At 35.0% G+C, this 72089-nt stretch overlaps 1 protein-coding gene and 1 non-coding gene across 2 annotated transcripts; both read right to left on the bottom strand.

Annotated features, from left to right (window-relative positions):
• Positions 1-8525: 8525 nt before the first annotated feature.
• Positions 8526-8635, bottom strand: LOC121206795 (small nucleolar RNA R71). Its single transcript, XR_005901967.1, has one exon. It is a non-coding gene; the product is annotated as a small nucleolar RNA R71 (small nucleolar RNA).
• Positions 8636-42316: 33681 nt separating this feature from the next.
• Positions 42317-44551, bottom strand: LOC107888785 (transcription factor MUTE). The gene is made up of 3 exons (XM_016812991.2): positions 44263-44551; positions 43737-44126; positions 42317-42561 (listed from the first exon to the last, which is right to left on the bottom strand). Exons 1-3 carry the CDS (start codon positions 44356-44358, stop codon positions 42469-42471), a joined length of 579 nt encoding a protein of 192 aa, XP_016668480.1. The 5' UTR covers positions 44359-44551; the 3' UTR covers positions 42317-42468.
• Between the last annotated feature and the right edge of the window lie 27538 nt (positions 44552-72089).

Here is a 72089-nt window from a genome sequence, read left to right as displayed (position 1 = left end):
GTATCCTATTCTAAGGATAGACGATATGCTTGACCAATTGAAAGAAGCCACCGTGTTTTCCTAGATAGAGTTGAGGTTTAGTTATTACCAGCTTAGAGTAAAGGAGCAAGATGTACCGAAAACTAAGTTTTGGACAAGGTATGGGCACTATGAGTTCCTTGTCATGCCCTTCAGTTTAACAAATGCCCCTGCGGTATTTATGGATTTGATGAACTGCATTTTTTGGCCGTATTTGGATAAGTTCGTGGTGGTCTTTATAGATGATATATTGATTTATTTTCAAGATGCGAGTGAACACGCGGAGCACTTGAGAACTGTTTTACAAACCTTGAGGGATAAACAGTTGTATACCAGGTTTAGTAAAAGTGAGTTTTGGCTTCAAGAGGTCGGATTCTTAGGACACATCGTGTCAGGTGATGGAATTAGAGTTGACCCTAGTAAGATATTGGCCATTATCGAGTGGAAATCGCCAAGAAATGTGTCAGAGATTAGAAGCTTTTTGGGTCTAGCGGGCTAATACAGACAGTTTGTTAAAGGGTTCTCCATGATAACTACTCCGATGACGAGGTTGCTACAAAAAGAGGTCAAGTTCGAATGGACAGAAAACTGCCAATAGAGTTTTGAAAAGCTAAAGGCCTTGTTAACCGAAGCCCTAGTTTTTGTGCAACCAAAATTGGGAAAAGAGTCTGTGTTATATAGGGATGCCTCCTTTAATGGATTGGGGTGCGTACTCATGCAAGAAGGTAAGGTCATAGCTTACGCTTTGAGACAACTAAAGCCACATGAGAAAAACTACCCGATGAATGATTTAGAGTTGGCCGCCATCATGTTCGTGTTGAAAATTTGGAGACACCATTTGTACGGCAAGAGATGCTGGGTATTTATTGACCATGAGAGTTGAAAGTATTTAATGACTCAAAAGGACCTGAATCTTCGGCAATGAAAATGGTTGGAGTTTATAAAGGATTACGAGTTGGTGATTGACTACTACCTCGGGAAGGCGAATGTGGTCGCCGATGCATTGAATAGGAAATCATTATTCGCTTTGAGGGTTATGAATACTCAATTGACTGTGACTGATGATGATTCAATTCTAGCCAAGATGAGTGCTAGACCGATGTTCTTCAAGAAATTTGTGAAGCTCAGAAAGGTGATAAGGGTTTGCAAGCTAAGATGGCTCAGTGGGAGACGGGAAATGAATCAAAATTTCGTGTTGGTACCGACGGTTGTATGATGTACCGAGACATGATTTGTGTACCTAAGGACGATGAGATTATTCAGGAGATTTTATGAGAAGCACATAGTGGCTTCTTATCTATCCATTCGGGTAGTTTGAAAATGTATAACGACTTAAAGAAAATGTACTGGTGGTCGGGAATGAAAAGAGACATTTCAGAGTTTGTTTCTAAGTGTCTAGTTTGTCATCAAGTGAAGGCCGAACACCAAGTACCTTCGAGTTTACTTCAACCCGTGATGGTTCCTGAGTAGAAATGGGACTGTGTAACCATGGATTTTGTGTGAAGGTTGCCTTTGACACCAAGGAAAAATGATTCTGTTTGGGTCGTTGTTGATAGATTAACAAAGTCGGCACATTTTATACCAGTGCGTACCATCTATTTCCTTGAGAAATTGGCTAAATTGTATGTTTCTGAGATCGTGAGACTTTATGGAGTACCCTTGTCAATTATTTCAGATAGAGATCTGAGATTTACCTCAAAGTTTTGGAAAAAGTTGCAAGAGGCATTGGGAACAAAACTGGATTTTATCACGGCATTTCACTCGCAAACTGACGGTCAGCCAGAAAGAGTGATTAAGATCTTAGAAGACATGTTGCGGTGTTGTGTTCTCGAGTTTCAAGGCAATTGGGAAAAACTTACTGTTGGTAGAGTTTGCCTACAATAACAGTTATCAGTCAAGTCTAAAAATGGTGCCTTATAAGGCTTTATATGGACGCAAGTGTCGGACTCCCTTATATTGGACCGAACTTAAAGAAAATCATATTCACGGGGTTGATTTAGTCAAAAAAATTGAAGAGACAATTAAGGTGATTCACGACTGTTTGAAGGCCACTTCGAATAGACAGAAATCTACGTGAATTTGAAACGAAAAGAAATTGAGTTTCTCAGTGATAAAGTGTTTTTGAAAGTATCCCCGTAGAGGAAAGCCCTTAGATTCGGTAGAAAAGGCAAGCTGAGCCCTCGTTTTATAGGACTTTATCAGATTATCGAGAGAGTAGGGCCTGTTGCCTACCGGTTGGCCTTGCCCTCAGAGTTAGAAAAGATTCACGACGTGTTCCTTGTGTCCATGTTGTGTTGATATAGATCGGATACTTCGCATGTAATCGCGCCAACTGAGGTTGAGATTCAGCTGGATATGACTTATGGTGAAGAGCCGGTTAAGATTTTGGCTCGAAAGGATAAACAATTGAGGGATAAGAGTATAGAACTTGTTAATTTTTTGTGGCATAGACATGGAGTCAAGGAAGCCACATGGGAACTCAAGGAGACCATGAGAGACCAATACTTGAACTTATTCACTGGTAAGATTTTAGGGGACGAAAATCCTTAAGGGGGAGAATTATAACAATCCGATTTTGGGCTTAGTCGAAACAGTGGTTTTGGGACCACAAATCCGAAGTCAAAGAATTATTTTTATTATTATTTTGGTGTCATAGTATAATTATATGAGTGTATGAAAATTTTGGTGAATTAATTTTAATGTTGCGAACCTAATTGCGAAAAAGGACTAAATCGCATAAAGGGAAAAATTTGTGATTTGCTAGCCAAAAGTGTTAAAAGAAGCTTAGCCGGCGATAGGGACAAGGTAAATCAATTGGTCAAATGGTTAGGTATGTTGATGACTTAATATTGTCTAGAAATATAATAAAGAGGAAAATGTTGTCATCTTTTTACTCTTCTTTCTTCCATCGATTTTTCCTCCAAGAAATAGCCATGGGAGCTTGAAACTTTCAGCCATTTATTCCTCTCTCAAGTAAGTGATTTAGATGGTTATTTTTTTATGACTTTGGTACTTTTAGAACCCTTATAGCATGAGCAAACTAATGAGGGGACTATTTTGCAAAATGGTTGAGAGTCTTGGGTTTTGCCATGAAAGCATATATGTTGTTAACTGAAATTTTATGGGAGAATATGAGTTATGGTTATGAAATAAACAACTTTTTTGAAAGAACTCATGAAAACCCTAATAGGACCATTTTGTAAATATTGTAAAATAGATAGTAATGTGGTGAAATAATGGAAATTTTGGGTTGCTATAAGTGTAAAAAGGGTTCGGCTAGGCTTAATGCATAAAGAAATTCGATAAAAATGAGTTTTGAGCCTAGGGGTAAAATGGTCATTTTGTGAAAGTCTAGGGGCAAAAGGGTCATTTTGCCAAAAATGTGATTTTTTGATTGTATAAATTTATCTAGTTATTAAATGGATGAATTTTTATTATTTTAGATCAAGAAATACAAAATTTGAAACTAGATTAGGGGAAGGCCAAACAAGTAAATTAAAATCGACTAGTCGCCTACATTTTGTAATCCGAGGTAAGTTGTATGTAAATAATGCAACTATATTGTAATGATTTGTGATTAAATTGATATTGCATAAATTGTTATGATTGTGAATATGAGTATGGATGTTGAGAAATTAACATAGTAAAGAATAGATTTGGATATTCATGGCATGACATTGGGTGATATGTGTGCTAGTGTAAGACATGTCTGGGACATGCTTCGGCCACATTACGAGAGCTAGTGTAAGACATTTCTGGGACATGCATCGGTTTTGAGACGAGAGCTAGTGTAAGACATGTTTAGGACATGCATCAGCCTCAAGATATACAAGCTAGTGTAAGACCAGCTTGTTGTGTGTCAGTGTAAGACCTGTCTGGGACATGGCATCGACACTGATAAATGAGAGCCAGTGCAAGACCTGTCTGGTGCACGGCATCGGCCTCAATATATGAAAGTCTGTGCAAGACTTGTCTGGGGCATGGCATCGACACCAATAAATGAGAGCCAGTGTAAGACCTGCTTGGGACACGACATCAGCCTCGATATATGAAAGTCATTGTAAGACCTATCTGGGACATGGCATCGACTTTAATGTGCTAGCCAGTGTAAGACCATGTCTGGGACATGGCATTGGCATCTTATCCTATGTTTGGGGCTATTGAATATCCTGTAGTATTCCAAATGGTTCAACGGGAGATTTATGGTTTATATCGAAAGGAGAGAACTTATGACCATGTGGTGAGTGATACAAGTGCCTAAATGAGAATTACGACATATGAGCTTCATTTATGTTGTATGTTTAGTAAATGAGGAAAGTGAGTAAGTTATGCATATGACTACTTGTGTATTTTACATGAATTATGAAATGTGAATTCAAACCAATGTTGTATGATTGGTGAGAAATAAATATGAGCAAGTAGTGTTTATGAATCCTTACTTTTATGAGCAAATCGAGATATGTTGGGAGTATGATCCCTTATGGTAGCTTATAGTTACACATTATTGCATGCGAGTTACTAAGCTTTATGCTTACCACTTTTCCTTTCCATTTTCTTATAGTGCCACCAAAGTAGCTCGTGGATCATCGCCTTACGTCGGATAAGGCAGTCACACTATCCCTGAAGAAATTGGTATAGCTAGTTTTATTATTTTGATTATGGCATGTATAGGAACTAGTCTTTTGTAATGGTCACATTGTTTTGGGCCAATTGCATAGCTTGTCATAGGTCTTTAGTCATTTTGTATAATGCCACGGATGGTGGCTGATATTGGTTATTGATAAGTGCAAATGATGATGATTTCATAGATGAGTAAATCACATGACTAATCAAGTTTTTGTTAGATTGTTAAAGTGTAATGTGGTTGTATTAGATATCTTGTTGTGGTTGAATTGGCTTTGTGTTGCCGTGTGAATTGGAAGTATGTATTGCTTTGTAGGTAGGTGTAAGTAAGGGTGGTAAAAAAGTTTGTAGATAGCCTATTTTTGTCCACACGGGTAGACACACGGGCGTGTGCCTAGGCCGTGTATGACACACAGTCAGCCCCATGGGCGTGTTGTTTGACCGTGTGTCCCCTGCACCTCGAATTTGCAAGTTAGTATGCATGGTAGTAAACACACGGGCAGAGACACGGCCGTATGTCTCAGCTGTGTAGAGGACACGACCTTTGGCCACGGGTGTGTGCCTTGGCTGTGTGCGTCAAATTGGTTGTTAACGTCAGAAACAAAATGTTAAGGTTTTTACACACGGGCGTGTTATGGCCGTGTGAGGGGCACGAGCTGTAGACATGGGCGTGTGCTCTGCTGTGTGAAAAGCCTTGTAAGTTCGAATTTGTAAATTCAATTCACACGGGCTTAGGGCACGGGGTGTCCCTTTGTGCTTAGGCCGTGTGGACCACACGGGCCTTCAGCACGGCTAGGTCAAAATGGATACACGGGCATGTCGCCTTTCACACAGGCGTGTGCCCCTATTTCAAGTGACATTTTTTTTTAGTTTTCAAAGGTGTTGAGATAAATCCTGAGTCAATACTAATGTGTGTTTGGGCGTCTAGGCCCATATTAAGAATTTATAGACTAAGATTGAAAAGTTTTAAATTCAATCAATTTTTTATGATTTGAAATGATTGTATGCTTGTGTTTAAGTCAGGTAATGCCTCGTACCCAGTCCCGGCCTCGGACTGAGGTAAGGGGTGTTACAGTTTAGTGGTGAAATAATTAGTAATGCATATAGATATAAGAATAGTTTGGAAAGTGGAAACAATTTTGGAAGGATATCATATTGTTTTAAAGATTATTGAGATTAAGCAATGTCACGGTTAAAGAAAATGTTAATCTCACTAATCGACTTATTCAAATATGATTTCTAAAGTATGTGTTTGCTGAAAATTTTACTGAATTGGTTTTCATTAGTGAGTGGAATAATACAGGGTTCATGATGACAGAATTAGTCAGAGAAATGATAATTGAGTAGTAAAGATGTCTGTGTATGATAGTTATAGTTGAAATGAATATAATGATCTTTTCTGGGTATTATATATATTCTTTTATCCTCAGAGATATGTGTGTGATTTATCATTTTCTGGTGAAATTCATATTGTGTAAGTATGTTAGCTAACTATAATGTTAGAGAAAGTTTTGTTAGTCTGGTTGGTTCATGATTGACATTTCTTTATCTCTTCGGAATTCTATTATGATATGTGATAAACCGTAATTTATACATATTTCTATCCCATGCTTAGCACATTTTATGGATGATTTTTTCTTAAAATTGGTGAATTCGATCCTTCTAATGCCTTAATTTCATATTTTATACTTAGGTGAGCATAGGAGAGTGAAATGAATGAGAAACGGGCCAAAAATGGAGAAAATGGGCCAACGTATGAAATCAACATGGCCTAGACATCCTCACACGGGCAGACCACACGGCAGTGTCAATTTGGAAGAATCGAAGCACGACTCACACGGGTGGACCACACGCCCGTGCCTATTTAACAGGCTTGACCACGGCCTGTAGTAATCGTACACAGGCGTGTCACACGGGCATGTCCCTGTCGAGCCCAAATTAAGTCCAATTCAGAAAAGGCCAATTTTGATGGTTAGGCATTCTAAAGCCTAAAAATACACCCTAGAGGAGGAGGAAAAAGAGGCCACAGAGGAGGAAGCAGGGAACTACTCAAGGAAAGCTGATTGATCCATCTCAGAAGCCATATTCATCATCAAGACTGAAGATCTCCCTTCAATTTCCTTTCAGGAGTTTTGAGTTTTTCTTTATGTTTTGTATTCATTATTCTTCTGAGATGTTTACCTTTTTAGTTATGAACTAAAACCCCTAAATACCTAAGGAGGATGAAACCTAAGACGGATCTTGTTATTATTATCTAAATTGTATGATAAATATATGACTTGTTCTTAATTATGTGTTCTCAATTCTTGTTTTGATATTCTAGGATATTGATTCAAGTTAGGCTCTTATTTAGAGGAAGAATAGACCCTGTCTAAGAGTAAATTTGTCATAATTAAGCAGAGTTGGTTGCGCGCCTAGAGATAGGGTGACAAGATTTTGCCGGATTAGGGTGAAACCTAATAAAGGGATCCATAGATCGAGTTAATGCAACCCGAGGGCGTTAATTAGAAAGAGATTTCAATTATTCAAACTAGGGTTAGACGTTGTTAGTCTCGAGAGAGATAATAATATAACTTAGGGATCTCTACGGAACAAGTTGAATGAATAAATCGTCCGGTTCAGAGTCAAATAACAAGTGAAGTCTAGGTGGATTTTTCCTTAGGTATTATCTTAATTCAATTGTTTTTCCAAAAGTAATTCCCCAGTTCTATTTTTTGTGATTTCTTAGTTTAGTTAATTAGTTAGATAAACAAAACCCTTTTATTTTTTAGGCTAGATAATAAAAAGAAAGTTAATACTAGTACTTTTAGTTCCTTAGGGTTTGATAATCCGATCTTGCTAAAGCTATACTACTGTTCGATAGGTACACTTGCCTTCATCGTGATAATAGTTAGTTTCAAGAATGATTCATTATAAATATTTAAAACCTGTCACGAATATCACGGGTATCAAGTTTTTGGCGCCGTTGCCGGGGAACTAAGATATTAGGAATACTCGATTTTTATTGCTTTAGCCATTTACTTCTATTGTAATTTAAATTTTATTTTAATTTTTATTACTAATTCTTCTTGTTCCCTTTTTCTGCTTGCCTTCATTGTGATAATAGTTAGTTTCAAGAATGATTCATTATAAATATTTAAAACCTGTCACGAATATCACGCGTATCAAGTTTTTGGCGCCGTTGCCGGGGAACTAAGATATTAGGAACACTCGATTTTATTACTTTAGCCATTTACTTCTATTGTAATTTAAATTTTATTTTAATTTTTATTACTAATTCTTCTTGTTCCCTTTTCTGACAGGTTCTTATAGTTTATGACTAGGAGAAACCCGTCAAGACCATTACTTTTTGACAGTGAGCTCGATCTCACAGTTCACAGAAACCAAAGGGAAATAAGGCAAAACTTAAGATACACAGAGAACGAGCAAGAGGATAATATTCAAACCACAACTGAGGAGATGGTTCAAAACCAAGAAAATCCGCTACCTTCTGCAATTGCTGTTAATGAAAATCCTGCTTCGTGCACTATGTATGATTATGCTAAACCTAATTTAGCAGGAACTGAGTCAAGTATAGTTAGACCTGCTATTGCTGCAAATAATTTTGAACTGAAACCTAACACAATTAAAATGATACAATAGTTTGTTCAGTTTGATGGTTTGCAGGATGAGGATCCCAACGTTCACTTGGCAAATTTCCTAGAATTTTGCGATACCTTTAAAATTAATTGCATTTCTGATGACGCCATTTTCCTTTGGTTGTTTCCATTTTTGTTAAGGAATAAGACTAAACAATGGTTGAACTCGTTACCACGAGGGTCAATCACTACTTAGGAACAAATGACCAAAAATTTTTTATTAAAATATTTTCCACTGGCTAAAACAACCAAATTATGTAATATATCTCTTCTTTTGTGCAGATGGATTTAGAAACACTCTACGATGCATGGGAGAGATACAAGGACCTTTTGAGAAGGTGCCCCCACCATGGGTTACCGCTTTGGCTACAGGTTCAAACGTTCCATAATGGCTTGAATCCTTCGACGCGGTAGATAATTGATGCAGCCGCTGGAGGAACTATCAATAATAAGACCCTTGAGGTGGCTTACGAATTTATTGAGGAGATGTACTAAATAACTATCAGTGGCAAGTTATGAGAACAAAGCCGACGAAAGCAACCGATGTTTTCAACCTCGATGCAGTTACTATGCTATCTAACCACGTAGAACTCTTAAATAAAAAGATTAACGGTTTGTGTGGTTCTACTCAGGTACATCCAGTGATGAGGTGTGATTCGAATGGAGGAGGAGCATGCACAGAATATCAACCCTTCAACCCTAGCATCGAGGAGGAACAAGTCCAATATATGGGTAACAATAACTCTAGATCCCAAAATAACCCATATAGTAACACTTATAATGCAGGTTGGAGGAACCATCCCAATTTCTCGTGGGACGGTCAAGGAAATTAAAGGCCACAACATCCTCCGGGTTTTCAACAACCACCTTACCAGCAAGAAAAGAAGCCGAACCTTGAGGAGATGCTAACCAAATTCATCTCGGTGTCAGAAACTCATTTTTAGAATATTAAGACAACACTAAAAAATCAACAAGCATCAATCCAAGGGCCCGAAACTCAGATTGGACAGCTCGCTAAGTTAATTTCCAAATGACCACAAGGTAGCCCGCCAAGCAACAATGAATCTAACCCAAGGGAGCAACTAAACGTGATTGCCATTCAAGATGAGGAAGGGTTAGTTGCAAAACCAAGGCCAGAAACTATGGTAAGCAAAGGTAAGAATGAGGTCGGCCAAAATGACCCAAAGCCGGTAAGTATAGAGTATAAACCTCGTGTGCCATACCCCAATGCGACAAGGAAAGACCGCTCAGACGAACAATTTGGTAAATTCCTTAAACTCTTAAAAAAATTACATATTAACTTACCGTTTATTGAAGCTCTATTGCAGATGCCAAACGCAATGAAATTTTTAAAGGAGCTTTTAGCAAATAAGCGGAAGTTGGACGAGGCTTCGCATGTGAAGCTAAACGCAGTTTGCTAAGCTATTCTACAAAATAAACTACCCAAAAAATTGAAAGATCCAGGGAGTTTTACAATTCCTTGCTTAATTGGTAGTTTAGATGCTAATAATGCATTAGCTGATTTAGGGACTAGTATTAACGCATGCCTTACAAAATGTTTAAACAACTAGGTCTTGGGAAACCCAAACAGACTAGGATGAGCATTCAATTAGCAGATAAAACTATAAGATTTCCTAGAGGTATTGTTGAAGATGTGCTAGTTAAAATCGATAAATTTATATTTCCCGTTGACTTCGTTGTTCTAGATATAGAGGAGGATAGCAACATTTCTTTGATTTTAGGAAGGCCTATTTTAGCAACTGTTAGGACAATTATTGATGTTGGCACAACTGAGCTCACGCTTCGTGTTAGAGATGAAACAATCACCCTTCAAGCTCGCAATTCCAGTAACACGTCAAAAATTAAAGGTGATTGTCTAAACCATTCTACTAAAACTGACAATATGGTGCAACCTACTTTGCAGGAAATGAGTTTAAAGGAAGTAAATGAGCCATTTTCAAGCAATAGTAGGGGACCTATTCATGAAGAACAAAAGTTACAAATCGAGGAGCTAGATGAATGGCGGGCACATAAACCGAGAACACACGATAAACCAAAACTATGCCAGAACAAGCTCAATACCTTTCCAAATCAACTTAAGGTTGGAGATAAAGTTTTATTAGATACCGCAGATCCTCACATTGTCACTGCCAAACAGAATGAAGAAATTCCTCTTACGGTACTTAGCATTTTTCCATTCAGTACAGTCGAGGTAAGTCATCACAAGTTCGGCACTTTTAAGGTAAACAATACCGCCTAAAACCTTATTTTGATGAGATTCACAGCAGGAATGAGGAGTATAAACTCCTCGAACCACCATGACCATTCAATGGAGAGGTAAGTCGAGCTTGGACTATAAATAAGTGCTTCTTGGGAGGCAACTCGAGCACTAACTGTATTAACTTCTTTAAATTTTAGTGTTTAACACCTAACTTACTAACGGAGTTCTTGAATACAGGTTTACCACACAGACACGGCCAAGCACACGGGCGTGCTTAGGACCGTGTGGAAATAGGGCAGAGATTTTCCCCAACATAGGCTACGATAAATCGCCACGGCCATGCGACATGGCCGTGGGCAAACCTGCCAAAACAACACGGGTGTGCGACACGCTCGTGCCTGGAAATCGTGGCCTAACCTGTCAAATTAACACGGGCGTGCGACACGCCCTTGCAGAGCAACCGTGGGCGAACCTATCAGATTAACACGGGCGTGGGCCTACATACACTGGTGTGGGAGAAGTGAACGAAGACAGACATGGTCGTCTGACACGGCCGTGTGTACCTACAAGCCCAAAGAACACGGGCGTGGGCCAAATGTCAGACGCGCCCAAATTCAAAATTCCCAAATCACACGGGCATTGGGGACCACGGGCGTGTCCCCTGGCCGTGTGTCCCAAAATATATAAATACCCTTTGCTATTCACCATCTTCTTCACCCAAAATTCCTAATCCAAGCCGCTGCATGTCCACACGGCCTCCCTGCCACGCCCGTGCGTTGCCTCCAACTCCATTTTCGATGCTCATTCTCATCTTTTTAGCGTTTGTTTACTCTTTTCTTTTTTATTTTACTTAGTTCTAATGCTAATTACGATGTTAATCTTCATTTATCCCATACTATTTCCATTTTTCTATCATTCAAATCCCATTATTAGATTAGCTACCATTTATTTCATGTGACATTTTTTTTTCTTACTTCATGATTTCTCAAGCCCCATTTACGTATTCTAAGTCAATATTCACTTGCTTATTATTCTTTGCCATTATAATCCATGCTTTGTGATACATTCATTCTTTTTACATTTCCATCAAGCTCTTTGCCATTTTGATTTTCATACTAATACCACGACATTATGCCATAAAATTTATTGTTTTGGTTAGGTCTGTTAGTGTTAGTAGTTGTGCCTGAAATTATTTATGACCTTTTCCTTATTTTATTTGTTTACATTTTACCTTATCCAATCATCAAAACAGAATAATGGTTTTGGTTGCAGGTATACCATGTCATCTTCACGAGGAAAGAAAGCCACCATCCCTGCTTCGAAGAAAAGGAAGGGAGCGTCATCTTCCTCGGGTCCTACTGCGAAAATTCGTCACCTTTTCCTGCAGTTCCCCATTGGGCCCCAAGAAGAACCTTTCTAGATTCTACGAGCCCGACCCTTGGAAGTGGGCCACTGTATAGATTGGGCCGCGCTAGAACAAGTCCAACTCGTGGATGCAATTCGGGCCCTCCTTACCACCGATCCTTGGGGGCTTTTCTTTGAGATTGTCGAGTCGACATATCTTGAACTCACTATGGAACTCTGCTCAACGTTCCATCTTCAGACCGTGATGGCTTGTTTTGATGACCAGAGAACTATCCAATTTTGCCTCGGGGGTTTAGCCCACTAGTTGAACGTCTTAGAGTTCGAAATCGCACTGGGCCTTTACACTAAGGAGTTCATGGAGGAGAATGAACTCCACGCTCTCAATCGCCACATCCATCATTCTCCTTCACAGTGTTGGAACACCCTCACCCTCGGCGCTACCTCTTACAATCCTAGTCGTTTCAAGGCATCGGCTCTCCCTCCATCTCTGAGGTACTTACACGCCATTTTGGCTCATACGTTAACAGGAAAGCGAGAGAGCACTGACGTCGTCAACACTTACGATGCCTACTTTCCATGGTGTATGTTGTACGGGCATGTCATAGACCTTGCTTATTTTATTGCCTTCGCCATACAACATCAGACGGAGTGACATAAGAAGGGGGTCATCTCTATTGTGCTCTATGTGACGCGGTTGGCTCGGCACTTCGAGCTCTTCAACGTAGCGGCCTAATCATTCTCCCTCACTCTCATGGGCCAGATGTCCTCACAGGGCATCTCGAGCATGCTAAGTATGAGGATGATCGAGAAACAACGTGGCACCTTCCCTCCTTAATACCGTCTCGCCCAATCCACCTAAGAGGAGGCCCCTGAGGATATTACTGATGATGTCCCTCCACGTCACGAGGACCCATCATCTCAGCCACCACCTCATTCTCGTCCAGTTCATGCGGCAGTATTATACGCTGACATCTCTGAGCGCCTTACTCGATTCGAGCAACAGTGTTTTCAGGCTTCGATAACATTGATGCTACTGTACAGCAGATTTGTCAGCATTTCCACATCTCATTGCCATCCCCACCTTGCGAACCATCTAACAATGAAGATGTTTAAAAACTTTTTATTATTTATTTTTATGTTTTGACTTTTATTTTAAAACTACTTTTTATTTTTCTTTAAGCTTGTTTTTATTAGTTTTTATAATTTCTATTTAACAATTTTTACTTTCGGCTATTTCATATCAAGTAATTATGCTTCCTTATATTCCCTAAAAAGTCTCTGATTCTATCACAGTTATAAAGAGCTCTTAAGCTCATCATCACATAGGAACTAAAAACTCCACTGGGAAAGGTTCTCCACGACTGCCATGTTCTGCTCGACCACGACCATAGCTACCACCAGATATAATATTCTTTTGGCGCAGGATTTATGGACTAATGAACCTCTACCACCACTGGAGTATCCTCCTCCACTCTCACGCCAATTATTCTCTAAAACACCAATTCAAGGAATTCATTCATCATTCAGGAAGTTTCACTTCTCTCCTTATCTTATGATTATATATCTATGTTTTTCAAATAGCTATCTTTGTACATTGAGGGCAATGTACATCTTAAGTGTGGGGGGTATTTTATATCAGAAAAATCCCTGAATTTTGTTTTATTCTCATGCGATCTTCTCATATCATTATTAGAATGAATTCCAATTAGATTATAATGTTTATTGATATATCTTGAATTAAAACATAGGCATTTATGCATTGATTGTTTACACTTTAAGACATTAGGGAATCAAGCATGATAAGTTAATTTTTAAAGAATTAAAAACTTTTAGGTTGTTCCCCCAAGTTTAGGTATTATTTTGAGGTGGAATTCACAAGATTAAACATCAAAGGGCCATAAATTTTTGTAAGATATTGAGCCTTTAGAGCATCTATTATTTCTTTCATGCTCAGTTTCATTATGAGTACGTCAGCATTGAATTGTTATTCTAGAACTTGCTTGATTATGCATGTCAAGACCACACCATTTGATTTGATATGTCAAAATGAGAAAGACACTTAGGTTTAATCCACTCACTCCGTAAAAGCCTACCTTCACAATTAACCCTTAGTGAACCCCCTTGAGCCTAACAACCCATTCATTAATTTACCTTCACTATTAACCCATAATTCATTATTGTTGAAATCCCCTAAATTAATTTGATCCCTATTTTTGTCGAGATTTGAGTTGGAATAGTTGCTTAGCTATGATTTATTCTATTTTGTAATTATGTTTTCTTAAAATATATATATAATACATGTATACATATTAGTAGTAATGATCCTCTGAGCTAAAGAAGTTAAATTCCATATTCTGAGAAAAAGCTTTGTTATATGCAATTGATGACTAGTCATTTTTCTAGTTAGGCAATTTTTCAATTCAATCTCGATTCTAACCTTTTTTTTCAGGTTGTGACCACACCCCTTAACCAAAGCCACGTTACAACCCTCTAAAGACCTTTTGATTGATGTTTCGTCTCAATTTATAGTGTTGGAGATTTGATTTTCATGCAAGCCTATGGTAATGACTCTTCATTATTGACTATTGAGTGCTTCATTTATTGTCCTTAAACACCTTGAGTGATTTGAGTGAATATTTAGTGAGAATGTGAAACTCTGTGATATTTTGAATCAAAGGTAATTACTTAGACGAGGGGAGACACCTATGTTTTCATGATAAAATGCTCAACTTGGAATGTTTGAAACTTTGATGTTATTTCAGTTGAATTTTCAATGAATGATTACCTATAGATTATTTTGAGATATTATAGATAGAAATTATATAAGTTGAGAAGAATTTATTTTGATTATGAGTTGAGGATTTTGCATGAGGACAAGCAAATGCTTAACTGTGGGGGTATTTGATAAACCGTAATTTATACATATTTCTATCCCATGCTTAGCACATTTTATGGATGATTTTTCCTTAAAATTGGTGAATTCAATGCTCCTAATGCCTTAATTTCATATTTTATACTTAGGTGAGCATAGGAGAGTGAAAGGAATGAGAAACGGGCCAAAAACGGAGAAAATGAGCCAACGTACGAAATCAACATGGCCTGAACCTCCTCACACGGGTAGACCACACGGCCGTGTCAATTTGGAAGAATCGAAGCACAACTCACACGGGTGGACCACACACCCGTGCCTATTTAACAGGCTTAACCACAGCCTGAAGTAATCGCACACGGGCGTGTCCCTATCGAGCCCAAATTAAGTCCAATTTAGAAAAGGCCAATTTTGAAGGTTCTTAGGCATTCTAAAGCCTATAAATACACCCTAGAGGAGGAGGAAAAGGGGGGCCACAGAGGAAGAAGCAGGGAACTGCTCAAGGAAAGCTGAATGAGCCATCTCAGAAGCCACATTCATCATCAAGACTGAAGATCTCCCTTCAATTTCCTTTCAGGAGTTTTGGGTTTTTCTTTATGTTTTGTATTCATTATTCTTCTGAGATGTTTACCTTTTTAGTTATGAACTAAAACCCCTAAATACCTAAGGAGGATGAAACCTAAGACAGATCTTGTTATTATTATCTAAATTGTATGATAAATATATGACTTGTTCTTAATTATCTGTTCTCAATTCTTGTTTTGATATTCCAGGATATTGATTCAAGTTAAGCTCTTATTTAGAGGAGGAATAGACCCTGTCTAAGAGTAAATTTTTCATAATTAAGCGGAGTTGGTTGCGCGCCTAGAGATAGGGTGACAAGATTTTGCCGGATTAGGGTGAAACCTAATAAAGGGATCCATAGATCGAGTTAATGCAACCCTAGGGCGTTAATTAGAAAGAGATTTCAATTATTCAAACTAGGGTTAGACGTGGTTAGTCTCGAGAGAGATAATAATATAACTTAGGGATCTCTACGGAACAAGTTGAATGAATAAATCGTCCGGTTCAGAGTCAAATAACAAGTGAAGTCTAGGTGGATTTTTCTTAGGTATTATCTTAATTCAATTGTTTTTCCAAAAGTAATTCCCCAATTCTATTTTCTGTGATTTCTTAGTTTAGTTAATTAGTTAGATAAGCAAAACCCTTTTATTTTTTAGGCTGGATAATAAAAAGAAAGTTAATACTAGTACTTTTAGTTCCTTTGGGTTCGATAATCTGGTTTTGCTAAAGCTATACTACTGTTCGATAGGTACACTTGCCTTCATCGTGATAATAGTTAGTTTCAAGAATGATTCATTATAAATATTTAAAACCTGTCACGAATATCACGTATCAATATGTTGGAATGAAGTCGATGGTAAAAATTTATGTGAGACTATTCTTATGTTTCTAATGATTATGATTTTGTTTTATATATGCGGAAAATATATTATCTTTGTTATGAAGGAAGTCCAGAGTTGGTAAGCAGTGTTTTTCTTCTGGCTTTCTCTAGGGAATTATCAAGATCTTTATTATCTTCTTATGTTCTCGGACTTCCGGTATGGTGTCGTATCTTGGATTTCTTTATCTCGGTTTTTCTATCATTCTTATTTCATGAATTATCAGCCATGGCTTATCTTGAAAGTGTGTTCTCCAACTTGTGATAACTATGTCTATTATGATAATGCTTCTGGTTCGATCATAGAAACATGGTGATTCTGGTATCTGGATTTATCTAATTTTCGTGTAAGGAATTGACATCGGTAAAGGTATAAGTAGTGAAATCACAAGCTTCAATTTGTCTGATGGATTTCTTTTCTCAGGTAAGTTAATTAAAGTCAATGCATTCAATCAGGATGTCTTTGTTTCTTTGAGCTAATGCAATAAGAGAATTTTGAAAGAATGTGTGTCTGAGTTGTTTTAGTAGCATGAAAAAATGAGCATTTTGTTATGTTATTATTTGATATTCTAAATTGACTTGGTTATTTTTATTAGAGTGAGCTGGTCAGTTGAAATGTGATTTGAGTTACATGTAGTTAAAGTATCTTCAGTTATGGTAATAAATTTTGTGCTTCCATGATTATATCGATGGACAGTTTGAATGAAGAACTGATATTCTAGAGAGTATAATACTGAGATATGCCTATTAGATTTGTTCTAATCTGATGATGTTGTTATGAGTTAAAGCTGTTCTGAATGATACGGTTATCACATTTATGAAAATTCAGATGGTTTGTGCATGTTAGCAAATTTGAAAAACAATTGAAGGTATTATTAACTGAAGCTCTTGTTCTGAGTTCAGTTTAAATTGAGTAATGAATTTATGATTTTTCAGTGATGCACTATTGAACGGATTGGAATGTGTTTTATTACTAGAATGTAAAGTGATGGTTCATGTTTTCGTACGGTTAATTTCACATTAAAAAGAACTATTCGACCAGTGATTTAGAGACGGTCACTTTTATGTCCGAATTGAGAATTTAGTGATATCATTTATTTGACAAAAGGTGTCACATGTTCCCTGATTTCAAGAATTAAAGTATCGAATGTCATAGAAAGATCTAAATTTAAGATAGTGTTAAAGACTTGAGCTATTGAAAGATCGCGAGTAGTTATTGAGTAATCTCTGGGAAAGCAGATATAGTTACAGATGCTGAATGGAAAAATTTTTGTTTATTTTGTGAGTGGGTTACATGATTGATCTTAATTGATGATGACCTAATTTTAGCTAGATTAAAAGCTAAAGTGATGTTTTCATTGCAAGATTTAGGATCTAAGAAATGTGTTAACCAATGGTAAGCTAAACGATTTCAATAGAAGTCAATTTTTTATTCTGAATTTCAGGTCTGACCTGATAACTGATGTTATTGTTCTAAGATAGAAATTGCGTGCAGATGAATTCAGAGCTTATACAGGAAATTTTTATATGAGGCTCAGTAGTAGCTCGTTGGTTCATTCTGGGGGTAATAAAAAAGTGCTGTTATTTGAAATAGATGTTTTGGTGATCGGGTATGTAACCTGATATTTTTGAGTTTATGCTTAGATGTCGATTTGATAATAGATAAAAGTCAAATATCGAAAGCATTCAGGTCTATTGCAGTTAGTGATAACGTTGATGTGATATGAGATAGAGTTACTATAGATTTTGTATCTGAATTATCTTTATCTCTAAAAAGGAAGATGTTACTGGATTGTGATTGATCGTTTGTGTACAGATTTCTTGTTTAACAAACCAGCCGAGTAAGATGTTTCTAGAATTATTCGATTATGCGAGGTATTAGTCTCCATTATTTCGGATTGAGATTTGAGGGCTATATCCCAATTATGGAAAACATCTACAGGAAATTATGAGTACGTAGTTGAATTTTGGCACGGTAATACACCTGTAAATCGATGGTAAGTCTAAGAGAGTAATTCAAAACTTTAACGATATGCTTCGACACTGTGTGCTAAAGTTCAAAGGGGATTAGAAAGAGATATACGACATTGATTTGATTTGTGATTTCGAGAAATTAGCGGAAGTAATTCATGAGAATTGAAAGAAATTTCTTCTGGTAAGATTTTCGGGGACGAAAATCCCTAAGGGAAGGAGAGTTGTAATAGCCCGATTTTGGGCCTAGTCAGAACAATGGTTTTGGGACCATAAATCTGAAGAGGAAAAATTTATTTTTATTATATTTTTATGGTCTACAATTTCACGGAATGATTTCGTGAAAATTTCGTTAAAAAATTTCGATGTTTGGGCACTCAATTTAGTCAAAATGACTAAATTGTAAAAAGTGCAAAACTTGAGTTCTAGAAGCTAGATGTGTCTAATTGCTATGAAATTTTAACTTGGAGGTCCTTAAATGGTAATTAGACCATTGGTTAATTTTTTGGACAAAAATGGACATGAAATATGTGAAATATAATATTTTTAAGTTAGGGGCATTTTGGTTATTTAGTAATTAAAATGAATTAAAAACAAAATAAAAGCCAAAATTTCTTGTCCATCTTGTTCCTTGGCCGAATTGTACATGAAAAAACCATGGCTAGGGTTTTTCAAGCTTCCAAGCTCGATTGTAAGTTTGTTCTTGCCCTGTTTTTAATGATTTTTACGTTTTTAAAATCCTCGTAACAAGATCTACATATTTCTACCATTTATTTGAGTTATGATGAAGGTCTAGGGTTTGAAACATGTTATAAATTTGTGCATTTTGATGTCTAATGGTAGATTATGCATGTTTATGGTTGGAGAAACAACTTTTGCTAAGTGCTTTTCGGTGAAAATGCTTAAAAGGACTAAATTGTAAAAGTTATAAAATATGTAGTAAAAGTGTGTTCTAGTGGAAATTTTGGGTTGTTATAGTTATGAAAATGGTTCAGCTAGGCTTAAAGTACAAAGAAATTGAATAAATTTCATTTTTACGAGCCTAGGGGCAAAAGTGTAAATATGATAAAGTTTAGGGGCAACAACGTAATTTTTCCATAGTATATTTTTGGGTCACATTGAATAATGTGACTAACAATTGGGCTAAACATGATGTTATAGATCAAAGAAATTGAGGTTCAGACCTAGAACGAGGAAAAACACGTAATTGACGATTAGGTCCCTTTTTGCCATTTTTTGTGTCGAGGTAAGTTCATGTGTAAACAATGCAATGTTTTATCATGTTTTAATGCTTAATTAATGTATGAATTTCTATGTTTAATTGTTACAATGAGTGTATGAATGATACCATGATCAATAAGAATGACATTGTGAACGAGTTCAACAAAGATGAAACGTCAAAAAAATCTCGTTTGAACTTTAGGAATAGTTTAGGATACAAGTGACATGTCACTAGGAACTATGTGAATATAAGCTCTTGAGATTATGTGTATATGTGACTATGTGAATCCGGGTGCTGGTCTTGAATGTTCTACCGGTGGCTGGGTAGCCCGGCATGTGTTACGGGTACCTGTCAGCTTGTGTGAGCAGCCGTGTAGTTACGTCCTGACTGTCAGCTTGTGTGAGCAGGCCCATGATTAGCTCTAGAGTGAGAAATGTGTGATATGTGATATGAGGTAGCAAATGGCTACGTATGAGGCACTATGTGCAAGCTTTCCGTGTATCTGATTGTATTCCAAGCGTTCAACGAGTAAATCAGTAAATTATGTAACAAGTAAGTCAATGATGAGGAAATATGAGAATGTGCTATGAGTTAGTACAGGTATATACTTATAACCCATGAGTAAAGGTCTCGGTGTACTATGAATATGTGGTAAGAATGCATACGAGAAAGTTATGCTTGTGAAATATTGATAGTCATGTGACTAATGATCTATAATTACGATAAATGGATGTATGATAAGATTTAAAAATAATAATGTGTTAGGCTTATGAGCCTAATTGAGTTGGGATATAGTATGATGTATATACTTAAGTTGTGATTCAATAGATATGTGAAAGATTTTTATGCTATATGTTTAAATTATGGTTGCTAGCCTAATGACAAGACAATATAATTAGTGTCTATAAGATAAAAGAGTAAGCATTATGAATGAGTAAGTGGTAATAATTGGATTTAATGCAAATTGTAATAATAGTATCATCATGGATGGATAAAGTAAATAAATGCTAATAGTTGTTCTTATTTGCATGTGAACTTACTAAGCTTTGAAGCTTACTCTCCTTTCCTTTCCCATGTCTCATAGGGTTAATAAACTAGTTCGAGTTGGAGATCACCGAAGATGTTATCACACTATCAAGCTATTATCGTGGGGTAAAAGTGAATACAAACCTCTTAAGTTTATGGCATTTATAGGGACTTAGTCATTTAGTGTACGAGTCATTATGATTTGGTTAAATATATTAGCTTGTGATGCTTAAAGGTTTGATGTAATGTGTAGCCATATAAATTGGCTTATATTGGCTAATGGGATGCAAGCATATTAATTACTCATATGCCTATGCCAATATCATTGTGTGTTGTGGTTTATAATGGTATGATAATGAAAGTTAGTACAAGGGAATCATTAAAGAGTAAAATTAGCATTAAAACAGATTTGGACAGCAGCAGTAGTCCATGCTTGAAAAAATCACCAAAAATTTTGGAAACTGAATTCGAGGTTGAATAAAATATGAAATTAAATCTTATTGAGTCTAGTTTTACATAAAAGAAACTCTATAAGCAAAAGAATTTCATTTCATGAGATATTTGAATTTTTGTGAGACAAGGTCAGAATGATTTTGGGTTCCTCTATTCTGAATTTGGAAATTCACTAAAAAATGTATGAAAATACTAGAGAGTTTAAATATATATTTTTTATTTCTTAATGAGTCTTATTTCAAAAAAAATGGGAATATCATCTGAATCCCGTACTAAGAGATAATTAATTTTTAGTGAAGAAAGGTTGAAACTGTCAAATAGCAGAACAGGGACGAATTTGAAGAATTAACTGTACTTATTGGATAAACCATAAATTCTGGAAATTTTATGGTAGGAAGATAATTGAATCTATTTTCAGAAAAATCAAGAAGATCTGAGTTTAGAGTTCTATAGCTCAAGATATAAATAATTTAGTGACTATGACTCAAGTGGACAGTTTTGTTATGAATAGTAAATAATTGTTTTGATATGTTTAAGCCTTGATTATGGTTGTGTTGGTAGCTTAATTGTGCTATGTTAAGTTCCATTGAAAGTGTGTATGTGAGTGTGCAAATGAGGGTGGAAATGGCTTGGTAAATAGCCATTTCCTTGGCCACACGAGCAGAGACACGGCCATGTGTCTCAACCGTGTGAAGGACACCGCCCCGAGACACGGGCGTGTGACCCCAAATTGTGCATGACGTCATAAATAGATAGTTACATGGACTGAGGACATGGGCGTGTCCCAAGCCATACAGGCATGTGTATGACCACACGGCCTACCCACACGAGCGTGTGACTCTCCATAGTATGAAAATTTTCTAAGTGTAGTAAAAGTTTCAAAAGTTTTCGGTTTAGTCCCGAACCACTCCCAATGTATGTTTTGGGCCTCGTGGTCCCGTATAAGGAACGATATGCATGTTATTGAATGAATTTGATTTGGTCCATATTTTATGGCCCGGTTTTGTATGAATATTTATGTTTAAGTCCGGTAACACCTCGAACTTGTCTCGGCGTCGGATACAGCCAATGGGTGTTACAAGATGGGTGGGTTTTCTTTAACTCAACTGCATTCATATGCATCTTATTGACTGTCTTGTGAGTGTGGTTGTCTGGTTGTACACTTCGACTGAAAAGTGCTTGTACTTATGTGAATTCTGTAGTCTCGGAACTGTAACTGTCTGACTGTTTGAGAATTATTGTTACTGGACTGAGTAGTATTTGCGATTGTGTAACTGAGTGTGATTTCGATATGCTTTAAATATTTTCGTCTGCTGGTACGTTCGTTTTGAATGTCCCAATGGTTTCTGTAAGTATGTTGTACTTCTGAACTGCTTCTAGTTCCCTGATTCCATTTCTGTAGTTTAACTGGTTTGATCTCACACTAAGCTCGAGTAGCTCACCCCCTATTCTGTTTCCTTTCAGGTACAAGTCTGGATTCTAGATACTGGACTCAGTATGCGAAGGTTTCGGATAGTCTTGGTGGAATTAAGTTTTAAGCTTTTATTATCAGGTTTTAATTGTTATTCGTTGAGTTTGAACTGTAAAGTTTCATAATACTGTGGTGCAACTTTTGTTTTAAGTTTTCATTCGTACGTTTTATACTGTTAAACTTACTGACAGAATTTGCTTCGAGATAAACGTTTTTGAAAATAAAATTTTGAACGACTTGATTTGTAACATTTTCTCACGATCACTTCGGTGATCAATGTGGCATCCCGAATTCGGTCTAAACTTCTAGGCCGGGTTTGGGGTGTTACACTAAATATATTCAAAATTAACTTATTTAATAATCTCTCTATTCAATTTAATCCAAAACACACATTTAATCACATTTACACATTTGCCCCTAATGTTTCACCACATTTACAATTTAGTCCTTATTTCATAAAAATAAAAATTAATGAAATTAAATGCTAACTCATGCTAGCTAATTTACACATTAGTCCCTAGAAGCTCATATTTTCCATTTATTTCACATATTAACCACAAAGTTTCAATATTTCACAATTTAATCCCTAATTTGCATTTTCACTAAAAATCACTTTATAAAACTTGCATAATTCACAACCAACATTCATAATCTATCAGGAAACTTCAAAATACATGCTTATTCATTAATAGAAACATTAAAAATCTTTAAATTTTTTTCAAAATAGTCCCTGGGCTAGCTAGACCTAGTTGCAACGATCTCAAAAACGTAGAAATAATTAAAAACGGAAGATAAACGGACTTAAAATTGAGCATTAAAATGACCGAACCCTAGCAAGCTCCCTTGGTTCTTTATTTTCTTGAATTTTCGGTGGAATGAAGAAAAGATGATGATGAATTACGATTTCTTTTATTTTAACTTAAGTTATTTTACAAATTACCATATTAACCTTAGCTTAAAACATTAAATATCACTTAATATATACCCATAATTGTCCACCTACCATTATAATGGTCTAATTACAACATAAGTGCCTCCACTTTAATGTTCCATAGCTAATAGACACCTTTAGCTAATAGAACATAAGTTTTACACTTTATGTGATTTAGTCCTTTTTATCAAATTAAGCATTCAAATGATAAAATTTCTTAACGAAAATTTCACACAATCATATGTTCATGCCATAGACATTAAAATAATAATAAAATAATTACTTTGACTTTAGATTTATGGTCTTGAAATTACTGTTTTGAGTTGACTAAAAATGAGCTGTTACAACTCTCTCCCTTTAGAGATTTTTGTCCCCGAAAATCTTACCAGTGAATAGGTTAGGGTATTGCCTTCTCATTAGCTTCCTCGGGCTCCCACATAGCCTCTTCGACACCGTGGCGTTGCCACAAGACTTTCACTAAAGCTATGCGTTTATTTCTCAATTCTTTAATCTCTCAAGCTAGAATTCTAATCGGTTATTTGTTGTATGTCATATCGGGTTGAATTTCAATCTTTGCTGGAGAAATTACATATGATGGATCCGATCTATATCGACGCAACAGTGATACATGAAACACATTGGTTGATTTTCTCTGACTCAGTTGGTAAAGCTAGTCGATATGCCACTGTCCCTATTCTTTCAATAATCTCATACGGTCTGATAAATCGTGGACTTAACTTGCCTTTGCAACCACAACGAACTATTTTCTTCCACAAAGATACTTTCAGAAATACTTTATCACCGATCTAAAATTCAATGTCTTTCCATTTCAAATCCGCGTACGATTTCTGTCAATCTGAAGCTGCTTTCAAATTGTCACAAATTACTTTCACTTTTTCTCCTATCTATCGGTGTAATCAACTCCGTGAATCTTTTCTCACTTAACATGGTCTAATACAATGGATTTTAGCATTTACGAACATACAAAGCTTCATATGAAGCCATCTTTATACTTGATTGAAAGCTGTTGTTATACACAAATTCAACCAATGACAAATATTTCTTCCAATTACCTTAGAATTCCAACACACGACAACGAAGCATATCTTCGAGAATTTGAATTACTCTCTCAGATTGACTGTCAGTTTGCAGATGAAATGCTGTACTAAAATTCAATCATGTACCCAAACTTCTTGTAATTTCTTCCAAAACCACGACGTAAACCTCGAATGTCTATTCGAAATAATCAAAACTGGCACCCTGTGCAGTATAACAATCTTAGAGATGTACAATTCAGTCAAATTATCAAGTGAAAAATCACTACGTAATGGAATGAAGTGTGTCAATTTTGTTAATCGATCAACGACAACCCAAACATCATCTTTCTTTTTCGGAGTCAAAGGTAATCCCGATACGAAATCCGTCGTAATTCTATCCTATTTCCACTCTAGTATCATCACAGGCTGAAGCAAACCTGAAGGCACTTGATGCTCGATTTTCACTTGCTAACAAATCAAACACCTCGATACAAATTTAGATATGTCTCGTTTCATACCCAACCACCAATATAACTGTTTCAAATCATTGTACATCTTAGTACTTCCAGGATGAATAGATAAACAACCACTATGTGCCTCGTGCAAAATTTTCTAAATGAGCTCAGAATTCTTTGGTACATAGATTCTGTTTCGAAACATTAAACAATCATCGGCTCCGATCTGATAATCTAAATCACTATTCAACTCATATTACTTTCTTTTGGCTTGCAACTCGGTATCACATTTTTGAGCTTCACAAATTTGCTGAATAAAACCGGTTTAGCTTTCAACTTAGCTAATATCGAACCATCATTACACAAAGTCAGTCTCGTATTCATTGCTCTCAAAGCAAATAGAGATTTTCTACTCAAAAGCATCTGCGACTATATTCGCTTTCCCCGGACGATATTCAATGACTAATTCATAATCTTTCAATAACTGGAGCCATCTCCGTTGTTGCAAATTTAAATCTTCTTGAGTCATTATATACTTTAAGCTTTTATGATCGATAAAGATGTGACATTTTTCACCGTACAAAAGATGTCGCCAAATTTTCAATGTGAAAACAATAGCAGCCAACTTTAAATCGTGCGTTAGATAGTTCTTTTCATATGGCTTCAACTGTCTTGAGGCATAAGCTATCACTTTACCTTCTTGCATCAAAATGCAACCCAGGCTGGTCAATGACGCATCACTATAAATCACGAATTCTTTACCCGATTTAGGTTGAACCAAAACTGGTGCTTCGGTTAGCAATGCTTTCAACTACTCAAAACTCTGTTGACATTTTTCAGACCACTCAAATTTTACATCTTTCTGTAGCAATCATCGAGAACCCTTTTACAAAACGTCAATAATAACTAGCTAACCCCAAAAAGCTTCTGACTTAGGATACATTTCTTGGTGGTTTCCAATCAACAACTGTTGAAATCTTACTCGAATCAACTCTTATATCTTCTGCAGAAACAATGTACCCTAAAAATCTGACTTCTCGAAGCCAAAATTCACATTTGCTAAATTTAGCATACAGTTGCTTATCTCTCAAAGTTTGCAACACAATCTTCAAATGCTCCACATGCTCAGATTCATCTCGTGAATAGATCAGAATGTCATCAATGAACACAACAAAAAATCCGTCTAAATATGGTCTAAAGATCTGGTTCATCAAATCCATAAATATTGCAGGAGCATTAGTTAGTCCAAAAGGCATAACAAGGAATTTATAATGTCCATACCTCGTTCTGAATGTAGTTTTCAGCACATCTGAGTCTTTAACTCTCAACTGATAATAACCCAATCGTAAATCAATCTTCAAAATCATTGTTGCGCCTTTCAACTGATCAAATAAATCATCTATTCTTGGCAACAGATACTTGTTCTTTATTGTAACCTTGTTGAACTGTCGATAGTCAATACACATTCTCATTAACCCATTTTTCTTCTTTACGAACAAAACTGGGGCACCGCAGGGTGAAAAATTTGGTCGTGCAAAACCTCTATCTGTCAACTCTTGCAACTGAGATTTCAACTCCTTTAATTCTGTTGCAGCCATTCTGTAAGGAGCTATAGACAGCAACGATGTTCCTAGTACTAGTTTAATAGCAAACTCAACCTCTCTAACCGGTGGCAATCTAGGCAACTCTTCTGGAAATACATCTGGATACTCGCAGACTACTAGCACCAATTCTATCTTCATTTCAGACATTTTGGTATCCAGTATATAAGCAAGATAAGCTTCACAACCTTTACTCACATATCTCTGAGCTGACATCGACAAAATCACTATAGGCAATCTACTTGATTCATCGGATTCAATTCGAATAATTTCACTATTCTGACATTTTAATTCAATGATCTTTCTTCTATAATTCAACACAGCATCATGCAGAGTCAACTGATCCATACCCAAAATTACATCAAACTCATCAAATGGTAGTAGCACCAAGTCAACCGAAAAACAATAACCCCAAACTTTGTCAACTAAACATACTTACCTAATGGGTTCGATACTTTAATCGTAAACCAGTAATTTCAACAAGAAACTTCTTACTAGACACTAAATTTTCACAAACATACAAATGTGTCGATCCAAGATCAATTAAAGCAATCACATTAGTGTTGTAAAGAGAGAATGTATCAAAATTAACATCAGGGGACTACGTCTTTTTGCGAGCACGAATAGTGTAGGCTCTAGCAGGTGCTCTGGCCTCGGATCTCATAGCTGAGTCCTTTGTCTCTCTTTTTCCACTAGACACATTTCCCACATTCCTCGGTGGTCTCCCTCTCGCAGTCGTATTACTCGGACTTGCATTCTGAAATTTATCTTTCTCGGACAACTTTGGACAATTTCGAATAAAGTGATCTGGCGAACCACATTTGAAACAAGCTTTACTACTCTTATTCCAACAGTCTACAAAATGTTTCCTCCCACACTATTGACACTCGGGTTTGTTATTTCTTACTACCAACACTCGAGACGAAAGTAACTTGAGCTTTAGGACTCACATATAGATTTCCACGATCTCTATTCTGATATCCCACTAAAGCATATGATCAACTATACGAATTTCGGGATTTCTTTGATGAAGAATGATAAGGTTTACTCATTGACCTCTGTCTCAAATTTCTAGCTTCTGAATTGGCTTTCTTCTTTTCTTTACTAAGTTCTTCGGCTTTGCAAGCTCTATCAACCAGAACAACTAACTCTTTCAAGTCTAGAATCCCAACCAGAAGTTTAATGTCTTCATTCCAACCATTAACAAACTGCTTACACATGATTTCTTCAGTAGAAACATGCTCTCAAGTATATTTACTCAACCGCACAAATTCTCTCTCGTACTCGGTCACGGTCATACAACCCTGTTTCAATTCTAAAAACTTTTTGTTCTTTTGATACAGAAACTATTGGCTTATATATTTCTTCCTGAACTCGATTTGAAAGAATTTCCAGGTGACCCATTCTCTAGGTACCATTGATACTAGAGTATTCCACCACTGGTATGCAGTGTCCCTCAGAAGTGATACAACACATATTAAATACTCAGCCGGTGTGCAAGAAAGCTCATCAAGAACTCGAATCGTATTTTCAAGCCAAAACTCGGCTCTCTCAAGATCATCATCAACGGTAGCTCTAAACTCTTCAGCCCTGTACTTTCTAATTCTATCAACAGGTGGCTTATTCAATTGTAGAGTTTCCAAACCTTGAGGAGCTACTAGAACCGATTGGAGAATAGGAAGGGGTGGAGGTTGTTGAGCATCCGGGTTCATTTGGATATATTGTGTGAACCACTCATTCATTATTTGGAAAAAGGCTTCTTTAGCCTCTCTTCTGTGACTACTCGACATAGGTCTAGAATTAGACAGCGCTGTCCCTTGAGTGGGAGTTGGCGCATTACTTTTAACCTCATCAGGTATAGCTCGATTGGAATCCATTTACTATATGAAAACATGTTTTAAAATGTTAGGAGTCATCACACTATCACAAATTATATATGGCATGTATAGCTAGACTCTCACATGCGCTACATTAGTCCTAGAATCGGATAAATCGTAGCTCTAATACCAATAAATGTAACACCCCTCACCCGTATTCAATGTCAAAATAGAGTTATGAAGCATTAGAATACTTATAAAATAATTAAACATTTACTATGCATACATTTCCACGTTTCATATAATTATCATTCAATCTCAATCAATATGTCCCTAATACGAGCCTACAAGGCCCTAAACATGCACCCAGGTTGGTTCAGGACTAAACCGATATCTCAGTAAATTTTTCAACACTTCGAAAATTTTTGCATAAAACAGGGGACACACGCCCATATGGTCCAACCGTGTGAGGCATGCCCGTGTCATGGGCCGTGTGGATATTCGAAATGGGAGCACATGGCCGTGTCCTAGCCCGTGTCCAACCCCGCGTAACTCTCTGACTAGGGTCACACGGCCAACACACACGCCCGTATGGCTAGCCCGTGTGCCCTAAAAATGGCCATACACGCCTGTGTGCCAGGTCGTGTGCTAGGTCATGCCAAACCTGTATGGTATACTGACTTATGCCACACGGCCAAGTCACACGCTCGTGTGTAAGCTATGTGAAGCATACTGACTTGGTTTCAAAGTCAACATCAGGGGACACACGGTCATGTAACATAACCTTGTGTCACACACGGCTGAGACACACAACTGTGTTTCTGCCCATGTGGACAAAAATAGGCTATTTACCAAGCCAATTTGCCACCCAAATTTATGCATACCTACATCAAACCAATTGGTACCAATACAAGGCATAAATAAGCATTCAATCTACTTTAACCAAGTATCATTTATTCCATTTCAATACCAAAAATTATAGGACTCACCATACTACAATATGCAATTCAAATACATATCAAATTTTACCCTTTTCATACATCAATATGGTCATTTTCAAACATGTATCAAATTACCTAAAATCATAAGCATAATAATTGCCAATTCATCAACCATTTGATATTCACCATATCCATTTTCAACAAGCACCAAATACCATCATAACTAGCATTTATAAGGAAATTAATAAACTCAAACAAAGGCCATTTGCACACTTATATACATCATCAAATTCACCATTATAAGCCAACTCACATGGCTATATATACATACCATACCTAATATTTACAAGCCAACACAAATAGCCAAAATATATATACTAAAAATACCAAGTGCCTATACATGCCATATGCTTAAAATACCAAAGTTCATAGGTACCAAGTGATAAGTGGACAGTGTGAAGTGAACTTCAACGATCTCCGAATCTGAGATAGCTTTGAATTCATTATAAAACATAGAAAGAAATAAACAAAGTAAGCTTCATAGCTTAGTAAGCTCGTATGAAATAAACTCGATATAATCATAAACACATAATTCAATAATTGATTATAAGTACATGAATTCACATAGTGTAACAAACCTTTTAATTACTCTTTCATAAAACTATATACTTTCTTCACCAATTCTTTGATTCTAATCTAATATGGTTTAAGCACATACCTGTACCATCTCATACCAATCCCATTCTCAACCACATTATTCATTAACCCGTTGAACCATTCAGAATAGAAGTTAGATACTCAGGAGTCTCGCACACTATGTACCTATACCATTACCCAAAGCCAAATCAAGGTAACTTATATTCGAAATACTGATATCATTGCCTGAAGCCAAATCAACCGATATTCATCTCTTGAAGCCAAATCGGTATAATTGGCACACGAAGTGCTAATATCATGGCCTGAAGCTAATTCAATGTATCCCCTAATGACATGTCACTAGTATACTAAACTATTCCTACGGTTCAACCGGGATTTCGAATGTTGATTTACCATCGTCATTGTCGAACTTATTAGAAGTCTCGCACACACAACTTATACAATATTAAAGCATTTAAAATACACTTATAATGAAATTTATCACATACGAACTTACCTTGAATGTGAAAATGACGAAATAAGTCGATTAGTCAATAACTTTACTTTTCCACCAATCTAGATCTGAATTCTGATTTTCTTGATCTAAATATATTCAAAATTTACTTATTTAATAATCTCTCTAATCAATTTAATCCAAAACACATATTTAAGCATATTTACACATTTTCCCTAATGTTTCACACTTTTACAATTTAGTCATTATTTTATAAAAACACAAATTAATGAAATTCAATGCTAACCCATGCTATCCAATTTACACATTAGTCCCTAGCAGCTCATATTTTCAATTTATTTCACATTTTAACAACAAAGTTTCAACATTTCACAATTGAATCCCTAATTTCCTTTTTCACTAAAAATCACTTTATAAAACTTGTATAACTCAAAACCAACATTCATAATCTATCAAGAAACTTCAAAATACCTGCTTATTCATCAATGGTAACATTCAAAATCTTTAACAGCTTTACAAAATAGTCCCTGGGCTAGCTAGACCTAGCTGCAACGATCTCAAAAACGTAGAAATCATTAAAAACGGTATAAAAACGGACTTACAATTGAGCATTAAAATGGCCGAACCCTAGCAAACTCCCTTGGTTCTTTATTTTCTTGAATTTTTAGTGGAATGAAGAAAAGATGATGATGATGAATTATGATTTCTTTTATTTTAACTTATTTTGCAAATTACCATATTAACCTTATTAAAACATTAAACATCACTTAACATATACCCATAATTGTCCACCTACCATTATAATGGTCTAATTATAACATAAGGACCTCCACTTTAATGTTCCATAGCTAATAGACACCTTTAGCTAATTGAACACAAGTTTTATACTATACGTGATTTAGTCATTTTTATCAAATTAAGCACTCAAATGATAAAGTTTCTTAACGAAAATTTCACACAATCATATTTTCATGCCATAGACATTGAAATAATAATAAAATAATTACTTCAACTTTAGATTTGTGGTCCTGAAACCATTATTTTGATTTGACTAAAAATGGGCTGTTACATATTTTGTAATTTATTCAATTTAGTCCATAAAATTCAGGCAAACATATTTTTTGATTCCTAGTTTCAGATTAAAATTTGATTTCTCATATATTCATTAGGGACCCTCTACTTTCTATTCCTATTGAAATTTCATAATAGTATTGCAAATTCAGTTTGGTCTATAATGTACGAAACTAACAATTAAGCTAAATTAAATTTACAATCTAATCCTTTTCATAATTTAAACTTAAAATCTATCAAATTTAAGCCTAATTATTCAAGAAATCAACAATGTCAACTTTCTAAAACTTTAATAGTTTTACAAATTGGTACATGGGATAGCTAAATCAACCTCCCATGATCTCAAATGTATAAAACTTACAAGAAAATGACTTGAAATTACCTACTAATCAACGGTCGAATGTTACAACATTTTCCTTGGTTTTCTTCTTCATGTTACGACAATGTAGAATGGTGAAAGATGAAGATGACATCTTTCCACTAATTTAACATAATTATAATTAAAACCTAATTAATTTAAATTAAAACCTAATTAATTTAACTTTAATTAATTTAACATAGTTTAATTAACTTAATACAACATTAATCAATCTTATTAGAATCCCCCGTCATCATCCACTATCATATAATTAAAATGGTTTAATTACCATTTTTGACTTTTGGTTAATTGTTATTTAAGTCCTCAAGTCTTTGATGAATTAAAAACCTATAGTGATTGAACTTTATGATTTAGTCCCTAGGCCATAATTAACTATTAATTCAACAAAATTATTAGACCAATTTTTAATCTATTTTTATGTAATCTCTGTAAATATTCATATTTAATATTTACAGACTCGATTTAAGAAAATAAGGTTTCAAAATTACAATTTTTGGTACCACTAAAAACTGAACCATTACAATTATAATTGATATCATATTTCTTTAATTAGGGATATGTTTTTATATAGTAAATGGATCTTCTAGGACGGGGACTTATTAGAAATGTGAAGCTCACTAAAAAGAAGGCCAAATGTAGAGAACTCGATATCTAGCTCCCTATTTTGTATAACAAGGTATGTGGTAAGCATGACAACCTTTTCAAAGCAGAAGTAACAAATTGCGTTCAACAAATTACATCACTTCAAGTCAATAGATGGAAAGAACTTTCTGAAGATAACATTAAGACAATGTGGATCTTCTTAAAGGTATGATTCCATGTATATTAGTTTGTCATCATTTAATTGAATCTATTGTCTATTATATGATAGGTTCTCAAAAATGACTTAGTTATTCGTCACATATATGATAAGTTTTGAATGATTCCATGTATATTTTTAAGGTAGAGAATACGATATATTAATTTAATTTTGTAAAATTTTTTAAATTTTAGTCTAATAATAATAACAATTCTTTAAGCTTATAGTAATTGCACTTAGATTGCAAAGTTATGAGTTACGTTGGTGTCTTTAATTTTGATAAGGTTTTATCTTTGTTTTTCTCTTATTATAAAATGTTTCTTGTAATTTTGGTTCTATGTTCAAATGTTTTTTTATATTAATTTTACCACATGCTTTTGATTATTTGTAGCATTTTATGATTAATGTTCATTTAATAATTTTGTTGATTGAGCAAAAAGATACTACTAAATGATATTTTTCCATAATAAAATTATATAAGAAATATATATAGTTTAAGTTTTGTGTATATTCTTGAATGATGTAGGTTTTAAATATTTTAAATTTATTTAAGCTACATAAATAAGTGATGCCTAATTTTTTTTTTTTGAATTTTAGGACAAGTTTGATTTTTCGGATATGTTTATTCTTTTATGATGAAACAAGTGCAAGTTCAATATAAGATTAGTCATTACCATTTATACCAAAGCTATCTCAAAAGTAATGATCGTCCAAAATATTTGGATCCAAATGATTGGCAATGGTTGATTTGCAATAAATGGAATACAAATAAATTTAAGGTAATTTACTTATTTAATAAATTTGGAATTTTTAGCTAACTGCTTGGGGGAAAGGCTTTCTAGTGGCATTTGTAACACCCCTTGCTCGACCCGAGCACCGGGTTCGAGCTACAGGATGCCACATCCATTACCGGAGAAGATACTATCAAATATATCATAAATATATCATTTAAACATACATTCATGTCTTAAAAACATTCAAAATATGATACACAATCTTTTTTGAATCTCAATCGAGTTTACGAAAGCTCTTTTGTTGACCCGGGCATCAAATAGGACCAAATTTTAAATTTTCAAAATTTCAAGGTCGACATCATGACATCACTTATTCCATGTCGTGATGCCGCTAAACAGTTTATCGCATCATGACTCCAGACCACTCTACATCGTGATGTCACATACTGTCGATCGATGTTGCGACGAGGAAGATTGCTTGTTGAGATGTGGACTTTGTTTTTGGTAAAAATTAGGCCATTTGGTACATATTTCATGCCAACCTTTCAAGTTCCAATTTTGGCGCATAATTGCACAATCTTACTTGCATAAAATCATCCTAAACACATACCAAAACATTGTATTTAACCATTTCAAATCAACCAATCCAATATACCTCAATTTGGCATCATAACAAATCAATTCAACTTATTCAAACTCAACCTATTCAATCATGATTTTAGCCATTCAATGCCACCATCTTTACTATAACGTTTCAAACTCGAACATACCATTTTAATGTCATTCATAGTGTCTCAGTGTGCTACCAAAACATGCATATACATATAAGTATTAACCTTCTTAAACTCAAACATTATATAAGATTCAACTAAGTTAACATTCCAAGATAACATATATAAACACCTATGTACATGCCACATAACTAGACTTTTGAACATTTGAAAGACTATCAAATCAATAATGGGATAGTGTGAGCTTCTAGTCGATCCATTAGACACGTTCCGCAAGTCAGTAATCTACAAGGAAAAAAAGGAGGCAATAGAGTAAGCATATTGAATGATTAGTAAGTCCATAGGTATTTAAATAAAAAATTACCTTAATTTACAACTAAATATAACAACTAATTAGCTTGAAAAAGTTTGTCTAACATAACAAATCACAACAACAAGGTGAGCTTATCACATAATCAACCAGAATATCATATAATCATGTACCAATTCAATCCATTTCAATATCAATATCATGTTCTTATTCAATTCTATATTTATCATTCAAACATTATATTCATATTATACACAGGTATCTTGATAACCCCAGTTTCTCGTTTGAACTAAATATATATAAACATGTCAGGTTATCCGTCCGGGCTAAACCTTTAAAACTAAATCAGGTTATTCGTCTGAGCTAAACTTGTGACACATGTATCCTCAAGTCCAAAAAAAAAATGATGGATTTCAGTAATTAATCTGTATCAATGTGCACAAGACCTTTACAAAGTTCATCCAGGCATTTTCAATATATACATATACATTTCTTTACAATATAATACAAATCTTACCTTTTGTACCAAATTGCAAACAATCCAAATTTTATCCAAATGTACACATATTCACAATTCAAATACATAACAGTCTAAATACAATTATACCATTTGAACTTACCTGAAGAAACAACAAGCAATTGTATCTTTAAAGACGAATCATAAATTTTTCCTTTTCCCCAGTTATCCTCAGTTTGGTTTAATTTCTGATCTATACAATAATTCGATTCAATTTATCAATACTAGTCATTTTATATCAGTCTATTATATGCATATACCAGTTCAATTCCATTTTTCAAATACCCTTTCATTTTTGCATTTTATTCAATTTAGTCCCTAGAATCGAAATTGCAATATCTTTCAAATTTGATCTTCGATTTCAAAATAAATCTCAATTACATATTTTTAGGACCCTTTATTATATATAATTACAAAAATTTCACCTCAAATATTCCATTTTTACATTTTAGTCCTTTTGACAAAAACTAGCAATTAAACTTTACAAACGAGTCTTTTTTCACTTCTAAGCTTAAAATCTAACAATTTAGTGCCAATTTCTTCAAGCATTCATCAATGGCAACTTATAGAAACTTCAGTAGTTTTGCAAATTGGTACATGGGCTAGCTAAATCAAGCTACCACCACCTCAAAAAAAAAATAAAAATTACAAGAAAATGACTAAATTGAACTTACCAAATTGAAGCTAACAACTTGAAAGCTTCAAAGTCCTTTTTCTTTTCTTTTACTTCGTGGAGAAGATGAACAAAAAAATATTTTTTTCATTTTATTTTATCTTTTATACTTAGGTTAATAATGAATTAATCTAGATTAACTTAATTAATTATAATTATGTAACCTTAAGCATGCTTAACTCAAAGTTGGTGGATTACAATTCATACCCACCACTGATTGTCAAATTAAAAAAGGGTTTATTTGCTCAATTGGTTCTTTGAATATTTAAATATCCAGCTTTGTACAAATTTTCACCTTTAAATTGCTTGAAATTCGCATTGTCACGTCGGAATTGAATAGATCTACTTCTCAAGAAAATTTTGTGTAGAAAATTTCCCACTAAATCATCCCACATGGCTATTGAATCTGGTACTAATGAGTCCAACCAATTAGCAACGTTGTCACATAAGGAAAAAAGGAATAGCTAAAGACGAACAGCATCACCAGCTACCTCATTATATTTGAGAGCGTGCACAATTGGAGGAATCATTTTAAGTGTTGGTTTGGATCCTCCATCATATACCCTCGAAACTCCAAAGTGTTTTGGATAATTTGAATTGTATCCATCTTAATCTCAAAATTATTGGTATTGATCGTCGGTCGTTCAATGCTGCCTCACACGACATCTAGTGTTGGTAATGCATACTCGCGCAACATTCTTTGAGCCATCAATAGCTCTCTACGAATTTGTACTTGTGGTTCAGGTGGATTATCAAATAGTGGATTTTTCCGAGGTAAGTCAGCTACCATGGGTGGATATTTTTGCATTAACTGATGGTTGCGTCTTAGATATCGCTCCGGATCAAGATGTGGCTCGATTGGAGTGCTTCCACTTCGAGCCATAAACTGACAATAGAGATAGAAAATAATTATCAGAAAACTGAATTAAAAATAGGAAAAATAAAATAAAGCAAAGAAATCGTATCTATAATTTTTAATTTTCCTATTTATCCTACTAATTGTAGAAAATAAATTTAAATTTAATGCTGAAACCTCCTTGACAACGGCACAAACAACTTGACTGCCTCCAAACATGTGATCATTTAGAATAAAAATCGTGCAAATAAAATATCCAATGAAATATGGTATCTGCAAGCGAACATATCAAATTGTAATATAGTTTTGTGTTACAACGGAACATCGATAAGCATTCTGAGGATCGTACCCAAGAGAGGTTGAATTAAATCAAAAAATGTCTTCTACAGTAGTAGGTCTAAACAATAGTCACTAAAAATTATATTACAATAATTAAAACTAAAGATTAAAGTCATAGAATAAAAAACAAAACTACTAAAATGAAGTTGACAAATGAAAAACTCTCGAATAACAAGCAAAAGGTTACTTTACTTCAGTGGTTGTAATTAACTTCAGAAATCGAGTTTTACTAGTGAATTAGTTATTAACTAACCAATATTACCTCTCGACCTCTACTAATTAATTAATCGACCAGTACTCACTTATTTCTCAACCCCATTTTTTGACCAGGATAAATCATGATTTACTTGGAAAACTTATCTTTTGACCTCGTTTAACCTAGATTACTTCCTAAGGTCATCAATCATAGGGTTTAAGCACACATAATTTATACCAACTAATTTGTATGGGAAACCCTCATTCTGCTATTGATCACTCCCACATCTGCTCATTAATCTCTCTAAAGGACTTAACCACTCATCGATTCAATAGCCATCTTTCTTAAAATAAATTTAATCATGCAAGAACACAATTTAAATTAAAAGTGAGAAAGATGGAAATTGGTTCGTTTGATAAATTGGATGAGCTCGGATCTGCGAAATCCTTTAAAATGATTGAGATATTGTCCTTTACAAGAGAAACATAATGAAAATTATGAAAATACTAAATAATGAAGACTTGGACTCAAATCGAATCCAAGGCGAAGAACATGAAATAAAATTATCTTTAAAATAAAACAAAACAAAATTAAAATCCTAAACTATTAAACTAAAACCCTAAAATGACTTGGCAAAAGCTCTCTAAGCTTGACCTATGCTAAACTATTTATGTAACATCCCGAATCAGGGTCTAGTCAGAACAGTAGTTTTGAGACTACAAATCTAAAATAGAAATAATTATTTTATGATTATTTGATGGTCCATGATATGATTACATGTTTGTGTGAAATTTTCATGAAGAAATTCTATGCCTAAAATGTTCAATTTGAAGTTAGGGACTAAATTGGATAAGTTGCAAAATATGTGTTCTAGAAGTTTCAAGCATGAAATTGCATTAGATTATAAATTAGAAGGTCTTAAATAGCAATTTGACTAATTTTTATAATTTTGGACAAAAATGGGCGTGAATAGGAGAAATTGGAAAGAAAGGCCTTAAGGGCATTTTTGTCTTTTGGTAAATAAAAGAATAAAAAGGGAAAAATCAAGTCAAAATTGTGTCCATCTTCCTCCTTGTGTGCCAAAATTTTCAAGGGTTCCATAGCTAGGGTTTTCAACTTTTCAAGCTTGATTATTAAGAAAAACGTGATTCGGGTCTTGATCGGGGGAAAAACAAAGTTTGCGAGGATTAGGCTCGTTTCTATCATTTTGTACAGGGTAAGTTCATTTGCAAATTATGCAGTGTATACCATACTTTAAATGCTTTAATATTGCATGTATAGTAAGTACATAAATAATTAATGTAATGTTGTACCATGTGTTTAATGCTTAAATTTTATTATGAATTATGCTTGATTATTCCATGAGTATGTGATTGGTGCTAAGGATTATTAAAATCGATATTACAAGCAAGCTCAACAGAAATGTGGTATCGAAGAATCCCGTTTGAACCTTAGAAATAGTTTAGGATACAAGTGACATGTCACTAGGAATTATGTGATCTGAGCTCATGAGTTGTGGTCTGAGTTCATGATATATGTGACACATGTTTTGGCATTCCGGGTACTAGTCTTGTATGTCTATTGGTGGCTGCATAATCCGGCATGTGTTGCGAATACCCGACAGCTTACGTGAGCAGCCTGTGTGTCTACATCCTGACTGATAGCTTGTGTGAACAGACCCGTGAGCAGCTCGAAAGTGAGCAACATGTGATATATGATATGAGGTAGCGATGGCTACATATAGGGCACTTAGGTGCGAGTTTCTGATGTATCCAATGGTATTCCAAGTGTTCAACAGGTAGTCCAAAGAGAAGTTCAATGAGTAATTTGATGAATACGTCAAAGATGAGAAAGTAAGTCGTTATGTGCGAGTAGGCACAGGTATGTATATCTAACTCATGAGAACATCATGGGATATGATGAATTGGTGGTAAGGATATATATATATATAAATGAAGAATAAGTTAAAGTGATTTAATAATAAAATGCAAGATTATGTTTATTTTGTTAAAGGTATGATTAATGCTTGTTTAAATTGTGTTTTATTTGCATGTGAACTTACTAAAATTTAAAGCTTACCCCTTTCCTTTCCTTTCCTTATAGTGCCGCTAAGTTAGCTCGGGGATCGGAGGACATCGGAGTTTTCGATCACACTATCAATTGGAAACTTTGGTATAGTTAGATTCATTATTTTGAATATGGCATGTATAGGGACTTGGTCTTTTTGTTATGTGTCATATTGATTAGCCAAATGTGTTGGCTCATGATGATGTTATGATTCATTTTGTATATGGCCATGAGAGGTGGCTCATATTGATTATTTGGGTTGTAACCCTAATTTGTTATGCATGCATGCAAATGTGTTTATGCTTGTTGTGGTTGTTTGATGAATGTGGTTATGCTTGATGTGGTTTATATGCTAAAGGTATGTGTTTGATGAGGCTTGTGATTGTTTGTGATAATGAATGCGATGGATGGCATGTATGTTTAATGGATGAAATATGATTAATGTGTATGGCAATAAATGTGGTACAAATGTATAACTTGGAAGTAGAATGGCAAAGATGATTATCCATGAAATTGGCGTGGAATACCTTGGGTAAACCTACTAACTTGAATATGTTATACATTGACTTATTAAGAACATAAAATATGATAAAAGTTCCATGTTATATGCCATGAAGTGGGTTTAAGTGTGTAAGTGCTTAAGGGTGGCAAATGGCTTGGAAAATAGCCTAGAAATTGTCCACACAGTTAGACACACGGGCATGTGTTTAAGCTATGTGCGATACACAGTTTACCCCATGGGCGTGTGGTTCGGCCGTGTGTCCCCTGCACCTTAATTAATGCAAAACAGAATGCCAGTAGTAAACACACAGGTAGAGACACGGCCGTGTGTCTAAGCCGTGTAGAGGACACGGCCTTAGGACATGGGCGTGTGCCCAGGCCGTGTGAAGTCTGCACTTAATTTCGAGAATTTAATTCGCCACACGGCCTAAGCACACGGGCGTGTGACTTGGCTGTGTGACCTTATTTTGGTTGATAACGTCATAAACAGAGAGTTACACGGGCTGAGGACACATGCGTTTCCCAAGCCACACGGGCGTGTGTGACCACACGGCCTACCCACATGGGCGTGTGACTCTCCAAAACAAGAAATTTTTTAAGTGTCAAAAAGGTTCTGAAAGTTCTCGGTTTAGTCCCAAACTGCTTCCGATGTATGTTTTAGGCCTCGTAGGCTTTTATAAGGGACAATTTGCATGTGTTTAAAAAATTTTAAATCTGGATGAAATTTTATAGCTCGGCTTTGTATGTTTATTTATGTTTAAGTCCGGTAATACCTCGAATCCTGTCCCGGCGTAGGATACGGGTAAGGGGTGTTATAATCTATAGGAAAAGTTTACAGCCCAATTTAGGTCAAATACAAGCTTTAATCAAACTAAATATGGATTGTGTGGACAAAAATACACTTAATTAATTTTTGTTCTCTGCTAGACCTGTGTCGTGAGACGCACTAGGATATGTTGCGACACACAACTTGAATGTAAAATCTTGAATTGGCTTGGTTGTGTTGTGATTGATTTCGAACAATTCAATGACTGAATTGGAAAAATTAAAAGTTCGATTACCAAAATAGAATGTAGGAAATAATTTAGTGACCATTTCTATATTTTACCCTAAAACCCGTTAACTTTACTAATTTTTTTTAAATTCTTATAAGTCATTTGTTTATTATTATTATTATTATTATTATGAATAAAGAAGGATATCAAAAAATTATAGAGAACAAGATCTCAAAACACCCTGACAAAGCAAATTCCAAGCACCAGCAGGAGGGAAATCAAAAATTTGCAATTCGAAACCCATGTTAAGCCCCAGTTTTGCCATAAATCAGCTACTTGATTCGCACTACGTCAGAGATGGACAATGCAAATATGCCAACCACGTCCGCACTGTTCCAGTATATTTCTAACCAATGCAAGTTATCAGAAGCAGCCTGGCCATCCTTCAACAGCTGGACAGCTTGAGAACTGTCGCACTCCATCACTACCTTCTTGAGTCCCTTCTCCCAAGCAATGGAGAGACCATGAACTAGCATTAACTCTCCCCCTATCGCAGGGAGATTTTCAGTTATTTATTTATTTAGTAGTAAAAATTAATTTCAATTTAAAATTTATTTAATAATTTAAAATTAAATTTATTATAAATATTTAAAACAAAATATTAATATTAAATTGATTCTCGAATTAATGTGTTGATTAATTTCTTCAAATAACACCATTTAAAAATTAAAAATATATTATTTTTAGTCAAATGTGGGTTACACAATCAACTCGCGGATGCATTTATGGATCATCACTTTTAAATACATTTAAAATAAATAGAAAGGTTTTACAAGTGGATTTGATATGGATACTCAATAGTTTTGTTCAAAAGAGCATTGAAGCTTATTCTCCTTCCCAGAAGTTTGATGATTACCATTTGTCACATACTCTCCTCATCACGTTTAGAACACCAAATTGTAGACATCCCATTTTTCATGATCTTCTCAACATCACCCTCTTGAAATTCGATATCATCATTTCCCATGAGTTCCATCACATTGGTAGCCTTTTTCATGAGTTTAGTAGTTTTTCTTTGAAAGAAACATCTCCTTCACCATATAGCAATATCTGAATCATCCGAGGGATCTCTTCTTGTAATTGAACCTTTTAGGTAGTCTGATCACCACCCATAAAATTCTGTGATTTTGCGTTTCAACATTTATTCTTTCTAATTTTATATTTGATATTCTAATATTTTACTAGAGTGCAATTCATCCTTTTAATTTCAAGTTTAAGTTTATACTAATTATTCTTTAACTACAAGATAAATAATTGAAAGAAATTATTTAGGGTAACTTATAATAACAGTCACTCAACTATGAATTTTTTTCTTTTTTAGTCACCTAATTATAAGTAATTTTTTTAATCATCTAATTATGAAAAATTATAAAATGATCACTTAACTATTCAATTTTATCTTTTTTTTTTATCATCAACTGAGTAACGTAAAAATAGAAATACCAAAAAATTTCAAGATAGTTGGGCGACCAAAAAAGACATAATTGAATAATTGAGTGATCATTTTGTTACTTTTCATAGTAGGGTGACAAAAAAAAAGTCCATAGTTGGATGACTACTAATGTAGTTTACCCAATTATATATTTCAATAATTTCATAATAAATAGTTGTTTTTATTCAATTTTTTTCTGTTTTTTTTTTGGTAATGTAGTATTAATGCACCCACAATAGGGATATATCCACACCACACACGCACACACTATGTTCAAAGGGAGTTGAGCCTATCACTTTTTCTCTGAAAGTTCAAACGGTTAGTTCAAGAATCAAATCAACTTTTCAAAAATCAAATTAAGTATCAAGATTTACACATAAAAAAAATAATAAAGGAAGCATTGCTCTAATGGAGTAAAGGTCCATATAACTATCTCTCCATATCATGGAAAAAGTGGATAAGTTGTTAGATTTCATTACTTAGAAGTAATTATGTTTTAACCTTAAAAGAGAAATGAAATTATATATGTTTCATTTCTTGTATGCAGCGATATAACAACAAACCATGTAAACACGAAAATTTGAAAGCTATGAAAATCTATATTTCGTTTAGAAAAACAGGCTCCGAGAAGAAGCTTTGCTGAACTTCAACAGCAAGTTCCTCCAAGCTCAGCTGACATTCTAGACCAATCTGTCTCAAGAAAAGAAAAAGAAAAAAAGATAGCACTATGATATAAGATAAGCCTTCTTCATATCTAGTTATATACATATATGGAGATTAATAGACCACTTATCAACTTCAACATATATTACTCCAACTTAAGAAAAAGTATTAGGAGTATGTATCCAACATGTGTATATATATACTCAATATCTTTAAGTTCTTTAAATATTTGGAAGATTATATCCGTATATCCATGTTCGAATATACATCGAACACAAACACCAGGCATAATAAAGATTCCATTTATAAAACAGGCTTTCTATGGTGAAAATAAAGTAAATCTCTCAAAAATTCATGTTATATCATATTGTTCAATATAAGAAACAAAAATGAACAGAAGGATTAAATTGTCGAGTATAAGAAGCTTAAATAGTTACTATTTTCAGTGTTTTAGTTGGGTGCCCTATTTCTGATGTTTTCTCATGCTTTACATCTTGATGGATGAAATGCAATCTCAAGCCAATTTTGTTTATATGTTTATTTTTCCCTACTTGACAATGCTTTCCATGAGGAATTTTGGATGAAATCTGCTTCAAATGAACATATATATGATTAGAAGCACATAATAAATGCATATTGGAATGTAAAATCTCTTTCTATCAAAATAATAATAAGAAGTAAAATCTCTCATCTTCTACTCATATATTTAACATTGTGTTATATATATATATATATTATAAAGCATTTGTTAGTGGCCGGAGAACATTAGTTATTTTTTATTAATCTAATATCCCATTGATAATTAGTTAGAGTTCAAACCATAGTTCATGAATATAATGGAAAATAACAATTTTTCATTGATTATTTCTTGATACAAAGCACACGTGATATTTATTATCAAATTAATTCTTTGATACATTGACAAATTTATGACAAAAAGAGTATAACCCCTAAATCCTAAATTACCAGTAATATATTAGTCAAATTAGTACTGCAATATTATCAAATTCGTGTTCCATGTCCCGTATTACTTAATACAATGGACATACCTTTATGACAAAAGGGGTATAAACCCTAAACCCCTCGACGCCAACAATAATATCAAATTAATTCCTAGCAAATTCAAGTCCATTAAAACTCTGACGCATTATTTAATGCCGGCAATAACAACTGTGGTTGAAACAAATAGATAATGATCATACCTTGATGACAAAGGAGTATAAAAAAGTGTCTTCCATGCTGCTGATGTTGACGTGAAGAACCTCAAATGAAAATTTCTCAAGCACAGCTATTATCTTCAGAATTTGACCGGGTATTCGTCCGCACACGATCTTCAGGACGACGTTGGATCCGGCGATCCTTGCTTCGACATCCGCAAGCGATGAGTTGCAACAAGCACCGACATCTCCCACCGGTTCGAATCCAATGGGAGAATGGTTAGGTTTTGCGGGCAAAGGTAGTGGCCTTGGGGTACTTGGACTAGGGTTAGGGCTTAAGCTCTTCCTTTGTTTCTTCGATTCCAAAGCTTGTAAAACTTGTTGCAACTCCTTGATGAACTCTATCACACCACCTATGACCGATGCTTGGTCACCCTATAGAAACAAAAAAAGAAAAAATGAAACCCTAAAAATTAAGAAATTAAGAAAGAGAAAGACAATTAGGGTTCAATCTCGCAATCTTGATATCGATCGAAAATAAAAGGAAAAAAAGAAGGAAGAGTTAAGTTACCCTCTTAATATAGAAACAAGGGGTTAAGGAACGCAAAACTTTGAGATGCTCATTCATTTGCCTTCTCCTATTTCTCTCCACAGCAATATGAGACATGTTCACAAAGAGTTCAATTCTCAACTAGGGTTTTTATCTTTTATATATGTATGTGATGGATCTTTCAGATGTAATGCTTTGACATGAAGTTGTTTTTTTTTGTTTGGTGGGGTTTATATATATATAAGAATATTAAAATATAGTTGGGAAAGTGGTGGCTGATGACTTAGTTGGGAAATAAATGCTGTGGGATGCAGTCTCGTGAGGGTTGCTTTGGTTTACTCTTTAGAAATAAGTGTCATTACGTAGAGCTCACGTTTATTATCTTGGAACAATTACAGCCTTTCCTCATGTAATTTTGCTCATCTTTTAACTGCCTTTACCTATTTTTCATGCATTTTCCCCTCTTCTTACTACTCTATATATGTCTTTCATGCATGCACTGTCTTTATAGTGAGTAAATAAATTGTCTAATAAAATAAAATAAGCCATGAATGTAATTTATATTACTTGTTTTGTCCACGTGTTGTTTTATGATGACATGTTTTGATTAAAGGGTCAGTAGTTATTCCCTTCATTCTAAATTCTAATAAACTTATCACACTTTTGACTTTTGGCGATTAAATTCTTTTAACTTTTGATTTACTATTTTTTAAAATATTACTTAATACTTTAAATGTAGTAATTTTTAGACTTAAATCACAAAATGATATCTAAATTTTTTAAGTTGGTATCTAATTTTTTTTATCACAAGTGGTGTCTAAACTATATCCCATTGCTTAAAGTGATACCTAAATTATACTATTTTTTTTCAAGTTTATACCTAAACTTTTTTTCTTACAAGAGATACCTAAACTAGACTTTGTTGCCTGCAGTCATACCTAAACCATAGTCTATTGTCCAAATTATCTCGACCATTAAAAAATCTCTTTAAACAATTATTTTATAACAAGTGACACTTTTAAATTAAAATAAAATTAAATTAAATTAAAAAATTTCAAAAAGTTTTTTACACTTTCTCCTCCCGAGTCATTCTTTCTTCTCTTTTAATGAAATTTCTTTTAAGCTAGAAACAAATTTATTGAAACGGTCATGGTAAAAGCGGTGGTACAATATTCCAGATTACAAAACCAAGGGAAAAAGATCTGCACCTATAAGTGACAACAATCATCCAATAACACCAGGCTTGCACCTATATAAGGTCATACAAGCTTATCAGATTTGACTTGCAGACCACCCGACAGAAAGCCTTGATTAATCGCCATTAATTTGATAGAACAGACAATTCAACACAGCTACGAATCATTTCGCCTCTCTACGATCTAACAAGTCCCAACCAACGCAATCATAAGCATAATCCCCCTTCATTCTCCTTGGATTTAGTCATTCAGTGCAAGATTTCCTTAGCCAACAAGATTCCATAAAAAAATTGTCAACCTTCCACCAAGGCACATTGTGTTTCGCTGATAATCTTTGGTATAACCCTTTCTTTTGCAATTTCCTCAATTTAGCCCCCTCTTTCTTTGGACGAGTAGCTTTATATTCGCTTTCAATATCTTCAAGAGTGGTAACTCCTCTCGATTGAATATTCTTGCCAACCGCATTTACATTCTCTGATTGTGAAGAGGCATCTTTAGTGTTAAGGTTGTTCTTAAATTCTCCTTGTTTCTCTCAGTTCTTAACCCTTCGTTACTGACTTCACTGGAGGATTCATAACTTGTATTAGGAATTTGGGCTTCAAACCTCATCAGTCCTAATTTGCTATTCGGACTGATTTGAAGCGGACTGTAGCCCATTCTCCATGGATTCTTCATAAGCCCAGTTCTCGTCATCTTCTTCCCTTATATTATGGGTCTTGGATATTTGACTCTATTCTTTGCCCCGAATCTTCAACATAATGTCCAAGACTGTTTAAGTCTTTAGATATTATTTTGGGTAATGGAATATAATTTAAGTAAAGGGTTTAGGTACTAATTTAAGAAAAATAATACAGTTTATATATTATTTTAGGTAACAAAATATAATTTTAAGTATCAATTTGAGAAAAAAATATAAAATTTTTATTTTGTGATTTAAGCGTAATTTTTAAATGCTTAATTTTAAAAAAATTAATTAGTTAAAATATTAGAAATAATAGATATCACAACTTAAAAATTTGACCTTAGAAAAAGTCAACTGTGATAACTTAATTGAAACAACAGAAATAATACCATGTGAAACTTGAGGATTTAATCCCTCTCTAATTTGCTCAAATTTCAACCCTAAACTTAAAAGTTTTTGTTAACTTCGTTAAAGAAATTTGATGTGGCAATTTGTTTTTATGGTAAATAATGATGTGGAATGACAAATAATACAAATATATTCCCATGTAAGATTTAATTTAAAAAATATATTTTTTTAATTTAAAGTAAAAGTTAAAAAAATTAATGGTATAAAAGTCCTTCAAAGAATTAAAAAAAAAATTAAGCTCCTTTCAATTTTTTTTTTGCACTTAATTGAACTCTTAAACTGATAATTTTGATAAATGAGACCTTTCAGCCAACGATAACCATTAGAAAATAAGTTCGGAATGAACCTGAATAAATTGATTGTCCAAATTTATTTGAATCTGGACACCCATTTATTCATATTCATTCTGAAATTATAAAATTCATAAATATAAATAAATTATAAACAAATTTATAAGAATCATTAGAAATTATAAAAAATTTAAATCTTTAAAAATGATAAAAAAATTAAAAAATATAAAAAACATTAAATTTATAATCGTACCATAATCTTTTTCATTTTTTTTCCTTTTTTTTTCCAATTCAAGAGCATTCATTCTTTCATTTAATTATTTCCCCATATTTCAATCGAAAATGTCGCATCTTAATTTTGAATATATTTATATGAAAAATTAATTTATTGGAAATACCAATCAGCATGTTTGTTAGGTAATCCCTCTTAAAAATGTGTTTTTGAATGAAGAAATAAATAAATAATTAAAAGAGATCGAACATAATAACTTTTTCCCTTTGTTTAGTTTTAGTTAACTCATTAATATTCAATTTCTATGGAAAAAATGCAATTTATGTTTTTTTATTTATAAATTTTATGATTTTAATTAATTTTTAATATTTTAAATAATTTTTAAAAATTTAATTTTTTTAGTGTTTTTATTATTCTAGAATAAATCTAGATAATAATTTGTCTAAGTTCATTGTAGACTTTTTTAAAAATATATTTTTTATTTTTTCTTGAATTTTTTTTTTGCTAACATGATACTGGCATGTCAGGAACTGGTGTTGACGTAGATTGCTACGTCAACATTTGTTGGTTGACATGTGGCATCCGTTAATGACCGCATAAGTGCTATCGTTAATTTGTAGATTGCTACGTCAACATTTGTTGGTTGACGTGTAGCATTTGTTAATGACCATATAAGTGTAAATTCTATAAACAAGTCATTAGGTGGTTGTTCCCTAGCTTGTTGAAGTTGCTTGTAATTGATTGACTTGTGGTTCATTAGTTGCCTATTCCTTAGATGCTTGTACCTTTGCTGTCTTTTGTGCACTTTCAAGCTTCTTGTTCCGTATGATCTATATCTAGGTAAAATGTTATTTCTGTTCAATTACAACAGTAGTAGCATAAAAAGTTGTGCTTATTTAATCACTAACATAATAACATAAAACTAAAGAAATTTGCCCGTGTTAATGCATGACTCAGGCCTCACAACTCCTCTGAGCTCACCAGTCCTCTTAGGCTATGTCAATATAAAGGAAATTAAAACTCCAAAAATTCATATAACAATCCCAAACATTATTTAAAAGTTTGAAACAACATTAGAAGTCCAAAAATAGTCTAGACATATTGCCATATTGTCCCAAATAAATAGTAAACAATATCTAACAGTAAAAAATTACATTTAATAGCTCCAAACCACCATTTAGAGCCCAAATTAAACACTACATACTACCATATTGCTTTAAATAAATTATTAATGAACATTTAATAGCAAAAGTTGCATGTAACAACCCCAAACAACAGTGAAATGACTAAATAGACATCACATACTACCATATTGTTCAAAACTAAATACTAAGCAACACTTAACAAGAAGAAACTACATGCTAAACCCCAAACAATAATAAAAATTCCCCAACAACATTAGAAGCCTAAAATAGATGGAACATATTACCATACTATTCCAAAATAACTACTAAGCAATATTTAACAGGAAAATACTACATGTAACAACTTAAAATAGCAATTAAAAGTCCCCAAATAGCTATCACATACTATTGGAAGGAAGTGGAAAGTAACAACTTTTAGGAAAGAAATGAACTCACTTTGTATTAAACTTTGTCTTCTTTCACTCTCTCTTACCATGCTTCATCACATACAACTATTTATATAGTAGTTGTAGGTGATCATTGGTTTCAACACATTCATGTATCCTAGTTAAGTATATGCATGACTACTAGATACATCTACTCTAAATACATTCATTAAACTAGATACATGTACGTAATGAGCAAGTATATTCTAGAATGTTACAAATTATAATATTCAACACTTCCCTTTAATTTGAACTTTTCTTGATTACGCCAAGTTTTCCACACATTCTTTGAGAATCTTGAACCTTGAGAGGTTTTGTAGAAATATCCGCCACTTGATCTTGAGTCTTTACAAACTTAAGCTCCTCTTCCTTCTTGGCAATATGCTCCCTAATATAATGATATATTGTGTCTATATGTTTACTTTGATCATGGAACACAAGATTTTTCACAAGTGCTTGTGCAAACTTGTTATCAATGCAAATTTTGGTTGCTCCTTCTTGTGGCAAGTGAAGTTTTTTCAACAATCCTCTAATTCAGATAGCATGACAAGTACAAGAAGTTGTTGCCACATATTTAGCCTTACAAGTTGAAAGTATCACAATGGGTTATTTCTTAGAACTCCAAGAGATGCAACAATCTTCCAAGAAAAACACAAATTCAGTGGTTATTTTTCTGTCATCAATTTCACCAACAAAACCACTATCACAAAATCCTGAGTTGAAAGTCATGAGAAGATGAGTAGAATAACCCAAATTCAATCGTCCTTTTTAGGTAACAAGAATCCTTTTACCAATCTTCCTGTGAGTTGACGTAAGAGCTTCTATGTAGTGACTCACTACACCAACTGCAAATAGGATATCAGGCCCTGTGCATGTCAAGTATCTCAAACTTCCAATAAGACTTTTGAAAAGAGTTGAATATTTTTTTATTCCATTATCAAACTTTGGCAACTTTACTTCACACTCCATTGGAGTTTCAACAAGATTGCAATCAAGCATTTTGAATTTCTTCAGCACTTGTTTTGCATAACCTTCTTGCTAGATGAATATGCCATCATCTATTTGTTTCGCTTCTAGGCCCAAATAATAAGACATAAGCCCCATATCAGTCATCTTAAAAACAAGTGACATGTGTTTATTGAATTCTTCAATTAAATTCAAATTGTCTCCTATAAAGATCAAATCATCCACATAAAGACAAACTATCAAGATATCTCTACCACCATTTGTCTTGATGTAGAGTGCATGTTCATGAAGATACCGAACAAATCCAGTGTCTCAAAAATACTTGTTGATACGACTATACCATGCACGCGGTGCTTGTTTAAACCCATATAGTGCATTTTTCAACATTAGACATTTATCTTATTGTCCTTGGACATTGTATCCCATGGGTTGCTTAATGTAAACTTCCTCTTCCAAGAAGCCATTAAGAAATACCGATTTCATATCTAGTTGATGTATTTTCAACTTCATTTGAGCTGCTAAGGAAATAAGCAAATGAATTGTTTCAATTCGGGCAACGAGTGCAAAGACTTCATCATAATCGATCCCATGCTTTTGCTTGTAGCCTTTAACAACAAGCCTTGCTTTGTACCTCACCACTTCTCTACATGTATTCTTCTTTTTCTTGAAAATCCATTTGACTTCAATAGCTTTATGGACTTTTGGAAGTTCAGATAACTTCCAAGTGTTTTTTTTCTCAATGGATTTTATTTTTTCATCCATGGTTAGTCTCCATCTTTCGTCTTTCACAACATCATCGAACTTAAGTGGATCACTATCACAAATAGACAAAACAAGTCATTAATAGCTTTATTAGCATCATACAACTCATAGATACTTATCATTTTTTGAGGTTTTTAACTCGAGCTTTCTTCGAAAGTTACTTTATGGATTGGAACATGTGAAGATGGAAGAGTCATGTCTTGCACCAGTGCCACAATGTCTTGTTCGTACTCGAAATAAGGAAAGAAACCATAAGATTGTTCTTCTTGTGTCTCCAAATTCCTACTTGTTTGTTTATTGAACACAACATCTTGACTTATAATAATCCTTCCATTGATTGGTTTGTACAAGTTGTAGCATTTGGAATTTGGGTCATAGCCAAGGATAACATATTTTAAACTTTGATCTATCTTGGTCAGATACATGTGTATAGGAAATGCTACCAAACACCCGTAGATAACTAGCACTTGGCTTTCTTACACTCCATGCTTCTTGAGGTGTTAGACCATTCAAGTTCTTTTTTGGTGAGTGGTTGGACAAGTAAACTGTAAAAGAAACAACTTAGGCCCAAAATTTCTTAGGCATATTCTTTGCCTTCAACATACATCTAGCCATGTTAAGAATATTTCTATTTTTTTCTTTTCGCTACACCATTTTGTTGTGACGATCTAGGCACCGTTAAAGACGACGAATTCCATATAGTTTACAAAATTCATTGAATTCATTGGAAGTGAATTCTCCTCCTCTATCAAACCTTAAAGATTTTATCTCATTGCCACTCTCCTTTTCAATAAGTGCTTTGAAATTTTTAAATGCAACAAAGTCTTTATATATTTGCTTCAAGAAGCAAACCCAAGTCTTTTAACTATAATCATCAATAAAAAAAAAGAAGTATTTACTTTTACCAAATGATGGCGAATTGATTGGTCCACACACATCGGTATGAAAAAGTTGAAAAGGCTCGGTTGCTCTTGATGTTGCTTTTTTTGGAAAGCTTGATCTTGCATGCTTGCCTAAGAGACATGCCTCATTTAATTGATTAGGATGGCTAATGGTTGGAACTCTTTTAACCATCTTCTTTTCTCCGAGAACTTTGAATGCTCCAAAATTCAAGTGGCCAAATCTCATGTCCTAACACCATGCTTCGTCGTTCACACTGGCCTTCAATCACTTTGCTTCAGTTGTCTTGAGATTCAACATAAACATTCTATTATTCGACATAGATACTTTAGCTGTAACACTTCAAACCCGATCCTTAAGGAGGATCCAAGAATGATGTGTCGCTACCTTAAAATGATTATGTTTAAAACCGTATTTGGCGTAAACCAATTTAAACTACTGTTTAAATTAGTTTAAAATATAAAGTATTTGTCATTCAAGATTAAATAAGATAATACCCTTTGAAATCCATAAATACTTCACTGAAATTTCATTAGAACCATATGTTCATGATCATGAGTTTAGATACAAAATACATTCTTCAAAATGTAAATTTCTTGACACCACCCCCATGCCATACATAATACAAAATATAAGAAGTCTCATGACAATGGTAGTCCTCTAGCATAGTCTTTAGAGATTTCTTTACTTCATCAGTAGGCCTAATAAGGAAAGGTAACTAAGTAAGTTCAAAGAACTTAGTGAATTCCAGAGGAAAACATTACAATAATCACATATAATGCAAGTAAATCTTTCCAACTCAGCACAGTCACACAATTTCCTAGTTGGTGAATACTAAACACAGATAGACTATATGTTGAAGACTATTACTTTGGCATGTGCACTACGCCCATGTAATCCTACAAACCACCTTCTTCGTGTTAGCCAAAAACCCTAGTTCATTTTCAGAGCAATATCAATCGTTCATTCATTTTCCTTTGTCATGATTTGCCAATTTGCTTTGCAATAACACTTGCGCTACAAGAGGTTACATGACCATTTTCATATATCACGATATGCCATTTCAATGCTTATTTCATTGAAGGTAATGCCATGAATTCATTTCCATGTTTCAGATCACATTATTCATTTTCAAAGCAATGAGTAATGGCTTAAACATGAATGGAGGTTCTTACATATTTAACACGGACAGACCGAACTAGACTAATAACGATAGGCATCCATCACTCTTGCACAAATATTTTATCTTCACAGAATATGTAAACTTACCTTAAACGAAACAAAAACAAAGACATTATATACACACGTAGTAATAAGGAACTTGTCAGAAAGTGCAGCAAGTTCAAACAATAGGACTCTTGCCCTTATCACAAGAACCTTCAGGAGTGTCTTGAGCTATAATATAAATAGTTAAACTTACTAGATTGTATACCAGAAAACTAAACAAACTTGTAAGTAACATCATTACGAAACCCATATTCATGAAGTTTACCTTTTTACACTCAAAATTGATGCTAAAGTATACAGCTTAAAGGTCACGTAAATAACCATGAAAATAACCTAAAATTTATCGATATTTACCAAGTGCTAAAAAATTAAGAAGTTGGTAGAATACAACAAACCCAAATCTTCAAGCAGACTTCTGGTCCAAGGTTTTTTTGAGAGAAAGGTGCAGAGAAAAATTTGAGAAGAAAATATAGATGAAAGACAAAAAGTAAAACTTGCTCAAAAAGCCAATACTAACCTTATACAACTATACATAGAAGCTGGGTTTAGTGGACAAGTCTAATTATCCCACTAAACTCTCTCGATTCTTGTGACTAAGCACTTTCTCTCTCCTCATAAATGTGAGTCTTATCGACTACAATAACGTAGTTCTATTCTAAACAATTGTCATTTGTCTAATTAAATTGTTCAACCAGTGTATTAATGTAATAATAAAATAATAAATAGTTCTTCAACTAAAGACTTAACATAATTGTTTAACATTTGGGGTGGCGTATACTTTTATAGGGGAGTTTGCCAAACCACCTGGCTCACCCAACGCAGACTTCGCCCAAAGGCGCACTCATAGGATTATATACTTAGTCACAATCAATGCCTTACCCACTCATAATTTGATCTAAACACCATACTTTGATAAATAGAACTCTAGCATTAGGACTTCGCTAGACTAGATGTTACATTAGGAACCAAGTTGGCATACTGATCTCTTAGCCAAAGGAAACAATCTTTCATGTGAATTTCATAACCCTTTTTAAGGAGTTGTCCCAAACTCAAAATATTGTTTTTTAACTTGGAAACATAATAAACATAGACAAAAAGGCTATGACCACCATCATTTAGAGAAATTAGAATGGTACATTTCCCTTGGATTTGGACTTTCGAAGAGTCTCCAAATGAAACATTGCCTCTAACCTTCTCATCAAGCTTCACAAAGGCCTCTTTGCATCCGTACATGATTTCTTGCTCTATTGTCGAGATGCCAGATGCTTACATCATTACTTTCTACATTCTTGAGTGCTAGCAATAAAGTTAGCTCTTCCACATCTTGCTGATCTTTAATGATATTAACCTTTTCTTCATTTTTGTTAGAATCATTTTGACATTCCTAAGAAAAATGACCAAATTTATGAAAATTGTAACATTCAACACTAGACTTGTCATATCTCCTTTCATTCGATCTTTGATAATTACCTATTCTTCTTCCTCTTACTCTTCTACAATTTCTAGTTGATGGCTCCTATTATTGTTGTTGTTGTATTCACGATCACCTCTTCTACATCCTCCTTGACCATAACCTCGTCGTTGTTCACGCCTACAGCCTTGACCATTTTGGTTCTTTTTCTTCACGGTAATCTTTCAAACATACCTTGGCTTTAGGAGCTTGTTCTAAGGACTTGCCTTGTCTCCTCTTGAATTTGTCTTCTTGTGCTTGTAACTCACCCATTACTTGTTCAATAGTCATAGAGTCTAAATCTTTTGACTCAATAAAATAAACCACATAATCAAATTTTGGAACCAAATAATGAAAGATCATTTCAATAATGCGAACATCTTCTAAGGTATCTCTATATCTCATTATTTGGTTAACAATAGCCAGCACCTTTGAAGAATAGTCCAAAATTGACTCGGATCCCTTCATTCTCAAATCTTCAAACTTAGATTGTAATTCTTGGAGTTGAACCTTCTTCACTTTGTCAACCCCTTGAAGAGAAATTTGCAAAATCTACCATGCTTCCTTTGCTGTGTTAGCATTAGCCACTTTCACAAACATCGATTCATCCAAACATTGATGGATAAGGGTAATGGCTGGTTGATCCTTTTTCCTTGTCCTTGCCAAGACATCCCTATCTTGTTGTGACAAAGATGCCTCAGCTTGAGGAAAATAAAAACCATTTTGTGTGATCTCCAAAACATCTTGTGAGCTAAGTACAACCTTCATATGGAGGCACCAAATTTTAGAGTTGTCTTTTATAAGACGAGGAAATTGAAATGGAAACATTCCAGTGTTGGCCATATTCTTTTATTATCGAACCAAGCTTTTGATACCACATTGTTGGAATGAGGTGGAAGAGTAATAGCTTTTAGGAAAAAAATGAACTCACTTCGTATTTAAGTTCGCCTTTTTTCACTCTCCTTTACCATGCTTCATCACATACAACTATTTATATAGTAGTTGTAAGTGACTATTGGTTTCAGCACGTTCATGTATCCTAGTTAAGTACATGCATTACTGCTAGATACATCTACTCTAAATACATTCATTAAACTAGATACATGTAAGTAATGAGAAAATATATTCTAAAATGTTACAAATTATAATATCCAACACATAGAACAATATTATTTTGAAATAAACACTAAGTAACTTTTAATAGTAAAATTATGCATGTAATAGCCCCAAAAAACATTGAAAAGTCCAAAATAATAGAATTTTCCAAAATAAATACAAACAACATTTTATAGTAAAAACTTGATGTTAGTAGTTTAAAATTACTTACATTTAGTATTGTGATTACAATATCAGGTTCTATATGTGTTCTTGATACTTAACTTTGATATTGAAAATATTAAAGCACAAACATGTTAGTTGTCGACACAAAATTGAATGATAGCATACATGAAGCTTAGCTTCCCAAAAATTGAGATGTAGATATAATTAGTGGTTCACTATTCTTATTTTTGGCTTTTGGTGCATTGGTAGTAGCAAAAGAAGACACCTATAAAATTAACTTAAAACAAAAGTATAATGCAATCTATATTACATTATGGTGGAAACATCAAGCATACATTTAAATATATAAATTTATGTCTTTATATCTTTTTAAACAGCCTATCTTGTAACACCCCTAACTCATGCCCGTCGGCAGAATAGGGTTACAAGGCTTTACCGAGAACTTTCAAAATACTTTCAAATTTTCATGTAAATTACTATTCATTAATAAATATTTATCCAAAACATCCCTTAATTGGACCCTCGAGACCTAATACGAGCATTAAAATCGAGTCGGGACTGAATCAGGAACTCTGAAAATTTTTCGTGACATTTCAGAAGTTTTCCAAGTTACAGGGCTCACATGCCTATGTGGTCCAAGGGACACACCCGTGTGACCTTAGGACACGCCTGTCCTACAGGTCGTGTTCGACCCCTTGTAACTCTCTGACTTGTGCACACAGCCATGCCACACGCCCATGTGCTAGGCCGTGTGGTCAATTAATTCATTTTGAAATTAGGTGCAGGTTTCAAATGGCCAAGACACATGCCCGTGTTACAAGGCCGTGTGTCACACGCGGCTGAGACACATGCCTGTGTCTTTGCCCTTGTGCTCAATTCTAAGCATTCTGTTTCTCAAAATTTAGGTGCAGGGGACACACGACCTAACTATACGCCCATGTACCCGGCCGTGTGTCACACACAATCTAGACGCATGCCCATGTGTCTACCCGTGTAGACAAAATAATGTCATTTCTAGCTTCATTTCTCACCCAAAGTCACACCTATGTCCTGCACTAAAAATCACATCCATAAACCAACCAATTCAAGCATTCAAATTAAGCAAATTCCATCAGTCATCATGGCTTATCATTTTATACATACATGTCTATAATCTTACCTTAGTTAAGCATACTCATTTAACCTTTCTCAATCAATCAATAATAAACACTTATGTTATCTCCACAAAGTAAACTTAAATACTTATATATATATAAATGTACCAAAACATAATCATCTCTAGCCATTCCAATGGCTAGATTACAATAATCTTTTACATTTACATGGTAATATAACCAATATAACCAATATAACCTATACATGCCATTGTAACCAATATTTGCTTTACCATATTGTACCGGCATGGGCCGATAGATAGTGTGAGTGATCTCCGCCAAGCTTCCAATCCAGCAAGCTTCCGATTTACTCTAAAAAAGGGAAATAAAACTAAGTAAGCATAAGATGCTTAGTAAGTTTGTATAACATGGTACTTAACTTACCATTCATTCTATTTTGAGGTAACTATGTAAAGCATATTCAATCAATTTGCCCTCAAGCCCTACACATATCCTCATTGCCCTTGTTAGTCATATAATCCATAATAACATCACAAACATATATGGGCTCAACAACAATAAAGTTTCCATGCACATATGCTTTCCATCATTTAACATGTATAAATCATCTCTTCATATTACAAGTATAATTTCATAATAGTTCATCGCGAGTTTAGATCATTTCATATCAGAACTTTACCCATATTACTCGGAATATCAAGGTCATGATTAGTACACTCATGGTGTACAAGTCTATAATTAAAGATGTACATAGTCATCAAATAAATTCCATGTACATATCATCATTTCATATTTCCATATATCAATTATCACGTATCGTCATTTTCATGTATTTCAGGTTGATATGTGTAATAACTCATTTCTTATTCATATCTTCTCATGTCAAGAATTTTTACCTATTGAATTTATCTGAAATATCGATGGATATGCAGATAGTACACTTGAGGTGTACGAATCAGGATCCGTCAATTCATGTCCAATGGCACCCATAGGGTACTATATCAGAGAGTACACTCTCGAGCTGCACATGTATACAACAAGATTACCAGTCTAGGCTAAATCCTTTTTATGATATATGCTCTAAGGAGCTTGATCTGGATTACCTGTTTGCGCTAAATCCAATACATAACATATGATCAAGAGGACTTATATCAGGATTACCCGTCCGGGTTAAATCCTTTCTGTAATGAGGTAATAGGATTACTCGTTCAACCTAAATCCCGTCAGCAACAAATGCAGGACCTCATTCATTTCGGGAAATCACATATCCATCATTTTTCCATTTATTCAACTGGGATTTAAACATCTTTCAAGCATTATCGGGCATGTGATTATTTCATACATCCATAACATTCAAATAATTTAAATGATCATCATTCTACATTCATTCCAAGCATAAAAGTAACAATTTTTATCATTTATCCTTTATCGGGTATCATCGTTGTTCGGGCTTTTTCAGGTATATTTTCAATGTCATATACATATATGATATTTATACAATTCACAAAAACATCTAATTCAAGCATATAAAATACACAAACTTACCTCGACAAATGTTTGTGTATTAAAAATCTACTAATCTGACATTTCCCTCTTTTCTTCGTTTTAGCTCTGAATTTAGTCTATCCGGATCTATATGAGTAAATTTAACATCAATTTATTATATTTCATATTCAAGTGGACCCAATTTTCATCATAGGAAAAATTACCATTTTGCCCCTAACTTTTCCATAAATTCCCATTTCGTCCCTAGGCTCGGAAAATAAAATTTATGCAATTTACTCCCTATTCCAAGCCTAACCAAAATCCCATTACAAAATTTACAGCACATTTATTAATAAAAATTCAACATTTTTCTTCAATTTCACAACTTTGCATTTTAGTCCCTAAATCATGTTTTTATCAAAAATCATTTTGTAAAAGTTGTTTATCTATCAACAACCTTTCATTTTCTACCATAAATTTCTAATTTTCAGCAAATACATCCATGACTCATTTTCCATACTTTTGATAACTTTTCAAATTAATCCCCCAAGTAGATAGATTAGATTATCCCAGTTTGAAAAATGTCAAAATTACTAAAAACGGGCCAAGGAAACTTACCCAATTTGGCCATGAAAGTTTCTTCTCTCTCTCCTAGAGTTTCCATGTATTATTTTAGGGAAGAAGATGATATAAATGATCTTTATTTCTATTTAATTAATTTTTCATCTTTAATAATTTTTATTTCCAATTTAGTCCTTAGTCTTTTTCCAATTTTCCATGGATGGATCATCCAAAAATATCTATTAACTTTTTACTAATGGTCTAATTTGTAACACCCCTTACCCATACTCGAGATCGGGACAAGGTACGAGGTATTACCGTACATAGACAGGGCATTTTCAAAACACATGGGTCATCAAATTTCATTCCAAATTAAAACCAATCAAACAAAATCATATTGGCCTTATTATGGACCTACGAGGTCCAAAACATACATTAAAAACAATCTGGGATTAATCCGAGAACTTAAGAGAATTCTAAGAAAATTTCTAGGGTTGAGCCTCACACGCCCGTGCTTTGCGTGTCCCTTACTCGTGTGGGATTTCTAAAAATTATTTTTCATTTTGAACCTACAAGGGTTTTCACATGGCCTAGACACACCCGTGTCCTTGCCCGTGTCCAAAAATCTGAACATTCTATTTATGACGCCATCACTTATTTAAGGGCACACGGCCATGGCACACGCCTGTGTCCTAGGCCTTGTCCTTCACATAGCTGAGACACAAGGCCGTCTCTCTACTCGTGTGTTTACTACCATGCAAACTGACTTTGAAATTTTAGGTGCAGGGGACACTCGACTGAGCAATACGCAGAAGCGATTGGCCGTGTGTCATACACGGCCTAGACACTTGCTCGTGTGTCTATCCGAGTGGACCTTTTTGGAGGCTATTTTCCAAGCCATTGGTCACCCTCAATCACTCATATATTCAAACACACTTTACAACATGCAACATGACATATTTATACACTCAAACATTCCACACCATGGCACTCTCACATCTTCATAATGTCATCTTATTGCACCCTTATTTGTTACACCATTTAGAGGCATTCCACACCCATTTCATGCATTATTAAACTTGTTACCATAACCTCAAATTGTATATTCATGCACATAGTCATTTTAAGTCATTAGTTCATCCTTTAACCTTTAGCACTTAATCCACACTTTACCATACATTCATCAATCAACAACATACCACATCATTATCATGCATTCACCAAGCAATAACATATCCTACCATCAAGACACTAACACATGCATGCATGGGTAATTAGATTAAACCCAAATGATCAAATATGAGCCATATCACATGGCCATTACAAAAGAATCATCATCATCATAGGCCTTCAAAAATTGGCCAAATAACATGACACATATCACAAAATGACCAAGTTCCTATACATGCCATACTCAAAATAATAATTTCACTATACCCAATAGTCTTTTGATAGTGTGATTGAATACTCCGACAGCTTTCGATCCCCGAGCTAGCTTGGCGGAACTACAAAGCATGGAAAGAGAGGGGAGTAAGCATTAAAGCTTAGTAAGTCCATATACAAATAATATGTAAAACTAATAAACAATCAACATGTAAAAACATGGTACATATACATAAATATTTTTCTCCATTCAAACCATTTTTCTTACTCATCATATGCTCATACATACTTGCTCAACTTAAATCGATCTTTATCAAAGCATTATTCATAGGTTTAGCGTACGTACCTTTACTCATCTTAGAGTATCGATAACCATACCTCTTTCATATGCCCTCATTGAGACTTTTATTACAATCGTTACACTACCCGTTGAACACTCAGAATACCATTGGATACACGGAAACCTTGCACATAAGTGCCACATACACAAACGTAGTCAAAGCTAGCATTAAAACATACTACAAGACCTTATTATTTGCACATGTACTTACCTCGGTACAAAACAATGATAATCGAGCCTAGTCGTTGCATACTTTATTCTTTCCTCGATCAAGTCCCAATTCACATTTTTCTTGATCTATAATGCCATATTTAACTTATTTATTATTCACATTATTCAAACGGGTCCATAAATCATACTCTTGAAAATTTACATTTGACCCCTAAACTCTCACATATTTACGATTTAGTTCCTAGGCTTGTAAAAGGAAATGCATGCATTTTCTTGATTACCCAAGCTTGGCCGAACGTTTTCTATGCTGATATCAGCCCATATTTTCTTTTATTTCACATTATTACTACTCACTTTTACACTTTTACAAACAAGTCCCTTGTTTAGGTGTTTTCACTAAAAATCACCTAATAAAAGATGTTCACCATACACTAAACATTCATATTCCTCCATAAATCATCAAAATACAAGCATGTCATGCATGAGTCAATTTTCATACATGAACCCTAGCTCAAAATATAGCTAAAAATAGGTAGATCATGTTACCGGGACTTCAAAAATACAAAGAACATTAAAAACGGGGCTAGGGAATCACTCACTATTGAGCTTGGAAATGTTGAAAAAAACCCTAGCTATGGTGTTTTGTAATTTTTGGCAGCCAAGGAGGAATATGGACACATTTTTGGTTAATTTTCCCTTTTTATTCTTTTAATTACCTAATGACCGAAATGCCCTTAGGGTTTCTGTTTCCAAATTTTTTTTCTATGCATGTCCATTTTTGTCCAAAATTTTTGAAATTGGTCAAATTGCTAATTAGGACCTTCTAATTCATAATCTAATGCAATTTCATGCTTAAAGCTTCTTGAATGCAAGTTTTGCGCTTTATTCAATTTGACCCCTAAAATGCAATTAAACATTTTATGCATAGAATTTCTTCATGAAACTTTCACACAAGCATGCATTCATAACATAAACCTCATAATAATCATAAAATAATTATTTCTATCTCAAATTTTTTGTCTTGAAACCACTTTTCCGACTAGGCCCTAATTGAAATGTTACAACTCTCCCCCTTTAGGGATTTTGGTCCCCGAAAATCTTACCGATAAAAAGGTTTGGGTATTTTTTCCTTATAGCCTCACCGGGCTTCCATGTAGCCTCTTCAACCCCATGTATTTTCCACAAAACTTTCACAAGAGCAATACTTTTGTTTCTCAATTATTTGACTTTCTGATTTAAGATCTTAATAGGTTCCTCACCGTAAGTCATGTCTGATCTTATTTCAACTTCAGTCGGTAAAATCACATGTAAAGGGTCGAATCTATACCGGCATAACATAGACACATGAAACACATCGTGAATCTTTTCTAATTCAGCCGGCAAAGGTAATCGATAAGCAACAGGCCCTATCCTTTCGGTAATCTCATACGGTCCGATAAAACGAGGACTCAACTTGCCTTTTCTACTGAATCTCAAGACCTTTTTCCATGGTGATACTTTCAAGAATACTTTTTCTCCAACTTGATACTCGATTTATTTTCTTATCAAATCCGCATACGACTTTTGTTTATCTGATGCCACTTTCAAACTATCACGAATTACTTTCACCTTTTTCTCGGTCATCTTAATCAAATCTACTCCATGAATCTTATTCTCCATAAGCTCAGTCCAATACAATGGTGTACGACATTTATGTCCATACAATGCTTCATAAGGTGCCATCTTCAAACTTGTCTGATGGCTATTGTTACAGACAAATTCATCCGGAGATAAGTACTTTTCCCAACTACTTTAAAATTTAAGAACACAACATCTAAGCATACCTTTTCTGAATTACTCTCTCAGATTGTCCATCTGTGTTTGGATGAAAAGCGGTACTAAAATTCACCTTTGTACCCAAAGCTTCTTGTAACTTCTTCTAAAACCGCGTAGTAAATCTCTGATCTCTATCCGAAATAATCGATAAAGGTACTCTATGAAGTCTCACAATCTCAGAAATATACAGTTCGGTTCACTTATCAAGTGAATAATCATTGCGTATCAGTATAAAATGAGCCAACTTAGTCAGTCTATCAACCACTACCCATATGACATCTTTCTTTCTCGGTGTTTAGCCTTATTGGAAAATCAAGCATCTCGACACAAATTTGGATATATCTCTTTTCATGCTTCCACCAATACATTTTCTTTAAATCATTATACATTTTTGTGCTACCCGGGTGAACTGACATACCTTCGTTATGGGCCTCATGCAAAATATTCTGAATCAACTCAGCATCCTTCGAAACACAAATCCTTCCACGGAATCTCAAAAAACCATTAGGATCTCTCTGAAATTTGATTCACTACCCGGCTCACACTGAGCTTTCTTGGCTTGTAACTCTTTATCAGCCTCTTAAGCATCACAAATCTGTTGAAGAAAAGTTGGTCTAGCTTTTAACTTTGCTAGATTAACACCATCATGATATAGGGCTAGCCATGCGTTCATAGCTCTCAAGGCAATTAAAGACTTTTTGCTTAAGGCATCGGCAACTACATTTGCCTTACCAAGGTGATAATCTATCACAAGTTCATAATTTTTTTAGCAATTCAAGCCATATTCGTTGCCTCAAGCTAAAGTACTTTTGAGTCATCAGATATTTAAGACTTTTGTGGTCTGAAGAGATATGCCATCTCTCCCCTAATATGTAACATCCCAAAATAGGGCCTAGTCAGAACAGTGGTTCTAGGACCACAAATCTGACGTTGAATTTTTTTTATGATTATTATGAGGTTTAGAATATGAAAATATGCATGTGCTAAAGTTTCATGAAGAAATTCTATGAGTAAGGTGTCCAATTGGAAATAAGGACCAAATTGAATAAATTGCAAAACTTGGATTCTAGAAGTAATTTGCATGAAATTACTTTAGATTATCAACTAGAAGTCCTTAAAGAGCAATTTTTCCAATTTCTAAGTTTTTTAACAAAAATAGGCATGTATGGATAAAATTTGAAAGAAAGGCCTTAAGGGCATTTTCGTCATTTGGCTAATTAATGAAATAAATGGGAAAATAAGCCAAAAATCAGCCTATTCTCTCCATGTTGCTGCCAAAAATTGGGGTTCTCCATAGCTAGGGTTTTTAAGCTATCCAAGCTCAATAGTAAGTGCTCTCTAGCCCCGTTTTTAATGTTCTTCGTATTTTTGAAATCCCGGTAACTTACTCTCTCAATTTCTACCCATATTTTGAGTTAGGGTTATGACTTACAAATTTGTGCATGTTTATGTCCAAATGTTCTTGTGATAATTAAATATGGTATATCACAATTAAGTATAAGTAATGTGACCAAATCACAAGGGATGGCTAGGCCACAATTTGGAAATGAGTTAAGATAACGAACCAAGCTTAATTGAGTTACAATTCATGGGAACCCTTAATATAAAAAGGGAATAACCTAGCATGTATAAAACTAATGAGATGAGGTTTACATGCAATGAGATGTATCAAGGTCATTCGGGATGTATAATTAGGCCTTGTTATGTATTATGGTAATCTATAAGAGTATGGGGATGATAGATGGTGACCAAAGGCTTGGAAAATAGCCTAACAAAGTCCACACAGGTAGACACACGGACATGTGTCTAAGCCGTGTGTGACACACTGACTGCCCCATGGGCGTGTGATATGGCCGTGTGTCTACTGCACCTAAAAATTTTAAGTCAGAATGCATAGTAGTAAGCACAAGGGTGGAGACACAACCATGTGTCTCAACCGTGTGGAGGGCACGGCCTCGCACACAGGCGTCTGTCTTGGCCGTGTGCCTTAGATGCATATTGACGTCATAAACGCTCGAGTTGTTTAGACACGAGCGACCACACGGGCGTGTCTAGGCCGTGTGAAGGACATGGGCCAGCGACACAGGCATGTGCTTGGCCGAGTGAAAACCCCTGTAAGTTTGAAATAGGAAATAAATTCAATTAATTCCACATGGGTAGAGGACACGGGCGTGTGCATTGTCTCCACACGGGTGTGTAAGACATTAACCTAGAAAATTTTCTAGGAACTTTCTTAAGTTCTCGGTTTAATCCCGGACCATTCTTAATGTATGTTTAGGGTCTCATAGGCCTATAATAGGGAGACTAAGATGTTGTCTGATTGGTTTTAATTTTGCAACGAAATTTTATAACTCGTATTTCCCAAAAATGTTCAAGTACATGCCTGGTAAAGCCTCGTGCCTGGTCTTGATCTCGGGTATGGGTAAGGGGTGTTGCATTTAGTGGTTTTAGAGCTACGATTTAGTCGGTTCTAAGACTACCGTAGAGTGTATCGAGTTTACCTATACATGCCATTATATGAACATTGATAGTGTGACATCTCCTAACTGTTTAATCATCTTTGAATATAGTAAATGTCTTCCAATCAAGCGCAAGATGAGTTCGATGGAGCCTAGAGCCATGCTTCTGCTTTTGTACAACGAGCTGTTTCTAGTAGTAGTAGTAGAAGGCCTATGTCTGAATGCTGGGAAGAGGTCAGAGCCGTCTTCTCTAACATGATGGATGAGTGGTTTGGGGATTATTTGAAAAATTGCCCCAATATACCATGACATCCCTCGCCCCCTAACTGACCTGATGAAGAAGTGCCACAAGGTATGGTACCTATAAGAATTGGTAAAGCTCTTATAGACAAGCTTAGAAAGTATGTGGCTGAAGAATTTAGGGATAAGATTGATGATGATGTTGAACGAACCGAGTTCTGGCTCGAGAATACTACATGAGTGTTGGACGAATTATCGTGCACACATGAGAAGTGTTTAAAGTGTGTTGTGTCTCTTTTAAAGGATACTGCATACCAATGGTGGAAGACCGTATCTTCAGTGGTACCAAAGGAAAACATTACTTGGGGATTTTTCCAAGCAGAGTTTAAGAAGAAATACATCAGTCAAAGATTCTTAGACTCGAAGCGAAAGGAGTTCCTGGAACTCAAACAAGGAAATAAGACTATATCGGAATATGAAAGGGAGTTTGTAAGACTAAGTCAGTATGCAACTGAATAGGTTCAAGCAGAGTCAGAAATGTGTAAACACTTTGAGGAAGGTCTGAATGAGGAAATCAAGCTGTTAATTGGGATCCTCGAGATATGAGAGTTTGCTGCATTAGCTGATTGGGCCAAGAAAGCCGAGGAGCTCAATAATGAAAGGAAGCAAGCTAAGAGAGAAGCTCGAGTTGCGAGCAAGAGATCCAGCGGTAAGACAGTCTCATTTCCCACAAAGAAATCAAGGAGCCAACATGAATGCTCCACTTCATCGGTAGGATATTCGGGTTGAGCAAGAAGCTCCAAACGGGGTAACCAAAAGTCTTCTTCCCCGATGGTGACTAGTGTAGAGAGTGTAGATGGCCAAAAACTAAAGTGTAAAAGCTGCAATAAATTTCACTTCAGAGAGTGCCGAATGAAGAGTGGTGCGTGCTTTAGATGTGGTTCTCTTGACCACTTCCTTAGAGATTGCCCAGAGCGAACTGATAAAGAGGTGGAAGTAGCCCCGAAGTTGAGTGCTCCTGTTTCACGAGGTAGACCTTTGAGATATCCTAAAAGTGCTAGTGGCAGTTGAGTTGCAGCCAAAGACACTGCGAATTCAGAGGCTCGAGCCCTGGCAAGAACGTATGCAATACATGCTCGAGAGGAAGCCTCTGCTCCCGACGTCATAACGAGTACTTTTTCTCTTTTTAATACTTGTGTTGTTGCCTTAATTGATCCAGGATCGACGCATTCATACATTTGCATAAGATTGGTGTCTAGTATGAATATATCCATCGAGCCTACAGAATTTATAATCAGAGTGTCGAACCCATTAGACAAGTCAATCTTGGTCGATAAAGTCTGTAAGAATTGTCCTTTGATGATTCAAGGTCATTGTTTTCTGGCTAACCTTATGTTATTGCCATTTGATGAGTTTGATGTAATACTTGGCATGGATTGGTTAGCCCTACATGATGTAATTATAAACTGTGGTAGTAAGTATATTGAACTGAAGTGCCCAAATGGTGAGATTCTATGGGTTGATTCAAGATACTCCACCAGTTGTAATTACATCAATAGCTGCTCAAAGACATATGAGAAAGGGGTACGAAGCCTACCTTGCTTTTGCACTGAACACTAAGGAAACGGAGTTGAAGATTGAATTCGTACCAATAGTGTGTGACTATCCAAACGTGTTCCCGGAAGAATTACCTGGACTACCTCCTGATAGAGAGATAGAGTTTGGTATTGAACTAGTGCTAGGAACAACTCCTATTTCTATTGCTCCGTACAAGATGGCACCAATCGAGCTAAAAGAGTTAAAAGTAAAGTTGCAAGAACTGACGGATAAAGTTTTTACAAGGCCGAGCTTTTTTCCTTGGGGTGCTCTCGTATTATCGGCAGTTGAATAAGGTAATTATTAAGATTAAGTATCCTTTGCCAAGGATCGGCGATTTGTTTTACCAGTTGAGAGGAGCCACTGTATTCTCTAAGATAGACCTGAGATCTGTCTACTATCAGTTAAGATTTAAGTGGTCGGACGTGCCTAAGATAGCTTCCAGAATGAGGTATGGCAATTATGAATTTCTTGTCATGCCGTTTGGGTTAATGAATGCACCGGCCGTATTTATGGACCTAATGAATAGGATATTTCGACCATACTTGGAAAAGTTTGTCGTTGTGTTCATTGATAACATTTTGATTTATTCTAAGGATGAGATAGAGCATGCAAAGCATCTGAAGGTTGTGTTGCAGACCTTACGGGAAAAACAATTGTATGCTAAGTTTAGCAAGAGTTAGTTTTGGCTCTAAGAAGAAGGGTTTTTGGGTCATATTGTTTTGGGTGATGGCATCCGAGTTGATCCAAGTAAGATCTCTGCCATCGTTGAATGGAAACCACCTAAAAATGTAACCGAGGTTAGAAGCTTTTTGGGCTTAACCAGTTACTACTGAAGATTTGTGAAAGGATTTTCCATAATAGTAACTCCAATGACAAGGTTGCTACAGAAAGATGTTAAGTTTGAATGGACAGAAAAGTGTCAGCAGAGTTTTGAGAAGTTGAAGACATTGCTGATTGAAGCTCCAGTTCTAGTATTACCGAAGTCGGGAAAAGAGTTTGTGGTCTACAGTGATATGTCTTTAAATGGACTAAGCTGTGTGCTTATGCAAGATGGCATAGTGATAGCCTCTGCTTCGCGACAGTTGAAGCCACACGAGAACAATTATCCGACACACGACTTAGAGCTTGCTGCCATTGTTTTTGCCTTGAAAATTTGGAGGCATTATTTATATGGTGAGACTTGTTGTATATTCACAAGACCACAAGAGTTTGAAGTATTTGATGACTAAAAAAGAATTGAATCTGAGACAATGGAGATGGTTAGAATTAATTAAAGGTTACGAGCCGATTATCGATTATCACCCGAGAAAGGCGAATATGGTCGCCAACGCATTAAGTAGAAAATCTTTGTTTGCATTGAGGGCCATGAATGCTCGATTGGCGTTGTTTGATAATGGTTTAGTTTTGGCAGAGCTAAGGGCTAGGCCGACATTTCTTTAAGAAATTTATGATGCTTAGACTAATGATAGTGACCTACAAGCCAAAAGAACTCAATGTGAGGCGGGTATCGAATCGGATTTTTAGATCGGTTCTGATGGATGTTTGATGTTTAGAGACAGAGTTTTTGTATCGAAGAATGATGAAATTATTCAAAAAATCTTACATGAGGCACATGATGGCCATTTGTCTATTTATACCAGAAGTACCAAAATGTACAATGATTTAAAGAAAATGTACTGGTGGAACAGCGTGAAAAGAGACATCTCTGAATTTGAATCTAAATGCTTGATATGCTAGCAAGTCAATGTAGAACATCAAGTACCTTTAGGTTTATTACAGCCTATGATGGTCCCCGAATGGAAGTGGGACAAAATTACTATGAATTTCGTGACTGGATTACCATTGACCCCGAAAAAGAAAAATGATATATGGGGTATGGTGGATAAATTGACGAAGTAGGCTCATTTTATCCCGGTGAGGACAAATTACTCTCTGGACAAGTTGGCCGACTTGTATATATCTGAGATCGTGAGATTACACAGGGTACTGATATCGATTATTTCAGACAGAGACCTAAAATTCACTTCGAGATTCTGGAAGAAGTTACAAGAAGCTTTGGGTACTAGGTTGAGTTTATTATAGCTTTTCACTCACAGAATGATGGTCAGTTTGAGCGGATGATTCAGATTCTTGAGGATATGTTGCGATGTTGCATCCTTGAATTTCAGGGCAACTGGGAAAAATACCTACCATTGGTAAAGTTCGCCTAGAACAACAGTTTTCAAACGAGTTTGAAGATGATGCCTTATAAGGCCTTGTGTGGCAGAAAGTGCCGAAATCCATTGTATTGGACAGAACTCAAGGAGAGTCAGATTTATGGAGTTGATCTAATCAAAGAAACTAAAGAAAAGGTTAAAGTGATACGTGACTATTTAATAGCGACTTCGGATAGGCGAAAGTCATATACTGATCAGAAACGAAAAGAGATAGAGTTCCAAGTCAGAGATAAAGTATTCTAGAAAGTATCTTCATGGAAAAAGGTATTGAGATTTGGCCGGAAAGGGAAACTGAGTCCACAGTTTATTGAACCATATGAGGTTACTAAACGAGTTGGACCTTTGGCATACCGATTAGCATTGCCACTAGAACTGGAAATGATTCATGACGTGTACCATGTATCTATGTTAAGGCGATATCAATCAGACCCCTCTCATGTGATTTCACCGACGGAGATTGAAATTAGACCAGACATGACTTATGGTGAGGAACCGGTCAAGGTTTTGGCCCGTGAGGTTCAACAGCTGAGAAATAAAGATGTGGCCTTGGTAAAAGTCTTATGGCATCGACATGGTGTGGTAGAGGCTACATGGGAGCCAAAAGAAACCATGAGAAGCTAATATCTGAACCTGTTTACTGGTAAGACTTTCGAGGACAAAAGTCCCTAAAGGGGGGAGAAACGTAACATATCAAAATAGGGCCTAGTCAAAACAGTGGTTTTGGGACCACAAATCCGACATTGAAATATTTGTTTTATGATTATTATGAGGTCTAGAATATGAAAATATGCATGTGCTAAAGTTTAATGAAGAAATTCTATGAGTAAGGTGTCCAATTGGAAATAAGGACCAAATTGAATAAATTGCAAAACTTGGATTCTAGAAGCAATTTGCATGAAATTACATTAGATTATTAATTAGAAGTCCTTAAAGAGCAATTTTCCCAATTTTTAAGTTTTTGGACAAAAATGGGCATGTATGAATAAAATTTGAAAGAAAGGGCTTAAGGACATTTTGGCCTATTCTTTCCATGTTGCTGCCGAAAATTGGGGTTCTCCACAGCTAGAGTTTTCAAGCTTTCCAAGCTCAATAGTAAATGCTCTCTAGCCCCGTTTTTAATGTTCTTCGTATTTTTGAAATCCCGATAACTTACTCTCTTCATTTCTACCCGTATTTTGAGTTAGGGTTCATGTATGTAAAGTGACCCATGTGTGGCATGTTTATTCTTTGATGATTTATAGAGGAATATGAAAGGTAGATGTGTGTTAAACATCTTTTTCTAGGTGATTTTCATGAAAAACCCCTAAAAGGACCTTTTTGCAAAAGGTGTAAAATATGTGGTAGAAATGTGAAATAATGGAAAAATGTAGGCTGTCATAATAGGAAAGAACATTCGGCTAGGCCTGGGTAATTTAGAAAATTCATGCATTTCATCATACGAGCCTAAGGACTAAATCGTAAATAATGTGAAAGGTTAGGGGCAAAACGGTCATTTTGTCTGGGGGTGAAATATAGACTCGAAAATTATAACGCGAGGTATTAATGATTCATTTTTATTATTATAGACCCCGGAGAACAAATTCTGGAGGTCGATCGAGGAAAACAAAAAGTTTCAGAATAACCGAAACGCGAAACCAAAACGAGTACCAGGTAAGTTCGAATAACTTTAAGTAAACTATTAATATGACTAATTACATGTGTTATGAATACATGATATTTGGTTATAATTATGGCATGAAAATCCATGAAATATGTTAATAATAATGATATGATAATAAATGTCCCGGTTGAAGTAAAAAGGGAAATTCGATGGATAAACCATGGCTTACATGACTTGAGATCTTGCATGTGTTGCAGAAAAGGATTTAGCCCGGATGGGTAATCCGTTGATCTCAAATATAGAAAGGATCTAGCCCGGAAGGGTGTTCCTTGAGTGATAAAGCCTTTTGAAAAATATGTGTGCATTGTAGATTTAGCCCAGACGGGTAATCCGATTAAGGTCTGAATTTAGCCTGGACTGGTAATTCAGATTCGAGCTCATTAAGGGTGTTTGTCGCTATAAGGGATTTAGCATGCACCAGTAATCCCAACATCACCTTATGAGTTTACATTGCGAGGGATTTAGCTTGGACTGGTAATCCTGCCGTAAGATGTGAGGTTCGCAGGAGTGCATACTTGAGACGATCGCTCTTACGATTTGACGGTAAATGGATAATCCATCGAGATTTTTGAGAAATTCAACGGGATTAACATGAGATGTAAAAACGAAATTGTTAGATGATGAGCTCATCTAAGACAAATTGTATGGTGTATTGTTATGGAACTAACTTGTCGATTGAGTGCATGTGATAGGAAAACTATTTCATGCTTGTTAGTTTTATTGCCTAATATGGATGCATACTAATTAATCGGTAACTTTACTTTCCAGTTATTTGGGCTTACTAAGCATGTAAATGCTTACCCCTCTCTTTTCCCTATCTTACAGAGCTTGAGGACTCGTAGAGGTTGGAAGACGGTTGGAGAATCAACACACTATCATCTTGTCTAGCTTTAGTATATAGATATTTTTATTTTGTTCAATGGCATGTATAGGGCTTTTGTTATTTTTTTATGTGTCATTTGGTTAGCCAACATGAGGCTTATAAAAGTATACGCGTTCACTTGTATATGGCCATGGAAATTGGCTCATTTTGATGTAGGTTATGACCTACAAATTTGTGCATGTTTATGTCCAAATGTTCTTGTGATAATTAAATATGGTATATCACAATTAAGTATAAGTAATGTAACCAAATCACAAGGGATGGCTAGGACACAATTTGGCAATGAGTTAAGATAACGAGCCAAGCTTAATTGAGTTACAAGTCATGGAAACCCTTAATATAAAAAGGGAATAACCTAGCATGTATAAAATCGATGAGATGAGGTTTACATGTAATGAGATGTATCAAGGTCATTTGGGATGTATAATTAGGCCTTGTTATGTATTATGGTAATCTGTAAAAGTATGGGGATGATAGAGGGTGACCAAAGGCTTGGAAAATAGTAACAAGGTCCACACGTGTAGACACACAAACATGTGTCTAAGCCATGTGTGACACACGGACCGCCCCATGGGTGTGTGATATGGCCGTGTGTCCCCTGCACTTAAAAATTTTAAGTCAGAATGCATGGTAGTAAACACACGGGTAGAGACACAACCATGTGTCTCAACCGTGTGGAGGGCACGACCTCGTACACGGGCGTCTGTCTTGGCCGTGTGCCCTAGATGCATGCTGACATCATAAACGCTTGAGTTTTTAGACACGAGCGACCACACAGGCGTGTCTAGGCCGTGTGAAGGACATGGGCCAGAGACATGGGTATGTGCTTGGCCACGTGAAAACCCCTGTAGTTTCGAAATAGGAAATAAATTCAATTAATTCCACACAGGTAGGGGACACAGGCGTGTCCCAAAGCACAGGGCGTGTGCATTGTCTCCACACGGGTGTGTAATACAT

This window comes from Gossypium hirsutum, chromosome A09, assembly GCF_007990345.1.
Source record: "Gossypium hirsutum isolate 1008001.06 chromosome A09, Gossypium_hirsutum_v2.1, whole genome shotgun sequence".
Lineage (NCBI taxonomy): Eukaryota > Viridiplantae > Streptophyta > Magnoliopsida > Malvales > Malvaceae > Gossypium > Gossypium hirsutum.
The sequence above is the reverse complement of the archived record's forward strand: the minus strand, read 5'-3'. Positions and strand labels throughout refer to the sequence as shown.

Bases quoted from the DNA above. Each gene is read 5' to 3' on its own strand.
- LOC107888785 (XM_016812991.2), bottom strand. From the start codon at position 44,358: ATGTCTCATATTGCTGTGGAGAGAAATAGGAGAAGGCAAATGAATGAG. The intron at 44,127-44,262 runs GTAACTTAACTC...TTGTTTCTATAG, and splicing joins CTTGTTTCTATATTAAGAGG to GGTGACCAAGCATCGGTCAT. The intron at 42,562-43,736 runs GTATGATCATTA...TTCTTGAGACAG, and splicing joins TATACTCCTTTGTCATCAAG to ATTGGTCTAGAATGTCAGCT.